Genomic DNA, 72,089 nt, shown 5'->3' with positions numbered 1-72,089 from the left:
CACATAGGGTTAAGTTTGAATTATTTGCCATTAAAATAATAAAAATATTAAATGATAAAGCCTACATAAGTGGCCGGCCATGGCTTAGTGGATTTGGGCCTCACTTTTGCAATTTTGCTGTTTTATCATTTCTGCATCTCATTTTCTCAAAACCGCCAATTTTCAGATTCAACCATTTAAATGTCAATTTCAACTATTTAATAACTATAATTAATTATTAAATAATATTGTCATTTATATATTTATTAATTAGATCAAACAAAGTATCTTAATTAACAAATATACCCTAGAAACTCTTTCTTTACACTTTCTCCCTTGCTTAGTGAAAAATTCACAAATAGACATAGTCTAATTTGAGAATTATAATTGATTAATCAAAGCCAATTAAATGAGTCTTACAAGTAGTATTGTCTCAACTAGTGTGGGGACCATGGGTCTATATATCCGAGCTTCCAATAAGCAGATCAAGAATTTACATCCTAAATTCACTGACTTATTAATTCTTCGTTAAATCCACGCATAGAACTTAGAATTGCACTCTCAGTATATAGAACGCTCTATATGTTCAACCATGTAGACATGTCATTAGTTATCCATTGTTATAATCCTAATTTGATCAATGATCCTCTATATAGATGATCTACACTGTAAAGGGATTAGATTACTGTAACACCCTACAATGTATTTTATCCTTAAAACACTTAACCCCGTATAAATGATATTTCAGCTAAGTGAAATGAGTACTCCACCATTTATTTTCGTTTGGTCAAGCTCGAAGGAAATCATCCTTTAATTTCTATTTGCCAGATAGAAGCTATAGATTCCATATTTATGTTAGCGCTCCCACTCAATTGCACTACCGTGTTTCCAAAATGTACGTATCACCCTGACCCAAAAGTAGGCTTAACTAACAAATCAAAGAACAGGAGTAACACTCTTGAGATTGAACCTAATCATATCAGGATTAAGATCATTTGATCTAGGATCAACTAGTTGATACTGAATTGAATAGATATTACGGTAAGTTTAATAAATCTATGTCAAAGTTCAATATCGGTCCCTTCCGATGCATACTCCATGCATCCAACGGAAGCTTTACTTTAACCATTGCTCTAGAAAAAACATAGCATTTCTCCAAATGCAAGTAAACTCTGTTGTAGATTGTCATATCAGTAAAACCCCAGTGTTCTGATAAATCTAGGAATCTTTAATCACATAGTCATGTTTACTTTCCACTGTGTTGACAACACAATAAACAGGATCAAGTATGTGAAAAGGGTTTGGATGAATTTATAAATAAAATAGACAAACAATTGACAAGATGAACCAAAACATACAAATGAATGAAAAATACTTCTGTTTCTTTATTGATATTGAATAAAATGGATTACATTGAAATGGAGTTTTATTTAGGGCATAAAACCCAACACAATTTTACCCACCAACACCGCTGGGTTAGCACTATCGGGCTCAAACACCACCATCTTCCATTTACAATCAATCGTCGCTCCATATTTAGACAGAAAATCCATTCCCAAGATTATGTCAAAATTAGACAATTGTAACTCAATTAGATTGGCGGTCAACTCACAACCGTCAATCCAAAAAGACAAGGACCGAATCCACCTAGTGGATACTATAAGGTTTCCCGAGGGTAACAGGGTTCCAAAACCCGAAGCATAAATAGCACACGGCTTGTGGAAACTTTCAATAACTCTACTCGATACATAGGAGGGAGTAGCTCCCGAATCAAACAACACAGCATAGAATAGCCATTAATAGACAACTGACGGACTAGCATCAGCGTCAGCCTGAGTCATGGTGAAAAGTCGCCCTGGGTTCTGTGCAGTATTCTTCTTAGGCTCCTCTTTCTTAGCCTGGGGAAAATCTCTGATAAAGTGGCCCACCACGCCATAGTGGAAACATGCCTTGGCTCGACATTCACCAGGATGGTGTTTCTTACATTTAGAACACTCGGGATATGACCGGAATGAGGACCCGCGACCCTACGGCCACCTCTATTTCCTCGAAACTTTCTATTTCCCCCTAATGCTCTGGAAGCCTCAGCCTTCCATTTGTGATCAGGGTTGCCACTGTTGGTCCCCTTACTGATACTACCACTGGCAGGAGGATTTGATGCCGTGACGGCATCCTTTGCACCCTGCTCTTTCATTACTTGCTGCTCGGCCTCCTCAGCAATTAAGGCCAAGTCTACCCCTCTCTTATACAGAGTGTCATGTGATGTGGTAATTTTCAAGTCCCGACTGATTGTGGCATTCAGTCCTTGAACATACTTCTGTTTCCTGGTGAAATCGGTGGGCACCAGATCACCAGCGAACTTAGATAACCGATCGAATTCCAGAGTATACTCGACCACAGACATCTTTCCCTGAGTCAACTTCACAAAATCTTCCTGATGTGAAGTCCTCATAGCAACATTATAAAACTTTTCTTCAAAAAGTTTCTTGAATTCTTCCCATGTCATTACACTGACATCTCGGGTCTGACCCACTATGTCCCACCAGACGCGGCCATGTTCTTGAAACATGAAGGCCGCACAATTCACCCTCTCAGTTCCTGTCACCCCCATATTGTCGAGGATACAGGTAATAGTGCTCATCCACTGGTCAGCCTTAATTATATCAATACATCATAGAAAAGTCGGAGGTTGCAGCTTCACAAACTGCTTGAACATAGAGTCCCGGTGCGGTATAATATACCCTTGGTTACCCACCACTTGCATAGGTGCTGGTGGTAACCCTTGATCAACAGGGGAAGCCGGTTGCCTTAAACGTTGTAACTCTTCTTCTTGACAAAGTATGACACTTCACATTTCTTGAAACATCTACTGCCAGTCAGCAGGAGGATTAGCATTACAAACCCCCGCATTATCCCCCAGATTCTGCGGAGGTGGATGCATTGCCGGTGGATCGGTTCGGGCAGCCCTGGGCTCTACTTGCTCGCCCTGTGGTCTAGATGATTGCGGAGGGTCCATTACTAGTACCCCTGTAATCAACAACCCCATCGAGTTAAACACCAATACCACACTTACGCACTTAATGCCTTAAACCCTAACTCACCTATTTACCTCATATAATATTCACTTTATCAAATAACATTTAAAGCATGGCATCACATAACACATACATACTCTAGATGCTTGCATACTTCCTAAAATCGAAAGCGGTAAACAGATGATAACACAAACAGTAAAGTATTTACCTTCAATACTTACTGCACCATGAGTCCAGCTTGTCTCTGACGACGAATGTACATGTTCGGTCGGCCTACAGGAAATTTAAAAGCTTTGGCGCTCTGATACCAAATTGTCACGCCCTAAATAATTAGGCACGCTACCCAAGTTATTTACGAAACCCTAATCCCCTAAACGGGATTACTAACCAAAATAGCGCAGAAATTATACTCTTACAATAAACGGAATGAAAATAAAACTTGTAATAATTTAAACTTTACAACTGTTGGGATCCCAAAAATATTTACAAACTTTATTACAAGTCTCTTTCAGTTACCCGGCCTAAGCGGCAAAATAGAGTTTCGAAAATTCAACACTAGTAGACCCTTAACCCGCTTGGACTGATATGGCCCGGACTGTTGGAAATTATTTTACCAGGATCTAGATTTACTAACAAGTATGTTGGATTATAAACACATATAAAGTTAGAAAACCTTACAGTGGGTGCAGCGGAATAATATGACTCCTTCCGTTCAGATCTCTAGCCCTTGATTCCTTTCTGTAGCAGAGCATCACCAAGATCTGAACCTGGATCTTCTTTTCTCCTTCTTTGATGCAAAAATTCCATAGTCTTACATACTATGATTTAGATACCACTTGATGTGTGTGGGCACTACTCATCTCACAAGGATTTCGAAATTTTCTCTCTTTTTCTCTCTTGAATTTCGTGTCTTATGGCTTATAAGAGAAGAGAACAAAGGTTGCTTTATATAGGGAGAAGGGAGAGCACAACTTTCCAAATAAAACAGTTTCCTTAATTACTGTGTAATCAATTAACTACCTTAATTAGTGTGATCCACCACTTTCCTATTTTTGCTAGGCTTTGATTAGAAATTACATGACAATTAAAATTGAAAATAATAATTGGGAAACAAGCAAAGGGAGTGGCCGACCATAGAGGGAAATGGGCCTCACTTGGATTTTGCAGTTTCCTCAATTTTATTTCTATTTCTCCAAAAATGCCACTTTTCCAATTCTAATCATTTAAATGCCAAAACTAATTATTTAATAACTAAAATAGATTATTAAATAATATTGTCATTTAAAATAATTATTAATTAGACATGCAAAGTCTCTGAATTAATAATTAAACCTAGAAACCCTTTTCTTTACGATTTCATCCTTAAACTGTGAGAATTCATAAAGTAGACATAGTCTAACTTTTAGAATTATAATTGATTAATTAAAATCAATTAACTGAGTCTTACAAGCAGTATGGTCTCAACTAGTATGGGGACCATGGGTCTATATAACCGAGCTTCCAATAAGTCGAACCGAATTTACCAAGTAAATTCCCTAACTTATTAATTCCTCATTGAATCCACACTTAGAACTTGGAATTGCACTCTCGGTCATATAGAAACGCTCTATATGTTCCACGATATAGACACGTCATTAGTTATCCATTGTTATAACCCTAATGTGATCAATGATCCTCTATATAGATGATTTACACTGTACAGGGATTAAATTACCGTCACACCCTACAATGTATTTTATCCTTAAAACACTTAACCCTGTATAAATGATATTTCACCTAAGTGAAATGAGATCTCCACCATTTATCTTCGTTTGGTTAAGCTCGAAGAAAATCATCCTTTACTTCTATTTGCCAAATAGAAGCTATAGATTCCATATTTATGTTAGCGCTCCCACTCAATTGTACTACCGTGTTCCCAAAATGTATGTATTGCCCTGACCATAAATTAGGCTTAACTAACAAATCAAAGAACACGAATAACACTCTTGAGATTGAGCCTAACCATATCAGGATTTCGATCATGTGATCTAGGATAAACAGGTGATATTGAATTGAATAGATATTACGGTAAACTTTAACATATCTAATCAAAGTTCAATATCGGTCCCTTCCGATGTATACTCCATACATCCGATACTGGTAAACTTTGTCAATGTCCTGGAAAGGACATAACACTTTTCCAAGGTGTAAGAATACCTATCGCTGATTATACCATGTCAGTCTAAATCCAGTGTTTTGACAAATCATGGAATAAACTTTTGAACAGATAATTAAGATTATATTCCACTGTGCTGACAACACTATAATCTTATCAAACACATATGTTCTGGACTTAAAAGGAATTCATACATTATATACATATAATCATGAAATAAATCATGTGAACCATGCAACATAAAATGTTATTTCTGATCTTTATTAATAAGTAAATCTGATTATATGAAATGAGTTTTATTTAGGGCATAAAACCCAACAAACTCCCACTTGCACTAATATAAAACAAAAAGTGCATTTCAAATAATCATTAACACCTTGATACACAAATCAAGTGTAATAGTAGTAAACTCCTCGTAATAGGATCTAACAGGTTGAATTAAACCCAACCTCTTCTCCACCATTACTCTTCCTTAATCACAAAATCCTTGATAATGTGAAATTCCTCTCTATATGTCTACTCTCTTGGGGTACTGGATTCTATACTTTTGGGCAACTACTCTTTGGTTATTCAGGAAGTAACCCTAGTAGTTAAGGCAAGTTGGAACGGTGCCACAAAAGTATAGAACTTTCCTTAGACTGAATAAGTGTCTTTCATGCAACTTTTAACATTCGGTCTCTCTCTGGTAGACCAAGAGATTTCAGATATGTTTTTACACTTCTCCAAAATCGCTACTCCACCCCCAAAGTAATCACCATCTCATCAGCAGACTTTCTAGCACAAAGGCAAGTCTCAAAATCTGATGTGGTGTAGTCTAAGAGTTTCAAACACACCCTTATCGACTAACATATAGTTCCTCTTCTTGATCTTAAAAATTTACTTTATTGTCTTCTAATGTTCCTCTCCTGGATTAATCTGATACCTACTCATTACTCCCACTCAACAGCAGGTGTCTGGTCTAAGGCATACTAAAGCATATCTGAGACCTCTCACTGTTGATTTAAGAAATTCTTTCATGGCTTTATCTTCTCTGGAATAGTTGAGACTTTTCCTTAGATAAATATAATCTATATCTAAGAAGTTGTGAAGCTTCTATAGATTGCCATTGGAAAGAAAATGCTCCAGCATCTTACTAAAGTAAGTTGCTTGCATTAGAGTAAGTAATTACCAGGTATACCACAAGCCATAGGTTTAGATAAACTCAAACCTATAATACTAGGAACAGGAAGTTTTGTTAAGTCCATTGAATAGACTCATTAACGAAAATTTCCTTTCATGTCCTTGTAATAGAAAACTTTAGGTTACTCCATGTGAATGGATCAAACCATAGTTCTATTGGCTTTCTTCTTAGTTTCTTATCTTGACAATCCATTACTTGTTTAAACTCACAATAGATTTTAATCACTAGTATCTTCCAAGTTATAAGAAGGTGAGTTCCTAGAAACTCTCCCACTACAACAAGATATCGTGAACTATGTCAAAGAAAACTAAATGGTATAGACCTCTTCAGTTGTGTTAAGACAACAGAGGCAGTGGGATCATCTTGTAAAATAAGATGATAGAACACTTTTGGAATCAAGAAAAAATATCTCCTTTATTTGCTACTTTACTTTCATACTTAGTCATTTTCTTAGAAAATGTGGTATTTGTTTAAACAAACACTTTCTTATCTAATGAGTATGGGATGCTCCACCCCTAATCACTTAGAATAGCTAACAAACATGCAAACCAGGGTTAGCAGTTCTAGCTTTTCTTGAGATTTCGATTAGGTCATCCATGAATCTAGTAATGATTTACATAAAGTATACAACCATTGCATCATTCTGAAATTATATTACCATAGAAGGATTTAGGCAACGACTAGTAACTAATCATCAATATGCAACTCGAATTTCTGGGGAGGTAAGTTTGGATATAATTCAAAATCAAATTAATGATCTTTGAACTGCATATCTACTAACTTTTTCTCCACCCCTATCAGTTCGCAAGATCTTTAACCACTTACCTTCACCATTGCTAGAAATTCATGAAATTTTTCAAACATTTCAAATTTCCTTTGCATTAGGTAAAATCTAGAGTGGTCGTTTTAAGAATACAACGAAAACTCATATCCACCCCTGAATGTACATCCATCTGCGAATGAGATGATTATAATTTCAGTGGATATAGGCATATTAACTCTTTGCAGAGAATGATCTTGTCAAAACCACTATGAACAAGATACAAATGCCATAGATTTATAAAATATGTGGTTGTATCTTTTGAAGACTTACTTTAGTTACATCAAAGAGTTCTTAGAATAGTGCAAGTAGATTCTGATCACAGAATACTAAACTCATACAGTTTGAATCCATTGAAAGAAAATGGTTATGAAACACTTGTGAAAGTGTAACTGTATAATTAGTAATTCTTTCTTGGACCACCACTACTAATCTAACTCTATGATTTGCCTATACAAGTAGGAGATATCTAAGATTGAGGATTTATATCATTTTGGGATAGAATTCCGGGAATATAATCATATCGTCATCTAATTTCTTAAGAGAAAATAAGACTTTATATGATTTATAGACCATTCATCCAATGATATGTCATTAATCTAATTCAAAATGAATAAGCTAAGAGGAATTAGGATAATTTCGTTTTAAATAAGAATCCAACGATGCTCCGATTAGCGAGAGTCAAAGTAATCTTATTTATACAATCTTCTTGTTTCATATTGTAAAACACTAGTCTAAGGTGTCATCAATTGATGAACAGCTAGATGTTGCATATACAATATTTATCTTTCGAGATCTAACACTATTATGTTAGTCTAATGGTGAAAATCCATTAGGGATTTATCTCATTAGAAAAACAAATCAAGTTAGACCAACAATAAAGATTCGAAATTAAACTACAATTTAATAACAGAAAATAACATGGTTCAATACAAATTCATACACAATTCAGAAATTATGAAGCACATAGCAAGTAGGAATGACAAGTGAAAATACTAAAACATACAATCCTAAATAATTTCCAAGGTTTTCAACAAACTGATATCAGTGTCCCATTTAGGTGAGAGTCAAAGCTACCATTCATTGAATAGAGTTGTCAGCTCATCTAAAATGATCAACATTCTAGCAACCTTTTATTCGATCAAGATGTGAATTCGCGTTGTCCCGTTTAGGCGAGAGTCAAGGCTATTCTATCTTATGAGCTTCCACCATTGTTTCATATTCTTGCAAGTCTTATACAGTCGCCACCATTAGGGTGAGCATAAACTATATAAAAAAAAAAACTTACAAGATTACTTATATTTCGAGATTAAACGGTGCTAACTTGCTAATGAACGTTTCTCCATAAGGGAGGATTACTCACTAAAACAATAGCTATGTAAAACCGACAATGGAGATCGAATATCCTTATAATAATAAAGCTCATTATTTAATGAAGGGTTGTATTTTCTTCTAATATTTATTTTAATCCATTTATTTTAAATATATATTTATTTAATTAAAATTTCTAATTTAGAATGAAAAATTCCAAATATAAATTTTAATTTAATATTTATAAATTATACTTAGATGGATATGAAAATAACGTGAATTATTTCCATCTTAGTCATAATTTCCATAAATATTTAGAAAATTATTCAATTTAAGTTGTTTCAAAATTAATTTAAATTAATTTACAACTCAAATTTAATTTTCTATAAATATATATTGCATTTCGAAAATGCTTTAAAATAAAATAAAAATAAATCCTGGAAAATTACCTTAATTTTATGTTGGCCCAAAATTAATAAAAATTAATTTTCAACAAAAAATATAATTTTCCTATTTAATTAAATATCCAAGAAAAATTTCAAATATTTAAGTATCATGATTAAAAAATCAACTTAAATATTAATTTTCTATTTAATTAAATACACTAGAAAAATACTTCAAGCAAAACATATAATATCTATATAGACTTTCATTGACTAATTAATTCAATTTCTAATTATAATATATTTTAGTTCATTTATTTTAATTAACCATTAAATGAAAAAGTCATTGATTTAAGTTGGTCCAAAATTAAATAAATAATTTTCAATTTTAATCTATTTTTCAAATAAAATTCGAAATTTCTGCATTAAAGAAATGCAATTTCAAAATTTTGGGAAATGATTAATAAAATAAAATAAAATATATTTTGAAAATTATTCAAACTTAAGTTATTCTGAAATAAGATTCCAAACTTAAAATAATTTTCAACTTTAATTAAATAACATGAAAATAACAATATTAAAGTATCATGATGAAAATCAACTTATATATTGAAATTTTCAATTTAATTAAATGTATTAAATTCAAGAAATAAATAATTAAGTAAAGAGGAAACTTAATTATTAATTCTAGTTTAATACTAGGAAAATATGCTACACTTAGATTATACCAAAATTAATTATGAGACAATTAATTTCACAATCAATGATATTTTCCTATTTAATATTAGAAATAACTATCTAGAATATATCATTGACTAAGTGTTTTTCTAAAATTAACTTTAAAATATTACATGAAAAATAAATTTCATATATTTTAAAAGTTAATTGTGTTGCTAATTCAATTTTAATTAGGTTAGACTAATATAATTAACCTAATACAATTATTTAAATAAGGCAAATGGGCCTTCACAATTGGGGTAGTTCATGTGAGGGGGAGCTGGGTTTAGTATGTCGTACCCACTTCTATGGCCCCCAACTCTCACACAAGGCCCAAAAGAGAGGAATTTAACCTTAAAATAAACAATTGTTATTCATTGAATAAGCCCAAATCTAATTGGGCCTAAATAAATTTCCTTATGTCAAAATTTATTTTAGCAACCTAGTCTATTTACTTAGTAAAAACTTAAATGGGCTTCCTATATGCATCTAAGCCCAAAAGCAAACATATAGGCTCACACAGGTCAAATGATTTGGATGAGCCCTATCATGTTACTAGGTTTACACAGATGAAAGAAGTACAAAATTTACCTGTTACAAATTATTTATAAGATCTATCGTCAATTGGACTATGATTAAAATCAGATCATTGGATCTGTCACCAAGTTAATCATAGCAATTTAGATCAGATAAATAATAGGTTTGTTAAAAAAGGTTTTTGAATAAACAATATAAATAAACAAACATTGTCCATGTAACAGATGTGAATCAAGATATTAATATAATTAAATTATTATTCTTAAACTAACCAAATAAAGGAAACTAAATTTAAAATATCTAAGTTTATTTGAATCAAATTAAATATCTAATAAGATCAATGATTTGAAAGGAAAGAATCTTCAATATCACTTTCAGATCTTATAATTTAATAAAATAAACCAATTTTAAAATAGATTTGGTTAGATAATTATTATTTTAGGAATAAAATAATAAATGACTAATAATTACCATAATTATATGTCAAAATATCTCAAATTAAGCAATATTCAAATCTCTACAAAAATATATATGTTATTTAAATATTTAAGGTATGATTTATAAATTTCTAATAAGGAAAAAATGATATATATATATATAGAAAAAATATCATTTTTAAACTTATAATTTATAAATAATTAAATATTCACAAAATAACAAATTTTTGAATTTGAAAACATTATGGTAAGTATATCTATAAAAATATCTATGTTAATTTCAAATTTATTAATTATTTAATTTGTCATATAAGATAATTTTAATATAATATTTTAAATAAAAAGACAAAGTTATATTTTTATTTAAAATATCTTAAATATCAAAATATCTAATCTTATAATTAAATAATAAATAAATATTAAAGAAGTTAACAAAATTTTAAATCTGACCATAATAGGAAATATTTAAAATTGGAAACATTCCAAAATAAAAATATTTAAAATTGGAAAAATAAATTTTGGGAAACAATCCCATGAAAAAATTGGATTTTTGGGGAAAAACCCCAAAAATCGCAACTTTTTGGGAAACTGCCACAAGGGCTGCCCAGTAGGCTGCAACTGCAGCCTAGGAGGGCTGCTAGCAGCCCATACGCGCGCGAACAAGGGCACCCAGCAGGGTGCACACGGGCAAGGCTCACGAGCGGATGCAGGGTGCACTCGGACGTGTCACGCGCGCGCGATTGAGCACCATGCATACCCGAAATCCTGATTTTCCAAAATTCATATCTTTCTCAATTTTTCTCGGAATCGAGTTCCGTAAAAACAAAAATTGCTCAATTTTTCACAAGGAATCCAAATAAAATATTTTCAAAAATTGAGAAAATATATTTCATGGAAAACTTTCGTACAACCTTAACATTCATCACATAAGCACATAAACCAACATGAAACCATCCAAATCAACACAGAAACATGCAATCATCGTTTTAATTCATATTACATGAAAGTAAATCATTACCATGGCTCTGGTGCAAGTTAATGGAAATTATTTTACCAGGATCTAGATTTACTAACAAGTATGTTGGATTAACAACCTAATATGAATTCTAAAACAATGAAAATAAACACATATAAAGTTAGAAAACCTTACAGTGGGTGCAGCGAAATAATATGACTCCTTCCGTTCAGATCTCTAGCCCTTGATTCCTTTCTGTAGCAGAGCATCACCAAGATCTGAACCTGGATCTTCTTTTCTCCATCTTTGATGCAGAAATTCCATAGTCTTACATACTATGATTGAGATACAACTTGATGTGTGTGGGCACTACTCATCTCACAAGGATTTCGAAATTTTCTCTCTTTTTCTCTCTTGAATTTCGTGGCTTATGGCTTATAAGAGAAGAGAACAAAGGTTGCTTTATATAGGGAGAAGGGAGAGCACAACTTTCCAAATAAAACAGTTTCCTTAATTACTGTGTAATCAATTAACTGCCTTATTTAGTGTGATCCACCACTTTCCTATTTTTGCTAGGCTTTGATTAGCAATTACATGGAAATTAAAATTGAAAATAATAATTGGGAAACAAGCAAAGGGAGTGGCCAGCCATAGAGGGAAATGGGCCTCACTTGGATTTTGCAGTTTCCTCAATTTTATTTCTATTTCTCCAAAAATGCCACTTTTCCAATTCTAATCATTTAAATGCCAAAATTAATTATTTAATAACTAAAATAGATTATTAAATGATATTGTCATTTAAAATAATTATTAATTAGACATGCAAAGTCTCTGAATTAATAATTAAACCTAGAAGCCCTTTTCTTTACTATTTCATCCTTAAACTGTGAGAATTCATAAAGTAGACATAGTCTAACTTTTAGAATTATAATTGATTAATTAAAATCAATTAACTGAGTCTTACAAGCAGTATGGTCTCAACTAGTATGGGGACCATGGGTCTATATAACCGAGCTTCCAATAAGTCGAACCGAATTTACCAAGTAAATTCCCTAACTGATTAATTCCTCATTGACTCCACACTTAGAACTTGGAATTGCCCTCTCAGTCATATAGAAACGCTCTATATGTTCCACGATATAGACACGTCATTAGTTATCCATTGTTATAACCCTAATGTGATCAATGATCCTCTATATAGATGATTTACACTGTACAGGGATTAAATTACCGTCACACCCTATAATGTATTTTATCCTTAAAACACTTAACCCTGTATAAATGATATTTCACCTAAGTGAAATGAGATCTCCACCATTTATCTTCGTTTGGTTAAGCTCGAAGGAAATCATCCTTTACTTCTATTTGCCAAATAGAAGCTATAGATTCCATATTTATGTTAGCGCTCCCACTCAATTGCACTACCGTGTTCCCAAAATGTATGTATTGCCCTGACCATAAATTAGGCTTAACTAACAAATCAAAGAACACGAATAACACTCTTGAGATTGAGCCTAACCATATCAGGATTTCGATCATGTGATCTAGGATCAACATGTGATATTGAATTGAATAGATATTACGGTAAATTTTAACATATCTAATCAAAGTTCAGTATCGGTCCCTTCCGATGTATACTCCATACATCCGATACTGGTAAACTTTGCCAATGTCCTGGAAAGGACATAACACTTTTCCAAGGTGTAAGAATACCTATCGCTGATTATACCATGTCAGTCTAAATCCAGTGTTCTGACAAATCAGGTAATAAACTTTTCAACGTATAATTAAGATTATATTCCACTGTGCTGACAACACTATAATCTTATCAAACACATATGTTCTGGACTTAAAAGGAATTCATACATTATATACATATAATCATGAAATAAATCATGTGAACCATGCAACATAAAATGTTATTTCTGATCTTTATTAATAAGTAAATCTGATTATATGAAATGAGTTTTATTTAGGGCATAAAACCCAACACGGACATGTACAGTCTTTGCTCAACTCCTGAACTCATGGCTGATCAGCTAATGCCTTACCCTTTCCTGCAGAGTAGAGCACCCGTGAGCCAAGCCCAGTAAGACAGTATAAATCATAACAAATATAATATGCTCATCATGCTATTTAAACAGTAATGACATTCATATATGTCTGTGTGTCACAGACCTACATGTTATACTCACATGCCTATTTATGTCTACGTGGAGTAGACCTATGTGTTGCGCTCACACATCTATTTATATCTACATGGCGTAGACCTAAATGTTTCTCTCACACGTCTGAATACAATAAGGCCTTAGCATGGTTCATCTCGGTTATGGTTACCGAGTCCAACCTGATTATGCCTTAAGCGTATAATCCTTGAATCTCATTACATTTAACATGGCATGGAATTTTCACACACATATCACTAGGGTAATAACCCTAGGCTATTAGACCGTTCTTATTAGGGTGACAATCCTAATCTCGGTTACTAAACAATCATACATATCATTTTCAATATAAGCGCCCCTGCGCATACTCTACGTGCTAATCACTGTCTTACCTGTTGTCCTTCAATAATAAAGATTCTGAATCCCCAAGTGCTCCCGATCAAGTGCCGGTAATCCTAGTCACACAAATCTGGGAGTTCACAAATAGGGTTAACCCCTGATTTCATATTCACAAAATATTCACATGGCATTTAACATTCGGATAGAGCTCGAAAAGAGCTTTCCAACGGTATATAGAACTCCCAAATCGGAGTTCAAATCACAAAGTTATGGCTATTTGAAGTTTGCAAAAGGATCTACCCAAAAAGAAATGAGCGCGTCGCGGCATGCTAAATACCATGTCACGGCACCTGGGTTCAAAACCCAGAAAGACAGCAGCAAGAACACGAAAATCAGCTCCAAAACACAATCAAATCACCCCAATTCACAACCAAAACTCCCAAACCATAAAATAGGTTTTTAATCATCATAAAAGGAGTTTAAAACACATACTTCATGCATAAAATTCACAATTTCAGATTGTATAAACCACATAATTCATGCCTCAAACTAACAATACCTAAGCTCAAGAACTTGAGCTAAAAATCCATCAACCACAATTATTTTCCAGCAGCCTCATATCAAAATAGCATGGATTTCAAGCTAGAAAATAACCTAAAATCACTATCCAAGCTCAACAAACATGAATCAAGCAATCCCTCATTCAATTCACCAAAATCAATACCAAAACCATGAACATGCAACAATAAGAGCACAATAGCTTAAAACATGCTTTTACCCAAAGAATTTCAGGAAGAAATCAACAATAAGTTTCAAATAAATTCAGTAAGAAACTACCTCAATTCCCAATTCAAAGCTTAGCACAATAAATTTCCCAAGAATCAAGCTCCAACCAAGCTTTTCCTCACCAAAACAAGTTGAAAAATTGAAAGGGTAAGAGAGAAAGAGAGAGTTGGCCAAGAGAGAGTGAAAACCCAGAATTTTCTTTCCATTCCCCTCAAAAATCAATTTTATCAAATGTAATTAATTAAGGTCAAAAGACCAAAATGCCCCTAGGGCTAATTCCCACATAATCACACATACAAGGGTAAACATGTCATTTCATACCCAAATATTTTCAAATAAAATTCAGATTATCCCATATCAAATAAAATGCCAAATAAACAATCCAATTTGCATTTCGGGCCCGAACCCAGTTCGGCCCGAAATACCCGGTTGTGACTATACCGCGCCAACCTGTCAAATACACCTGAAAAGACAACACAGGTATACTATATAATAATATAGTTCCATTAAGCACATAATTAAATTAATTTCATTATTTTTCCCTTCCCGGGTCATAATTACGAGAATGCCCCTGGCTCACCAACGGGGTCTTAACATATAATTAATCAAATAAATTCTCATATATTGAACTATATAATAATATAATTCCTCAATTATTCACAATTATCTAGTTAGGGTTTTGCTAATCCATTTCTTAATTCTAGGGCATTACCATTACCCCCTCCTTATAGAAATTTCATCCTGAAATTTACCTGAACAACTCTGAATATTTCTGCAGCATATCCGTCTCGAGTTCCCAAGTTGCCTCTTCCACATTAGTGTTGCTCCACAGTACTTTTACCAGTGCCACTGTCTTGCTTCCCAAGACTTTCTCTCTTCTATCAAGTATCTGCACCGATTGTTCCTCATATGACAAGTCTGGCTGAAGTTCCAATGCTTCATAACTTAGAACATGGGACGAGTCTGAGACTTACTTCTAAAGCATTGAAACATGAAACACATCATGTACAGCTGCCAGCGCTGGGGGGCATAGCCAACCTGTACGCTACTTGCCCTATCCTCTCAAGGATTTCGAAAGGTCCAATGAACCTTGGGCTAAGCTTTCCTTTCTTCCCAAAGCGTTTAATGCCTTTCATCGGAGATATTCAGAGAAATACCATGTCCCCGACCTAGAAATCAATATCTCGATGCTTTGGATCAGCATAACTCTTCTGTCTACTCTGAGCCACGAGCATTCGCGCTCTATCTTATCAACTGCCTCACTTGTTCTCTGAACAGCTTCGGGACCGAAGAACTTTCTTTCACCCACTTCATCCCAGTGAATAGGCGATCTATACTTTCTTCCATATAAAAGTTCATAAGGGGCCATCCCGATTGTGGCCTGGTAGCTGTTGTTATAAGAGAACTCGATCAGGGGAAGGTACTTTACCCATGATCCCTCAAAGTCAAGCACACATGCCCGTAGCATGTCCTCTAAAATCTGAATGGTCCTCTCGGATTGCCCATCCGTTTGAGGATGAAATGCTGTGCTGAACTTTAACTGAGTACCCATAGCTCGATGTAGACTCTCCTAGAATCTCGATGTAAACTTTGGATCTCTATCCAAAACAATAGACTTTGGGACACCATGAAGACGAACAATTTCTCTGACATATAACTCAGCATACTGGTCAATGGAGAAATTCATCCGAACAGGTAAAAAGTGAGCTGACTTTGTAAACCTGTCCACTATGACCCACACAGAGTCAAACTGTCCCGTGGTTCTAGGCATACCTACCACGAAGTCCATAGTAATGTCCTCCCATTTCCAATCAGGTAAGTTCAGTGGCTGCAGCAACCATGCATAATAATATAATTCCTTAATTATTCACAATTTCTAGTTAGGGTTTTGCTAATCCATTTCTTAATTCTAGGGTTTTGCATGGTTGACGATGGAGCCTCCTTCAACATTCTTTTCAAGTCAACATATGAAAAGATGGGGCTCCAACTCACTAACTTGGCACCCTACGATCAAGTGATGCATTGCTTCTTTGGCCAAGGCATCGCTCCCATCGGATATATCAAATTACCCTTCACCGTTGGAGAAAGTCCAGCCACAAGAACTTTGATGGCACAGTTTATCGTAATCAACGTACCCTCAACTTTCAATGCCATAGGCCAACCAGCCCTAAACGACTTGAAGGCGGTAACATCCATCTACCACCTATGCCTCAAATTTCTAACAAGGCATGTGGTAGGATGATTGAGGGGAGACCAACAGTCTGTTCGTCACTGGTACAACTTGGACTTGTCAAAAGCTAAGAAAGAGAAGATGCCCACCAAGAGCTTTGAAGAAGAGCCCAACAAAGGGCAATAAAGTTTAGGCCAAAGCGGGGGCACATACATAAATCCTTAATTTGGGGATCCTGGAGGAAGCTTCAGACTTGCAGAAGAGTTGGAAGAGGTGGAGGTTGATCCCACTTTCCTAACAAGAAGACTAAAGATTAGGAAAGGTTTAGCGCTAGAAATAAAATCATTATTGATAAAATTTCTAAAGGCAAACCTAGACCCCTTTCCATGGTCGGAATCGACCCCTCCATGATGACCCATGCAGTCAACATTGATTTAAACATTCGACCTGTTTAATGAAAGAGGAGGTTGCTAAACAAGGAGCGTGTCCAAGCGCTCAAAGATGAGTTCGAGAGGCTACAAGCCCTTAACTTCATAACGGAGGCATTCTATCCACTTTGGGTATCCAACCCAGTACTGGTGCCTAAACCCAACAAAACGTGGAGAGTATATATCGACTTCACCAACCTAAACAAACTATGTCCAAAGAAAAGTTTGATTACTTTAAAATTTAACAAGTTCCAAGAGAATGAAACTCTAATCTTGATGCCTTAGAAAAATTGGCATCACAATTTGACTTAGAAAATTGAATCTAGTTCTAGTGGAGGTGTTAAGCAATCCAAGTATATGCCAAACTAAAAAGCAAGATGTAGAGATGATAGATGTGAGTCCCACGTGGATGACCCTTATTGTCAAATACTTGCTAAATGGAGAGCTTCCAGTAGACAAAAATGAGGATCACAAACTCTTATACACAATCTTGAGATACACGCTAGTTGATGGTAAATTTTACAGAAGAAGATATTTTATGTCCTTACTGTGATGTCTACTTCCTACAAAGCCAATAATATTGTCAGAGAAATTCATGAGGGCTTTTTCAAAAATTATGTAGGATGGAAAAGTTTGTCCAAAAAGATAATCCGACAGGGTTATTATTGGCAAACCATCAACAAAGACACCCATGAGTTGTAAAAAAAATTTGATAAATGCCAACTGTTCTTGCATATACCAAGAATACCTCCCACTGAGCTACGAATGATGACCTCGCCTTACCCATTTGCAATATGGGAGACTAACCTGATTAAATCTTTACCAATAGGGCAAGGTCACGCTAAATACGTTGTAGTCGCAGTTGACTTCTTCACAAAGTGGACTAAATTAAAACCTTCGATGTCCATCACTTTCAAAGAAGTTCTTAACTTTGTAATGAAGAACATCATTAGAAAATTTGGGATTCCCATTAAAATAGTGTTTGACAACGGGACTCAGTTTGATGGAGATTAATTTACTAAATTCTGCAAAAGGAATAAAATTATTAAGAGCTTCTCGTCAGTATCGAGACCACAGGCTAATGGACAAGTCGAGGCTATTTATAAAACCTTGAAAGACACTATAAAAAAGAAGCTCGATGCGGCTAAAGGAAGATGGGTTGATGAGCTACCGTAGGTGCTCTGGGCCCGTAGAACAACAGATTTAACTATGACGGGACATACTCATTTTCACTGCATTTGGCTCATAAGTAATGTTACCAGTAGAAGTGAATATTGCGATGCACATGCATGAATTCTACAACCAAGAACAAAACTAGGAACTACACAAAATGTCCTTAGATCTTCTCGATAAAAAAACACACTAAGTAGCAAATCACAAATGTTGCTTATCAACATCGAATCACAAGACACGTCAACAAAAGATTTTGACTCTTCAAAGTAGGTAATTGGGTGTTAATATGCGTGTTTACTAATACACAAGATCCTACAGCAGTTGTATTTAACCTAAATTGGGAAGGCCCTTATATTATTAAAGTTGTTGTGGGAATAAGAGTTTATAAATTGGCATGGCTCAGTGGCACACTGATAAAACACTTGGAACAACAAACATTTAAGGCCATATTACAAGTAGCATGTTCAGTTATAATTCATTTCTTTTTGTAATGTAAATAAGTTCTTTATTTTAATAAAGATGTTATTTCAAGTAATCATAAAGTCTCAATTTTTTTTAAAATTACTTGGGGGCATATGAATATACAATAACTAGGTTTTTCCTAGAGGTATATTTTCAAAAATAACTAGCCTCGTTAGTGCCTAAAAATAACTAGGTTCAATAATGCCTAGAAAATAAAAAATAATTGTAAAAGGAAAGGTGTTAAATTAAAGTTGATCTAGAACAACATTAAGTCAAAAAATTCGAACCTTTCTTAAAAAAGAAATAAAAGCAAGACTTTTAAGTCTTCGAATCAACATCAAGCTAAATGTAATCCAAATAAATAACGGCTCACATAAAGAAAAATGTACTATAAACGAGATATCATAGTGTGTCTTAATAAATAGTACGTAAGCTAAAATGTGTATAAAGGATTAACTTTTCACATGGGCAATCAAGAGATATTCAAAATAGTTTAAAGTACCGCTCAAAATATTTAAAGTTTTCTCCTTAATCGATATGATAGACAAATATTAACTACTTGCTCAACAGATGATAAAAAGTGTTCAAAAATAGTCAAATACATAAGAACATTTAAGTTTGTTGCTTGCTCGAGGTGTAAATTTGAGAAAAATATTTTGTTAAAGTTATGTAAATAAAGCTCATTTATGACCAAAAATACATAACATATTTAAAATATTCATAACTCAAACAAAATTTTCTCATAAAAAAATAGGAAATATATATAAATTAAAGTAGCATAAAAATTAGAAGTATAATTAAAGCAAAATTGACCATACAACAACGCAAAATAAAATTAATTACATAAAAGACACAAAGGGCCAAATATTATCTCGGTCAAACGACCATCGTTCAGAAATTATTTAAAAACTAAGTCTATATTGTGGGAGACTTAGAGGGCCCTTCTTCTTCTTCATCATTCTCTGGGACCTCAACCTCTTTAGAGTCACCACCTTCCTCCTTTTTGGTTTGTTCAAAGTAAGCTAGCATTGCCTTGGCTACCTCACCCAAAAATCCGAAATCCATGTTTGGATTTGCCTTCCAAGCCTTGTAAATCAAAGGCTTGGCCATCAAGTCAACCCTCTTGCAAGCATTTACTTGGGCTTCCTCAAGCTTCTTATTGGCCTCTTCAAGAGCTTTTTGGGCCTGTTGGTTAGCCTCACGAAGTTGCTCATTCTCGATCTTTAAAGCCTTCTCTGATTTCTCTAGATTTTCAACATTCTTCTTTTGGAAAGTGATCTTAGATTGGGCATCACTCCATTGCTTAACCAAAAGCTCACGATGGTCATTAGACTTGTGAAGCTCTCTGATAAACTGATTGATGTTTTGAAGACCCTTTTGTTGAGCCTTAAAGGTTAGGAAGGAAGGTTGCCTAAAAATGAGGTCAGAGAAGAAGTAAAAAAACAAATATTCGAATTTGGACTAACCAACTGTTGGATTTTGTGCCCTAAATAAAACCCATTACAATCTGATTAGTTATCAATCTAAGAAATTTGAAGTGATTTATGTTTGAATGAATTTTTCATGCTTATAATTTAATATATTTAATATATGCAAAAAATCAGTTAAGTCCAGAACATATATTTATTCACAATTACAGTATTGTCAACATAGTGGAATGTGATTGTGATTATATGATTCAAAAGACTAAGTCCCTGTTTCATCAGTGTTTTGGATTTACACTGATGTGATAATCAGCAATGATGTGTACTTACACTTGGAGTAAGTGTTATGTTCTTTCCAGGACATTGGTAAAGTATACTAGTTTCGAATGTATGGAGTATACATTGGACTGGACCGACATTGAACTTAGTCAAAATATTATAAACTTACCGTTGTATTTTTCGAAGTCAATATCACTAGTTGATCTTAGATCAAAGAATCTAAATCTTGATATGCTTAGGCTCAACTCAGGAGTGCTATTCATGTTCTTTGATTTATTAGTTAAGCCTACTTTTGGGTCAGGGTGATACGTATATTTTGGGAACGTGATAGTATGATTGAGTGGGAGCGCTGAACATAAATATGGAATCTATAGCTTCTACTGGTGTATAGAAGTCAAGTGATGATTCCCTTCGAGCTTAGCTAAATAGAAGTAAATGGAAGAGCTCTTGTTTCAATGACTATTTCTTAGATCACTAAAACATCATTTACAGGTAGCTAAGTGTTTTAAGGGGCCAAATACATTGAGGGGTGAAAACGGTAAATTTATCCCATCTCGATGTAAATCATCTATATAGAGGATCTTTGATCACATTAAGATTATAACGATGGTTAAATGAGATAGCTTATCTATATCGTGGAAAATATAGAATGCTCTATATAAGTCTGAGAATGCAATTCCAAGTTCTAAGAGTGGATTCAACAAGGAATTAATAAGTTAGGGAATTTACTTAGTAAATTTGGTTCGGCTTATTGGAAGCTCAACAATATAGATCCATGGTCCCCATTCTAGTTGAGACTATACTGCTTGTAAGACTCAATAATTGACTTATGATTAACCAATTATAATTCTAAAGTTAGACTATGCCTAATTTGTGAATTTTCACTAAGCAGTGGTGAAATTGTAAAGAAAAGAGATTCTAGGTTTATTTATTAATTAAGACACTCTATATGTCTAATTAATAATTATATTAAATGACAATATTATTTAATAATCTATTTTAGTTATTAAATAATTAGTTTTGGCATTTAAATGGTTAGAATTGGAAAACTGGCGTTTTTGAGAAAATAGAAATAAAAATTGTGAAAACTGCAAAATCCAAGTGAGGCCCACTAACTCCTATGGCCGGCCACTTGATTGGCTTTTTCCAATTAATATTTTCATTATTTTAATGCCAAATAATTACTAACCTAAATCTAGTAGTTGCCTATAAATAGAAAGTGATGGCTCAGTCAAAAACGATAGTTTTCTTAAGATTGCCTTTCAGAAAAACTGAGCCTTCCACTTTCTCTCTATAGCCGACCCTCTCTCTCTGTCTCTTTTCTTCTTCATAATTTCGAAACCTCCTAGCGATAGATTAGTGCCCACACACAGCAAGTGGTACCTCAATCATAGATTGGAAGACTATGAAGGATCAAATTCAAAGAGAAGGACATTCGAGCTCAGATCTTGATAATACTCTGCGATAGAAAGGATAGAAGGGTTAGAGATCTGAGTCGAAGGAGACATATTATTTCGCTGCAACCAATGTAAGGTTTTCTTAACTTTATATGTGTTTAATTATCATTTTAGAAAGTTCATATTTAGGATGTTAAACAACATACTTGTGAGTAGATCTAAGATTCTGGTAAATTAAATTCCAACAACTAGCCTCAGAGCCATGGGAATTGATTTGCTTGCAAGAAATTTGGACTTAAAATGATTTGTATGTGATTTGGATGGTTTCATGTTGATCTATGTGTTATATGATTATTTATTTATGTTTGTGAATTTTTCGTGAAAAATAATTGAAATTCTGTTTCTGGAATTATTTTTATTGGATATTTTGGAAAAATTTAAGCAATTTAATTTTTTACAGAACTCAATTTCGATTTTATTTGAATTAGTTATGAATATTTGAAAATCGGAAAAATATCAGGATGGTGTCACCCACCTACGCGCGCGGATGAGCGTGCAACCCTCGGATGCACGCGCTCAGACAAGTGTTCGACCGAGCTTCCTCGATCAGAACACAATTTTGTCTGAAATTTTCCCTTGCGCCCGTGGAGAGGCTGCATGCAGCCTCCTGCGCCGAGGGATCTCGGTCAGCCTTCCCCGCATAAGCGCGCGGACAGTATGCATTGCATACTGTCCGTACCACTTGCAAAGTTTTTTCGTTTTCTTCAATTTTTCATGCTATTTCATGGAATTAACTTTCGATTTTTTGTGTAGTTTTGTATTTTGATTTTTACTTTTCAATTTTCAAATCTATTATCACAAATAAATTAATTTGAATTTTTTAAAATTAATTTTAGATAATAGTGTAATTTGAATTTGAAAATAGGTAAAAATCTATCTTTTTGCTTAGTTTTTTATCTTATTTTTCAATTTGATTATTTTATCTTATTTTTTAAAGTTAAGGTCAGATATTAATTTTTTTTTAAAATTAATTTTTTTTTAAATAATTTGACCTTATTTAAATTTAAAATAAAATTACTATAATCATGATATTTTGAATAGAAATAAGATATTTTGCTAACTTTTAAATTTTGTAATTTTTTTATTTAAATTAAATTATAAAATCAGAAAAGGATATTTATTTATCATTTTTATTTTTTATTGAATATTTAATTTATAAAATAACATGAAATTTTTAAAAGTGGTTAGCAAATTTTTGAAATGATAGGTTAGTTGAAGCCTAATTTTTCAAAATTGTAGGTTTAATTTTAAATATTATTTTATTTTAATTTAAATTCCAAAAATATTTTTTTTATTATGATTTATTATTTTCGAAATTTAATTATTTAAAATTAAATAAATCCTACTTCGAACTATCCAGTTCAACTTGTTGGAGGAGTATGTGTTTTAGCTTATGTGTAAGTTTTATAAAACCTATTATTGCTTGATCTAAATTGCCATGGTTAACTTGTTGACAGATCCAATGATCTGATTTTAACCCATGGTTCAATTGTCAATAGGTCAAGTAAATAATTTGTAACAGGTAAATTTTACATTCTTCTTTCATTTGTGTATGACCTAGTAACACGATAGGGTCCATCTAAATCTGTGTGCCTGTGTGAGCCTATATGTTTATTTATTATAGATGCATATAGGTTGTTACTAAATAAAATGTCACACCCTGATAGATTTTATTTAGGTCTATTTAGTTTTTGGACCTATTCAATTAATAACAATTATTTATTTTAAGATTAAATTCCTTTCTTTTGGGCCTTGTGTGAGAGTTGGGGGTCAATAGAAGTGGGTACGACATACTGAACCCAGCTCCCCCTCACATGAATTACCCCAATTGTGAAGGCCCATTTGCCTGATTTGGATAACTGTGCTAGGTTAATTAAATTAGTTTAACCTAATAAAATTAATTAGCAACATAATTAACTTTTAAAATATATGAAATTTATTTTCATTTTAATATTTTAAAGTTAATTTTAAGAAAAACAATCTTAGTTTTAAGATATTATTTCTAGATAAACTATTTGTATTTTTCTTGTAGTTAATTAAATAAAGAACTTTAACTAACTAGATTCTTTCTGAAGCTTATTTATTAAATATTCCTATTTAAGTTATAAATTAGTTATTTTAACTGATTTTTCTTATCAAACTTAAATTGGAATACTTTTTGAATTTAAAATTAAGTTGAGGAATTCTAGGAATTGGTTATTGAAGATTCTTGAGATATTTTTTAAGTTAGTTTTAAACTTAAAATGGAATATTTTCAAATTAGGTGGTTACAACTTAATTTTGATATTTAATTGAATTCAAATTTGAAAATATTTAAGTTTTAGATTCTTTCTATAACAACTTAAATAAGTTTTTTTTTTAATTTTTTTTTTTTTTTTTTTGAAAAGATACTTAGTTAAATTGAGATATTTTCTAGATAGTTATTTCTAGAATACTTATTATTTCTAATATTAAATAGGAAAATATTATACATTGTGAAATTAATTATTTTATAATTAATTTTGGTACAATTCAAGTTAAGAATATTTTTCCTAGTATTAAACTAGAGATTAATAATTAAGCCTTCTCTATACTTAATTATTTATTTCTTGAATTTAATACATTTAATTAAATTGAAAAATTAAATATCTAAGTTGATTTTCATCATGATACTTAAATATTTTTTTTCAAGACACTTAATTAAATAGAAAATTATTTTAAGTTGAAATTTTTACAACTTAAATTTGAATAATTTTCAAAATATATTTTATTAATCAAATTCGAAATTGCATTTAATTATGCAAGATGATTTTGAATTTATCTTGAAAAATAGATTAAAGTTGTAAATTAATTATTTATTTTAATTCATTTTTGAACTAACTTAAATCAATGATTTTTTCATTTAATGATTAATTTAAAATAAATGAACTAAAATATATTATTATTAGAAATTGAATTAATTAGTCAAAAGAAAATCTAGATAGATACTATTTTTGCTTGAAGTATTTTTCTAGTAATTATTTTTTTAAGTATTTCGAAAATAGTATAGTATTATACTTTCTTTTTCAAAATACAATAAATATATTCTTATGAAAATTTAAATTTGAGTTGCAAATTAATTTAAATTAATACAACATAAATTAAATAATTTTCTTAATATTTATTGGAAAATTAATACTAAGATGGAAATAATTCAATTTATTTTCATAACCATCTAAGTATAATTTTATAAATATTAAATTAAATTCTATTTAGAATTTTATTCTAAATTTGATATTTAATGAATATATATATATTATAAATGTTTGGTTTTGTGCCCTAAATAAAACCCATTACAATCTGATTAGTTATCAATATAGAATTTTGAAGTGATTGATGTTACATGTTTATGGTTTAATATATATATTTAATATATGCACAAAATCAGTTAAATCCAGAACATATATTCATTCACAATTACAGTATAGTCAATACAGTGGAATGTGATTGTGATTATATGATTCAAATGACTTAGTCCCTGTTCATTAGTGTTATGGATTTACACTGATGTAATAATCAGCGATAAAGTATACTTACACTTGGAGTAAGTGTTACGTTCTTTCCAGGACATTGATAAAGTATACTAGTTTTGAATGTATGGAGTATACATTGGACTGGACAGATATTAAACTTAGATAAGATATTATAAACTTACTGTTGTATCTTTCCAAGTCAATATCAGAAGTTGATCTTAGATTAAGAGAATCTAAATCCTGATACGTATATTTTGGGAACATGATAGCATAACTGAGTGGGAGTGCTGAACATAAATATGGAATCTATAGCTTCTACTGGTGTATAGAAGTCAAGTGATAATTCCCTTCGAGCTTAGTTAAATAGAAGTAAATGGATGAGCTCTTGTTTCAGTGACTATATATATTAGATCACTAAAACATCATTTACAGGTAACTAAGTGTTTTAAGGGGTAAAATACATTGAGGGGTATAAACGGTAAATTTATCCCATCTCGATGTAAATCATCTATATAGAGGATCTTTTAATCACATTAAGATTATAACAATGGTTAAATGAGATAGCATATGGATATCGTGAAACATATAATATGCTCTATATAAGTCTAAGAGTGCAATTCCAAGTTCTAAGAGTGGATTCAACAAGGAATTAAAAGTTAGGGATTTACTTGGTAAATCGGTTCAACTTATTGGAAGCTCAGCAATATAGATTCATGGTTCCCATTCTAGTTGAGACTATACTGTTTGTAAGACTCTATAATTGATTCGTGATTAATCAATTATAATTCTAAAAGTTAGACTATGTCTAATTTGTGAATTCTCGCAGTTTAAGGATGAAATTATAAATAAAAAGGTTTCTAGGTTTAATTATTAATTGAGAGACTTTGCATGTCTAATTAATAATTATTTTAAATGACAATATTATTTAATAATCTATTTTAGTTATTAAATAATTAGTTTTGGCATTTAAATGGTTAGAATTGGAAAAGTGGCATTTTTTGAGAAATAGAAATAAAATTGAGGAAACTGCAAAATCCAAGTGAGGCCCATATCACACCATGGCCGGCCACCTCTTTGCATGATTCCCAATTATAATTTTCAATTTTAATTGCCATGTAATTGCTAATCAAAGCCTAGCAATAATAGGAAAGTGGTGGATCACACTAAATAAGGCAGTTAATCAATTACACAGTAAAAGAGGAAACTGTTTATTTGGAAAGTTGAGCTCTTCTCTTTTCCTATATATAACCGCCCCCTCTCTACTCTTGGTATGCCTTTGAATGCTTTGATATTCATATCATCATTATACACGAAATCAAGAGAGAAAAGAGAGAAATTTTGAGATCCTTTGTGAAAGAGAAGTGCCCACACACATCATACAGTACCTCAATCATAGTTTGGAAGACTGTGAAGGATCACATCCAACTGAAGGACATTCGGGCTTAGATCTTGATTATACTCTGCTACAGACAGGAATCAAGGGTTAGAGATCTGAGTGGAAGGAGACACTTAATTCCGCTGCCATCACTGTAAGTTATTCTTAACTTTTATGTGTTTTGTTTATCGTTTTAGAAGTTCATATTTAGGTTGTTAAATCAACATACTTGTGAGTAGATCTAAGATCCTGGTAAAATTAATTCCAACAATAAATAATAAAAGAAAATACATTTTAAAATAATGAGCTTTATTGTTATTAAGAAATTCGATCTCCATTGTTGGTTTTACATAGCTTTTGTTTTAGTGAGTAATCCTCCCTAATGGAGGAACGTTCATTAGCAAGTTAGCACCGTTTAATCTCGAAAGATAAGTATATTTGTAAGTGTTTTATATTAGTATTGATCACCCTAATGGTGGCGACTGTATTTGACTTACAAAATATGAAACAATGGTGGAAGCTCATGAAATAGAATGACCTTGACTCTCGCCTAAACGGGACAACGTCGGATTCTCTTTTCGATTGAATAAAAGGTTGCTAGAATATTTATTATTTTAGATGAGCTGACAACTCTATTCAATGGATGGTAGCTTTGACTCTCGCCTAAACTGGACACTGATATCAGTTTGTTGAAAACCATGGAAATTATTTAAGATTGTATTTTTAGTACTTTCTCTTGTCATTCCTACTTGCTATGTGCTAATAATTTCTGAATTGGATTTTGTGTTAAACCATAATTGATTTCTATTTATTACTTTGTAGTATCCTGTATAGCCATGTCAAATCCCATGTTATCACTCTTGACTGAAAATAAGCTAAATGGATCTAACTTCCCAAAATGGAATGAGAACATTAATATTGCTCTCATAGGTGAAAGTGCCCTGTTTGTGTTAACTGAGCCGTCTCCTGAACAGCTGGGTGACAATGCAACTAAAGCTGTGAAAGAGAAGTTCGAGCGTTGGCAGAATGCTAACAATAAAGCTCGATACTTCATGCTTTCCAGCATGGTTGACACCTTAAAAATAAGGTTTGCAAAAACCGACACGGCTGCAGAAATTATGACGAAGTTAACTGAACTATTCGGTATGGCATCTATTCAGTCTCGCTTTGACGCGACTAAGAAATTCATCAATGCACGGATGGAACCCCATCAGAATGTGTGTGATCACGTTCTCCTAATGGCAAGTTATTTCCAGGAAGCCCATAATCATGGTGCTGAAATGGATCAAACAACTCAAGTAAGCCTTATCTTGAATAGTCTGACTCCAACTTTTCTGCCCTATACATCAAATTATGTCATGAATAAAAAGGAGATAGACTTTCATGCGTTAGTCAATGACCTTCAGACATATGAAAATTTGATTGGAGGACCCAAGAAGAAAGGGAGTAAACCTCAAAATTCTGGAAATGGTAATGGGACGATTAAACCTGAGGCACATGTAGCCTCTACTTCAAGACCCAAGACAAAGAAGAAGTGGAAAAATACCAAGAAGCGAGCTCAAGCTGTGAAAACAGTTAAGAACAAAAAGGCTCCTGCTACTGGTGATGCACTAAAAGGAAAGTGTTTCTACTGCAATGAGAAAGGCCATTGGAAACCCCAATGTCCTAAACTTCTTGCAAAGAAACAAGGTATTTCTTTCTATAAACTAATGAGTTTTAGTGAATTATTATCCAATTGGATTATTAATTCTGGACTACTAACCTTGTTTATTTGTTTTTCTTCTTTTTATAGCCCAAGCTACTTGAACTCGGGTGCTATCTTAGTGAGTTGAATCGGAAAGCTGGACAAAGGGGTAGAGTTCGTCCAAGATAAAGATGAAGCTCATTTATTCATTTATTTATTTTTGAATTAATTCTTTTAGTTTAAAAACAATTTGGATTTCGATTATAAGTTTGGGATTTTTATTCCCTGTTTTTCTCATAATGTTGCAAAACAATTTTTCTTTAATTTTATAATTTTTCTTTTACAAATAAATTGCAATTTATGAGATTGAGCTTCATCTACTTTATCTTAAACAACAATTACCAATTATATTTATATGTTTGTATGTGTAAGTGTTTTTATTATTGGTACAAATTCTATAATATTTTAAACTCTTCATAGAGTTATTACTACATAAACCAAGGAATTATTTCTACGTTTATAATAATTGTTAATTCTAAAACAATTATTAAGAATTTGTTTAATAAAAAGATCTTTTGATCTGATAGGGGTGGAGAAAAGTTAAGAATAATATGTAGTTCAACGATCTTTTATATCTAATGAACTCAGGATTATATTGAACTCCACATAATTTCTATAACACTTAGAGAATCATGATCTTTATAACCTTTAGGGGTGGATCATAATCTCTATATACTTAGGGGTGGACTTTAATCCACAGTACTCCCTGTAACACATATTTTCTTTAAACATGGAAGTAATATAATAAATTAGCTATTATCAGAATAAATCCTTTATTACATTATATGTTCCAGTTTAGTTTTAGTGTTGTAATAAATAATGATACCAATAAAGTTCTTAGATAATGTATCACACTACCTTAATTGAGTGGGAGAATTTTAAAATTATTTTTCCATCTTCATTTGGTTGACACTTGTGATAGGAACTTAAGAACACTAATGAGAAAACAAATCTAACCATTCATGTGGATAGAAATAACTTATCAGAATTATGAGAATAAGATAAAAGAATTCTTGCATAGTCTATTCGAATGACTTGAGCCAAGATTTCTAATCCTCATAACATTTTATGGTATCTTAATTTGGTTACTTAATCTCTAGCAAGTATTTTACACTTCAAATACTAGACTGCTATATTGATGATTTAGTCTTAAAAGAAACTTACAGTTTCAGACTAATACAATAAGTCACAACTAGATATCCCTCAAAGCAATAAGAGGTTAAAAGTATTATTTAACCAGACATCTACTATTGAGGGGGAGCTATCTGAGATGTAATCAAATAAGGAACGTTAGGAGATACTCAAGAAAGATTTATGAAAGTGATCTATATGTTAGATATTAAGGAACTGTATATTACTTATCCTTATATCTACCCCAACTCATTCAAGAATTTGAGTTGGTGGTTACTCTGGGGTGGAGTTATTCTAGAAGAGTGTAAAAACCCTTCTATAATAATTCAAGCTCTACCAGAAAAGATTTATAACTTTGTAAATTCGAAATTACCAGAAAGTTATTTTATTGAAGAAAATTCTACACTGTATTATCTCAGTTCCAAATTTTAAAATATGAGAGATATGTCTTCTGTTTATTCAGATGTACTTAATAAGCAGTAAGGATTTCAGTATCCCTTGATGAGTAAAGCATATATTAAAGAATGTTTCATAATGTTTTTTATGAACTTGTTTCCAGAAGTTTAGGTAGATTCAATTATACTACACCTGATCTGAAGATCAAGACAACAGATTGATTGGAATGCACAATTTGTTTTATGTTAGTGCAAGTGGGAGTTTGTTGGGATTTGTGCTCTAAATAAAACCCATTACAATCTGATTAGTTATCAATCTAAGAAATTTGAAGTGATTTATGTTTGCATGAATTTTTCATGCTTATGGTTTAATATATTTAATATATGCACAAAATCAGTTAAGTCTAGAACATATATTTATTTACAATTACAGTATTGTCAACATAGTGGAATGTGATTGTGATTATATGATCAAAAGACTAAGTCCCTGTTTCATCAGTGTTTTGGATTTACACTGATGTGATAATCAGTGATGATGTGTACTTACACTTGGAGTAAGTGTTATGTTCTTTCCAGGACATTGGTAAAGTATACAAGTTTCGCATTCATGGAGTATACATTGGACTGGACCGATATTGAACTTAGTCACGATATTATAAACTTACCGTTGTATCTTTCCAAGACAATATCACTAGTTGATCTTAGATCAAAAGAATCTAAATCCTGATATGCTTAGGCTCAACTCAGGAGTGCTATTCATGTTCTTTGATTTATTAGTTAAGCCTACTTTTGGGTCAGGGTGATACGTATATTTTGGGAACATGATACTATGATTGAGTGGGAGCGCTGAACATAAATATTGAATCTATAGCTTCTACTGGTGTATAGAAGTCAAGTGATAATTCCCTTCGAGCTTAGCTAAATAGAAGTAAATGGATGAGCTCTTGTTTCAGTGACTATTTCTTAGATCACTAAAACATCGTTTATAGGTAGCTAAGTGTTTTAAGGGGCCAAATACATTGAGGGGTGAAAACGGTAAATTTATCCCATCTCAATGTAAATCATCGATATAGAGGATCTTTGATCACCTTAAGATTATAACGATGGTTAAATGAGATAGCATATCTATATCGTGGAACATATAGAATGCTCTATATAAGTCTGAGAGTGCAATTCTAAGTTCTAAGAGTGGATTCAACAAGGAATTAATAAGTTAGGGAATTTACTTAGTAAATTCGGTTCGGCTTATTGGAAGCTCAGCAATATAGATCCATGGTCCACATTCTAGTTGAGACCATACTTCTTGTAAGACTCAATAATTGATTTATGATTAATCAATTATAATTCTAAAGTTAAACTATGTCTAATTTGTCAATTTTCACTAAGCAGGGGTGAAATTGTAAAGAAAAGAGATTCTAGAATTATTTATTAATTAAGAGACTCTATATGTCTAATTAATAATTATATTAAATGACAATATTATTTAATAATCTATTTTAGTTATTAAATAATTAGTTTTGGCATTTAAATGGTTAGAATTGGAAACTTGGCGTTTTTGAGAAAATAGAAATAAAAATTGTGAAAACAGCAAAATCCAATTGAGGCCCACTAACACCTATGGCCAGCCACTTGATTGGCTTTTTCCAATTAATATTTTCATTATTTTAATGTCAAATAATTACTAACCTAAACCTAGTAGTTGCTTATAAATAGAAAGTGATGGCTCAGTCAAAAACGATAGTTTTCTTAAGATTGCCTTACAGAAAAACTGAGCCTTCCACTTTCTCTCTATAGCCAACCCCCTCTCTCTCTCTCTTTTCTTCTTCATAATTTCGAAACCTCCTAGTGATAGAGTAGTGCCCACACACAGCAAGTGGTACCTCAATCATAGATTGGAAGACTGTGAAGGATCAAATTCAAAGAGAAGAACATTCGGGCTCAGATCTTGATAATACTCTGCGACAGAAAGGATACAAGGGTTAGAGATCTCAGTGGAAGGAGACATATTATTCTGCTGCAACCAATGTAAGGTTTTCTTAACTTTATATGTGTTTAATTATCGTTTTAGAAAGTTCATATTTAGGATGTTAAACAACATACTTGTGAGTAGATCTAAGATCCTGGTAAAATAAACTCCAAAACCAACTTCATCAGGTCGACACTCCTCGCCATAAGGCTTGTGTAGTCACCATGATTTATTAGATCCCAATCGTATTGTTAGAAGGTCCTCAAGTGCCACCAATTTTGCATAGCATACTGCGAACAAGCCTAGGATTTTTTGATCTCAAGTTCTTGGTAAGTTTCTTGTAGCTTTTTGTTGATTTCTTGAGTTGGCCCGGCCCGACATCACTTTGGCCCGGCCCGTCCCGACCCGACTCCTTCTTTTGGCCTAGCGGGCCAAGCCCGACCCGAGATAATCGAGCTGGGTTAGGCCCGACCTTTTTTTTTTAGTTAGAATACTTATTACTTTGTTTTGTTTCATTTGGTAAAGTGAATGGTATTTAATTTTGGTGGTGGTTGAGACAATTCATTATGGACACCTTTTTTATTTATTATGTTATTTTAGAGAGAGAAAATTTGATGAGAAAATAGATAATGCATCAAAACCCACCATTGATTATTATTATTATTTGCCCTCTTTTATATTTAATTTCTTTCTAAGAATTATTATTATTAGGAGGTGATTAGTTATAACTATTATACTATTATAATATGACATGCCTTATTAAAAGGGTTTTCTTTTTTCTTTGGTTTTGTCTTGTTTTGAGTCATGGGTAATGGGAGAAATATTATGTTGTCTGATTACGTTTTAAAATCAATATTGTAATAATTATGTAAGTCAATTTATTTTTAATGAAGAGAATTATAAGGGTGTGATGGTAATTTTTTTTTTCAATTTTACTTTAATAATAGATAAGGTTGGAAACCAAAGTTTTCAATGAATAATTGAATTTTTGTTATAATGAATAAATGAGTTATTCAATTATGCATGATAGAGAAAAGTTTGAGATTGTACTTTTGTTCCTAACAATATTTAATACATCAATAATAACTACCAACCATAAACTCAAATATAATAACTAGCAACCATAAGTACTAAACACTATAATTTGTTCTCATCCATGTCCTCACTCATATACTAAAAAGAACAATGTACTTTCTAATCATCAAGATCAACTACGTAAGGCTCCTGGAAAAAAATAAAAACAGAAAAAAGTATTAATAATAAAAATAAATAATTTATTTGATAAATTACAAAAACTTAAATAATTACTATTGTTGGATCAACATCATTATCTTCATCATTCACTGTTGCTGTTAAAAAAAATAAAATAAATATTAATTCTAATTAAGAAATGAAAAAATGTATATAAATATATATTTACAATTGTTAAATAATATCTACTTTTTTGTCAATCTTCAACCAATTTTGTATACATACTAATGCTTCTAATGTAGAAGGATGAAGTATCGATCGATGTGAACTCACGTGCCTACCACCAGTGCTGAATGTAGATTCTGAAGCAACAGTGCTAACAGGCATAACAAATACATCCTTGGCAATCATACTCAACAAAGGGTATTTGAGGCCCGTCACCTTCCAATAGTTGCATATATCAAATGACTCTTCAGTCCTAGGTATTAAGTTCTCCTCTAAATATAAATCCAGTTCAGACTTCATATTCTCTACTCGATAGGAAGCTCTAACATATCTGTCAAAGTTAGAAAGGGCATCCAATCGGCGTGTTGAAGACGATGTTGATACATTTTCTTCTTGAACCCTTTTTTCTCTCAAATGAGGAAACTTAGACCCGTACTCCTCTAGTAGCTTGCAGCAAAGCTCACGAACCTTTGCAATTTCAGTTACATATTGCTCATCTCCATAAATTACAGGGAAATAATATTCGAGCAACATGAACTTGTACCTCGGGTCTAAAACAACCGCCACAGACATAAGCCCGTGAATCTCTCGCCAATATTTCTGGAACTTAGACATCATTTGAGTTGCCATGTCCTTAATAAAAGGCACCTCTGATAACATCCATGATTCAATGTTTGTCTTAATTTCACATATTTTTTGAAAAAAAATATTGGCAGTAGAATACTTTGTTCCAGAAATTAATTCTGTTACTTCATGAAACAACTCTAACTTATCACACAATTATTGAGCATTTTGCCAATCAATTTCCGAAGGGGCACAGTGTTGGAAATTATTTTACCAGGATCTTAGATCTACTCACAAGTATGTTGATTAACACCCTAAATATGAACTTTCTAAAACGATGAAATAAACACATATAAAGTTTAGTAAACCTTACATTGGGTGCAGCGGAATAATATGACTCCTTCCGTTCAGATATCTAGCCCTTGATTCCTTTTTGTAGCAGAGCATTATCAATATCTGAACCTGGATCTCTTTCTCTGAATCTTTAGTGCTGAAACACCTCTTTGTTGAAAGTCTTTCTTCACGATCTTCCTCACTATGGTTGAGGTATCACTTGCTGTGTGTGGGCACTACTCTAACACTAAGGATTTCGAAATCTCAAAGAGGAAGAGAAAAAGGGAGTGATCGGCCAAAGATAGGGAGAGAGAGAGAGGCTCAATTTCTTCTGAATGAAAAGTCAGAAGAAAAGTGTAATTTTCCTGAAGCCTTCACTATCTATTTATAGCATTCCACTAGGGTTAGGTTTGAATTATTTGGCATTAAAATAATGAAAATATCAGAGGGAAAACCCTACAAAAGTGGCCGGCCATGCAATGTGGATTTGGGCCTCAGTTTTTACAATTTTGCAGTTTTATCTTTTCTGCATCTGATTTTCTCAAAAACGCCAATTCTCTAATTCAACCATTTAAATGCCAATTCTAATTATTTAATAACTATAAATAATTATTAAATAATATTGTCATTTATCATATTTATTAATTGAACCATACAAAGTATCATAATTAACAAATATGCCCCTAAAACTCTTTCTTTACAATTTCGCCCTTACTTAGTGAAAAATTCACAAATAGACATAGTCTAATTTGAGAATTATAATTGATTAATCAAAACCAAATATATGAGTCTTACAAGCAATATTATCTCAACTAGTGGGGGGACCATGGGTCTATATAAGCGAGCTTCCAATAAGCAGATCAAGAATTTATAACCTAAATTCACTGACTTATTAATACTTCGTTGAATCCACACATATAACTTAGAATTGCACTCTCAGTATATAGAATGCTCTATATGTTCCACCATATAGACACATCATTAGTTATCCATTGTTATAATCCTAATTTGATCAATGATCCTCTATATGAATGATCTACACTGTAAAGGGATTAGATTACCGTTACACCCTACAATGTATTTTATCCTTAAAACACTTAACCCCGTATAAATGATATTTCAACTTATGTGAAATGAGATCTCCACCATTTATTTTTGTTTGGTCAAGCTCGAAGGAGATCATCCTTTACTTACTATTCGCCAGATAGAAGCTATAGATTCCATGTTTATGATAGCGCTCCCACTCAATTGCACTACCGTGTTCCCAAAATGTACGTATCACCCTGACCTAAAAGTAGGCTTAACTAACAAATCAAAGAACACGAATAGCCTCTTGAGATTGAGCCTAATCATAACAGGATTAAGATCATTTGATCTAGGATCAACTAGGTGATATTGACTTGAATAGATATTATGGTAAGTTTAATAAATCTAAGTCAAAGTTCAATATCGGTCCCTTCCGATGCATACTCCATGCATCCAACCTGAGCTTTACTTTAACCAATGCTCTGGAAAGAACATAGCATTTCTCCAAATGCAAGTAAACTCTGTTGTAGATTATCATATCAGTAAAACCCTGTGTCTGATAAATCTAGGAAACTTTATTCACATAGTCATGTTTACTTTCCAATGTGTTGACAGCACAATAAATAGGATCAAGTATGTGAAAAGGGTTTCTGATGAATTCATACATTATGTACATATAATCATGAAATAAATCATGTGAACCATGCAACATTAAATGTTATTTCTGATTTATATTAATAAGTAAATCTGATTATATTGAAATGAGTTTTATTTAGGGTATAAAACCCAACACACAACTCAAACGCAACTCCCGCAGCCTTGCACGTTCAAATACTGTCTTGTACGATAAAGCTGTGCTAAGCATAAGAAAAGTTGAATTCCACCTCGTTACACAATCAACTGATATTTTTTTGGTGTATGGTACTCCAAGTTGACGAGTAGTGTCTTCAAATTTTTCATGTCTTTTTGGTGTGCCTGACCAATAAGCAACACTGTTTCGAATTTTGTCAACACTATCACCAATGACAGATAAGCCTTCTTTGACAATTAGATTTAAAATATGTGCACAACAACGCACATGTAGCAACCTTTTCTTCAAAATAAAATTGCCAGGCTCAAATTGTCCTTTCAAAATATCAATCATGGCATCATTGGCATTATAGTTTTCGAGAGTCACTGTACTGATCTTGTCTTCTATTTTCCAATCATTAAGATAAGATCTTAGGGCCTCAAGTAGTGTTGGAGCATCGTGAGGACACGGAACATACTTAAAACTTAATATCTGACTGTGTAAGTTCCACGAATCATCAATAAAATGAGCTGTTACAGCAATATATCCCCTCTTTTTGATGATTTGCAGTCCACATGTCACTGGTTATGGCTATTCTGCTCCTACTTTTTTCCAAATTTTGCCTGCACTTTTGTTTCTCAGTTTTATACATTTTCATAATGTCTGACCTAATTGTATTCCTTGACACCATTTGAAACATGGGACATAAAGTGCTTGAATACTCTATAAACCCGCTATGCTCAACCATAGACAAGGATATTCGTGCTTAACGATCATTTGAGTCAATTTGATCCTTGCTAAATCAGGATCAAAATTAAAAGAAACTGAAGGGCTTGCAGTTACACTAGGATTAGCGGCAAGTTGGGCCTTTCTTACTGGACACGTTTTTACGTGAGAATTTAAATGCCTAGTCCCACTAGAACTTTCTCCCACCAGCTTACACTCGCAATAATTTTTCCATCAATTTTTTGTCGTGTGAAATGATCCCATGCACGAGAAGTTCTTTTTCTCTGATTCTGAGTTTCATCTACTGTATTACTAACAGATTGTACTTCATTTGTAGTTGATTTCACAAAATCAACATCATCCTCAAAATTAGAATCGATTTGACCAGACATTCTATTTTAACCTACATTAACACCATATTCTCATATCTATCAATTAATCCATGGAATTGCTTTAAAAATATGATAAACATATCAACGAAAAATCGGGCAGCATTTTCCCTATTTTATTAACCTAACCATCTGTCCATTTTAACTATAAATAATCAGATAACACACAATTTATCATCCTTATATCACTGCAGCACACAAATTTCGCAGAACCTACTTCACTATGGATGAATATATAAGATATTCAAACTCTTCTATAAAATTATATGTAATATAATTATAAAAAATATATATATACCTCTGATGAATCGAGATTGAAATTTCCACTTGACTCAAATTTTTTTCAAACACTTGCAAAACGCCAAAGCCTATAAAAAAAAATATAAAGCAGAGTATGGTAAGACATTCCTACAAGAATCATGGGCAACTTCATCATTTACTAGTTCATAATGGCAGAATGCAGTGAAATCTTTATAAATTTGATAGTTCTAAAGCACTATGGTCTTATTCTTAAACAAAACATGTAGATTCACCAAGTTGTTAGGTTAATGCACATTCTTACTACCACTGAATCCTTAAATAAAACAAAACTTCAGAGATAACCCTTCTGCCAAAAAAAGCAGTTTCTAAATTCAAATGGTTCACAAGAAACTTAGTTAATCAATGGGGCAACATACATTAGCAATCAATTGTGTATTAGTGAAAGGAGAGTAAAGTTCAATTATAATGGTTCACAAGCACTATTTAACTGAATACCAAAATTACAAAGTAATGAACACAAAACAAAATTGGTTGACTTCTATAATGTTCAATCATCTATACCTTCCACTAAAAAGCAAAAACCAATTTACTATTATTAAAGAATCGACTTGCAAAACAATTAAATTATCAGAGTAAAGCAATGTAATTTAATGATACCAAAAAAAAAGGGTGAATAATGACCTTGAGAAGAAGACGCAATCAAAGATGGTGGTGCTTGCTGGGCCCTGACGAGAAGGGAAAACCACCTTCTACAGCAAGAAAATGGAGACTACCGAGCGATGACGAGGATAGGAGACTGCCGAGCACGAACCAGACCACCGTGGGAGGCGAAGAAAGAGAGAGCGATGACTGGGTTGGGTTGGGCAGCCTGGGTCGTCGGAGAGAGAGAAGTCGAAATTGACATTTAGGTTTAGAATTTGGGATTTTTTTTTAGGGATTTAGTTTTTTTTTAATATTTGAAACCAGGACGGGCCAGGCCCGACCCGAAATAATATATACCAGGTCGGGCCAGAAGCCCGATAAGAGCCCGAATAATTCAGGCCACAGTCGGCCCGGCCCGGCCCGCGAAAATAGCCCAGATTGACATTACTAGTTGGAAGAAAAAGAAATGTTTGCATGCTTTGAGATTTTGCTTGCTGTAGTTGTTGTAGTTGCTTGATTTTTTTTTCAGTAGCTATAATATGTTTAGTTATGTGGATTCAAGCCGGTTTTGTTGATTGTTAGTTAGATTTAACCAAGTTTGAGTTTTGAACTCAAACTTGGAGCTTTAATGGTGGAATTTGATTCTGTGTATGGGTGGATATTTTGTTGCCTTGAAAATGTTCTCTAGGGTGTATAGAACAGGTCTGAGAAGTTTGAATTGGATTGGGGTTGATTTGGTCGAATTATGAAATTTTTAGTGTTTCCTGCACTGAACCGGAATTCCGGTTCAGAGAGGCCTGTAGAAACTGGAATTCCGGTTGGCTTCTAGGAATTTTACCCAGAACCGGAATTTCGGTTGGGGCAAATTTGGGAACCCTAGTTTTTCCCATTTTTGTGTTTTTTAGGGTATTGCCATGTTATTCATCGATAGAGAAACTTTTAAGTCCCCGGGAAGTGGTTTAGCGTGTCACTCATCTATGTTATAATTGATGTGATTTAGGAGCCTGTAATTCGCCGAGCAGGCACACCTGATTTCGGAATCGAGATAAGATTAGTATAACAGTATGCATATGTATTTACATGTTTAGCGTGCATGTTAGTAAGCCTGTTAGATTACATTAGATATGTATGTTGGCTTTTGTGCTATTTGACAATATCACATTGGTACGACTAGAGTATGACTAGCGCATCGAGTATAGGCTGATATTATGGTCGATAGCATCGTACTATTTGACAGTATCACATCGGTACGGCTAGAGTATGACTAGCGTATTGAGTATAGGCTGATACAATATCACATTGGTACGGCTAGAGTATGACTAGCGTACCAAGTATAGGCTGATATTATGGTCAATAGTACTGTCGTACGAATGTTCTAGACTCAGTACCGTGTGGGACACGGTGATTAGGGTTATGGTTAGGGGTATGGGCGTCTGATCATAATCCGGGTTATATGCAGTTTTATGGTTTATGCTTTTCTTACTAAGTCTGTCGACTCACAGTGCTACGTTTATGTGTAGGTAAAGGCAAGGCTAAAGCTGAGGAACCGTGAGGACGAGCAGATGAAGATTGTACATGTCAGGGCGGTTAGGCCTGGAGCGTTCGATCCTCAGGACATCAGGGCTTTTGTTGTTAGTCGTTGGGCGACAAATATTTTGTAAAGGAATAGAAATCTTTTGTAAACGGGATCCCGAAATATTTTGTATGTAATACTATAAGTTTTTTAATTAAATAAGTAAATTTTAATTTATCACGTTTTTCATTAACCTCGTTGATTAGCAACGAGCTGCACAGTATGTTTAAAATCACGTTAACACGCCTATGCTAGTTAGGGTGTTACGTTTCCATTGTGAAAGTTTATATTTCGTCATCTAATTTCCATTCCGTATCGGTGTTAGATATTTGAATACTTGAGATTGATTTAGGTCTGAATATTTTGTTTACAGAGCTAATGGTGAAACTCAGAGAGTTTTGTGGCTTCTCCCCTGATTTGAAGTGTCAATTGCCAAATGGAGACTTCGAGACCTTAGTTACGAATTCGAAAAGGAATTGGTGAATCTGTTAGAGGAATACGCAACAGAGACTTCTAGAAGCATAAGCATAATCATAACCCAATTTTTGGCATGGGAGGGTTTATGTAGAAAAAAGAAAAAGAAAGAAGAAAGAAGAAGAAGAAAGAAGAAGAAAAAGAAAAAGAAAAAAAAAGTAAAAAATAAATAAGAAAAAAAATCTGATTTTTTAATTTTTTAAATATTTATAATTATTTTTTAAAACTAATATTACGTGGACCATTAAAAACTTGCCACGTGTACAAGTGCGTACACATGGACAGTCCACCGTGGCACTTAACTGTGATTTTTGGACGGAGGTGTGGAAAGCAAAACGGAATCAGGGTCTAGGTAGTTTAGTTGCCAAAAATTCGATTTTTGTGGTTAAATGTTACAAATCGTAAAGTTCAGGTGGCTTAGACGCCAATATCCCTTATTATTATTATTTAAAAGAAACACTATATTATTATTATTATTATTATTATTAATTTTGAATCATATATTTTATATACAACAAATATATTAGGGGTCAAGCCTATCATCATGGTATACAGGTGAGATATGATAATAACACTCTTGAATGTAATGTTGACTACAAGTGATATACGGTGATGAGAACGATTTTGAAATTATATGATAAGTTTTCTATAAAACTTTAGCAATTTTTATAACAATTTGAGGGGTCAAGCCTAACATCATATTATACAGGTCGTGTCTAGCTTCCATTATAATAATGAGATTTGGTAAATACGAATTGGATCGGTTTATTTGTACATACATAATTTTTCATACAAAATTATATGAAAAATTAAATTAAAATTTGATACAATTTATTATTTGGTTGTTAATAAATAAAAACTATAATTTATTTTATATAAATAATTTAAAATTTTTTAAATATATAGTAGGTCTTATAATTAGTAGTATTGCATTAATATATAATTATAAATATATATAGAAACGACTATCGATATTAATATGACTATTTAATTATTTTAATTTTGTATTTATTATTGTATTCTTTTTTAAAAAATAAAAAATAAATAAAGCCGTTATATATATTGTATTCTACTAATTTATATTGTATTGTAATTAATATGTACTTACTGTAGATACATAAAAAAAAATCCTTTGGTAGATTTTACTTTTTATTTAGATTTCATTAATTTTTTTCATTTTTTTTTCTTTTAACAAAAATGTCTAATTTATAGTTTTATACTATTTTAGTTTATATTACTTTTTCTTTCTCTCTCACTTATTTGCTTACTTTTTTTTTTCAAATTGAATTTCTATCAAATTATAGGAAAAAAAAAACTCTCTCAACAAAAAATTATAGGAAACAAAAAAAAGAGTACAAAAGACTACTAAAATTTGAAACAAAATCTATCAAAAAAAATAAAATTGAAACAACGCGGAAGGGACAGCCACGTGCCAGTTAATAAATCATAATACAATCCTGTGTCGGTGTCTGCTGTAGCTGCTGATTAAACACACGTGTCCTTTCCTCACTCTTCTATTTTCTTGTATATTTCTTTCCCAATATATAGCTTGAATAAAAAAAAAACTCAGCACTTTAGTTTAAACCCAAACAAACGCCACCAACGCACTCCTTTTCTTCCCCTCTCTCTCTATCGAACAACTAAATAGTCACCACAACCCTAAAATCCACCTCCATTTTTTCCGGTCACAACCACCGGAAAAAGTTCCCAACCATCCACTTCTTTCTCTCTATCTGATGCTTTCCCACTCGGGCATTCCCACTCCTGAAACTCTCTCCAGCAATAAAAAGCACAATAAACCCCCGGAATTGTTATCGCTTAAATCTAACTCACTCAACTCGGTTCTCCTACCTTCTAACCATCCCAGAACATGCCTCCTCCTCGCAATTCTCTCTCTCCAGGTAATTCTTCTCCTCACTCTTCGTTCCCTTCCCTTTCCTCGCCACCACTTTGCCCCTCCGTTCGACGCCGCTGCTTCGGTCCCAATCGCCATTGAGAAAACGGACCAATGCTGTTCTGGTCGGGTCTTCGTCTACGACTTGCCTGGGGCTTTGAACAGGGAGATTCTTGCCAGTTGCGATAACTTGAATCCATGGAGCTCGAGGTGCGATGCTTTGTCGAACCAAGGGTTTGGCCAACGAGCCACCGCGTTATCTGGGCTCGTGCCGGAGAATCTGGTCCCGGCATGGTACTGGACTGATCAGTTTGTTTCGGAAGTAATTTTCCATAATCGGATCATGAACCATAAATGTCGGGTCATGGAGCCCGAATCGGCTACGGCGTTTTACATACCGTTTTACGTTGGTCTCGCGGTGGGGAAATATCTTTGGTCCAATACCAGCACTGCCAAGGACCGTGATCACCATTGCGAGGTGATGCTGAAGTGGCTCCATGATCAGCCGTATTATCAACGATCCAACGGCTGGGATCATTTCATGACGATGGGTCGGATCACGTGGGATTTCAGGCGATCCAAGGATAAAGACTGGGGCTCGAGTTGCATTTACTTGCCAGGGATGCGTAACATCACCCGGCTTTTGATTGAGCGAAACCCATGGGACTATTTCGACATCGGTGTGCCTTACCCCACTGGATTCCACCCCAGATCAGACTCCGACGTCGTCGAATGGCAGAGCTTCGTCCGGAACCGTAACAGGACCACTCTTTTCTCCTTTGCCGGGGCGACAAGAGGCGCAATCAGGAACGATTTTCGAGGGCTGTTGCTGAGTCACTGCAGGAACGAGTCGGACGCGTGCCGAGTCGTGAACTGCGCCGGTTCGCGTTGCTCGAACGGCACGTCTGCGATTCTCGAAGGGTTTCTTGACTCGGATTTTTGCCTTCAGCCGAGGGGTGATAGCTTCACCCGCAGGTCAATTTTCGACTGCATGGTGGCCGGTTCAATCCCCGTTTTTTTCTGGAAACGAACCGCTTATTTTCAGTACGAGTGGTTTTTACCAAGCCAACCCGGGAGTTACTCGGTTTACATTGACCGTAATGCGGTAAAAAATGGTACAGCTTCGGTAAGACAAGTCCTCGAAAAGTACAGTAAAGAGGAGGTCAGTAAAATGAGGGAAAAAGTCATTGAATTCATCCCCAAATTTTTATATGCCGAACCCCAAGAGGGTTTGGAGACCGTAAAAGATGCTTTTGATATTGCCATTGACGGTGTCTTCAGAAGGTTTAAGGAGCAAGAGGAGTGGGGATTCAAGTGGTAATGAAGCAAAAACCAACCATGGGTAAAATTCTATGCAGTAAATTTAATTTCCCAACATTCATTTTGTGTCAGAAAATTTGGGTAGAAGTTTTATGGACATTCAGTTACTGGTTGTTACGGTTCGGAAAGACCAGAAGGGAAACTAAATGTGGAATTCATTATTTTTTTTTATATTATTTTTGCTTGTACACAATTACTGAAAATTCTTAGTTGCTACTTCATATTCTTTTGGTGAAATAGAAGGGTTTTATGTAATTACGTTTTGGAGTTAATAAGTGATGGGTACAAGATATCTATCTACTACCGACGAAGGAAGTTGGACCACTTGTTGCTGTGGTCCATAGAAGTTGCTTATTGGATTGGAATTGGACCCAATAATAATGTCCAATTATGTGAAGAGATGGGCGTAATTGCTATGATATATGGTGTATGATCAAGACTTTTTATTAGTAATAATGTAAAGAATTATGAGGAAGGGGGATGAATTTAATGGATGATTTCCCCTACTATATGTATTACCAATTCAATGCCTTTTTGGGCATGTGAAATTTCCTATACAAGAGAGTTTAGCTTATTATCATCATTGCAATTCTATTTTAGCTTATCATGGCTGGTTTTATTTGGGGTTTTTTGAACAATTGTTGTCAGAAGAAAAGAACAGCTTTCTTTTTTCTCCACCAGTTAATTAATGAATAAATTGAGCCTATGCTTTTTATGATGAAATGTTTCTTTTAGGCTTAAATTTTCAAGTGTGTGTTTCCAGACCAGATATATTATAGTTTGTTTAGTAGGAAAATTCCAGTAAATGTCTGGACTGAAAGCATAATGATTCGCATATGGCCTACTAGTTTGTCTTTTTATTGTGTAAATTATACTCGTTATATATATTTCTTTTTAACTTTCTATCATTGTGGAATTTCCCACTTTGTTATTTAAGTTTGTCTTATTGTTTAATTAAAAAGTGCAAAGTTTAAGACACGCCGCCTCTGTCTTTTTGACCGATTTGGGTTAGTTGGTGTGGTGTATATTTTTTTTTTTTTTTTGGAGAAAATTTAAGACACACCGCCTCTGTCTTTTGTTGATCGATGTGGGTTAACTGGTCTGGTGTGCACCTCAATTGTTTTTAGAAAAAAATAATTTATATAGAAAAAATTATAATTTCATTACGATATGTAATCAAAGCAGTAGTATTATTCAGTGTGGTGTATTTTTAAGATTTATGTACTGAAAAATTTGTAATTTTTTTTTTAATATTAAATTATTAATATTTAATATTAAATAATTTATATATAATTATTAGAAATTTTTTTGTTCATACATGATGTTGTCACTTGTATTGTATGGAGAATTAAAATCACTTATCCACAAGAGGGCTTACAATTATAGAGAATTTTCTGATCAGTTTTATTTTAAATATAATCTGTTTGATATTGATTTTCAGCTTTTATTTTAAATATAATCTGTTTGATATTGATTTTCAACCGTTTTAAATTAGGGTGCTAGTTTGTTGTTACTAGCCAAAGGGTAATATCTTTGGCTAGTTATACTTAGAAATTTTGTTGTTTTTTAGTTTTTTAGTATTGTTGAGCTTGTGTTTTAGGTTGTGTGTTAAATTTTAAGTTTGTATTTTAATTTTATTTTGAAGATTGTCATTCTAATATAACTGTATTTTTTGGTTTTGGTGTTATTATGTTTTTTCAGTTTTACTACCTCTGACGACAACTATTATAATGGGAAGATATTTTTCAATGTGACGGGAGTTGTTTGAAAACGTTATAGCTTTATTGTCTAAATTTTCGAGGGCAATTTTGTCCCATGTTGCTCGCATTATGTATTCTGCAGGTCATGGTTTGACAAAATATGCCCTTCGGGCTGATATCATTAACCGTGCTAATCTTGGTATGGAAGTTATGCATGAACGTAATGCTCACAACTTCCCTCTAGACTTAGCTGCTCTAGAAGTTCCATCTACAAATAGATAAAACTTCGGTATTAGTCTATATGAGTAGTTATTGAAAATAAAGCTAAAGGAGCAATACCAAACTTCTATCAAGAAGTTTAGTATTGCTCAGACGATGAGCTATCCTGGTTCGAGGAGATTCCATCGTCGTTTGTGGTTTGTTGCATTGTTAATCATGTGTGACACTGTTCACCGCGTCAAAAAAAAAATCACTTATCCACGAATAAAATAGACATCAATATATAAGAGTTATGAAATCTTTGATTAATAGTTGCTAGTATGGTTCACCGATGCCCGTTATTCGGTGCAAGCAATCTCAATTTGGATGGCTTATGTAGTATGATATTTAAGTGAAAGTGTTGTATATAATAGAGATTATATATAACAAGGACCGATATGTAATTAAATTGTCTTTATCAAACATATCGTTTACTATAAAGGCTTAATTCACATCATAAAGATGATCAATAGTAGATTACTTTGAATCCTGAGTAATCATGAACTTCTGTTGATATTATTATTATTATTATTATTATTATTATTATTATTATTATTATTATTATTATTATTATTTTTAAATAAAATCAAAAGATTTATTAATTAAGAATTTCTTTCAAAACAATGGAACATACTTCAGCGGAACAATCCTCGAACTGAAGCACACAACCTGTAGAGAAACAAGAGACTCTTGCCAAGCAATGAGCCAACTTGTTTGCAGATCGTTTAACAAAACACAACTCGATATATGGGAAAACTAAAAGTAAATTACGGACATCTTGAACAAGTAAGCCAAATTGAGAAACCATAAAAAATTATTTTGGATAGCTTGGTCATTTTCAAAATAACGTGGTCCCATGGATGATATGCAATCCAACTTAAAGCTTCTTTGATGCCTATTATTTCTGCAATTTCAGGTTGAACACGACCAATCTTCCCCTTAGTGAAAGCTTCTAGCATATTACCATGATGATCCCGAGCTACGCAGCCCACACCAAACCGACCCTCCTGATCAAACAAAGCCCCATCAACATTAACTCTGATCTTATGTAACATAGGTGCATTCCAATGCTCAAAATACCGCCCCCTTCATTCAACGGAGACAAAGAAAGACCATTTCTACCTTGAGCACATTTATACTGATCAAGCATGTTTTTTGCTAATGCAACCCAACTCTTTTGTTGCCAAACAAAATCATTCCGTGCACGCCAAATAGCCCAACTCACCATACCCGCTTCCTCCATCTCGCTAGCACGTCCCCTGTCGAATAACAGCAGTAGCCAGCTGCTAAATGTTGTAGACCCGCCCCCAACATCCATCAAACTACGATTCCAGGCAGCTGTAGCAAACCCACATTCTACCAAGGCGTGATGCACAGTTTCTGCAGCAGCATTACACAAAGGACAGGAAGCATTAACAGGGACATGACGTTTTTGAAGCTGAAAACACGTCGGAAGGACACCCGATGCAGTTCTCCATAAGAAGTTATTGACCTTTGGAGGAACATTTAACGACCATAAAGTCTTCCAAAAACCTGTATTGTCGTCCACACTCCAAGCTCCTTTTGTTTCCTGCAAGAATTTATAGGCACTTTTTACTGAATACTGACCACAAGTCTCAAACTTCCAACTCCATCCATCTTTAATCGCCGAGTCGCTAAGCTGAATGCTAAATTTTCTTTGATTCTGTTGTTAAAGTTTCTTAGAGAAGATGATTTTTACAACTTTTGTTTTGGGAATACAATATTATGGATGACTGGGAACATGATCTACAATTATGAAATCTTGACTTTTCTAATAGATTGAATGTTGGTTCCCTTTTAAGTGTTAATTCTTGAACTGAAAAAGTTGTGCACAAATTTAGATTGGATCTAAATTATACTTTCACTGGTGAATTAATGGTACTAAATGATAAAGAAGTAATTAGAAAGGTAAAATGATAATTTGACCCAAACTAATTATGAACCAACACAAGGAAGGCTAGATGCAATTGATTATATCAATGGACACTGAAGTAAAACTCAGTAAAATAATTCTACATTTACTAAGAGTTCAATTCCATATTTATAGTGGAGTAATTATGAAATTAATAGACAAGATTATTTGATTGATGATATTAAATAAATGATCTAGTTTATTGTAGCTTACTATTATAGGTCCATAGTCCCTTGATCGCCACCTTAAAACACTATCAAAGGTATGGATAAAAGTTGTATAATGATCAAAAAAATCTATTTTGGTTTATTAAAATAGTGATTATTTATTTTCAAATTTATTAATGAGTTTTTGGCGGCTAAACTCGCCGAACTCTCAATTCACTTGCAATTAAGCCTACAACCTCAAATTTTGGTAAGAGAGCCTCCAAAGTACTGCTATGTATGTATTTTTAAGGTGTCGTCTCCCCAACCCCGTTAACTCCTTATTTTTCCTATATGGCAATGATAAATCATCCAAAACTTGGCAACGTGGCCACATTTACCAAAATTTAAAATATAAAATTAAAAACTAAATAATTAAAATAAATAAAAAATCAAAATTTTAAAACAGAAACTAAAACCAAAAGTTAAACTAATTAATAGCATAAATCATCAATTAAACTTAGAACTAAAAATATAGTGTTGACCGAGGTTTTCGGCAACTATTAAAATATGATTATAATGAAGAGCTGTAAGAAAGTGAGATGAAGATTTTTTACGTGGTTGGGGCGTTAATGAGCCTTAGTCCACGAGCCTCTGTTATTAATGGATGTATTTAATACAGATTCTACACTTGAGAGAATGTCTTTCTCTTAAATACAGAGAATGTTCTTGGTGAGTATTTTCTCTTCTTGCTCTTTTGCAAACCAAGATTCTCGACCCCATTAAATGAGCTTTGAGGGGGTATTTATAGTGTTTTGGTGGGGTAATCCCTAGAATTGTTCTTACACATGTATCTGTAAGTATCCATAAAGTTGGGCATTTCCAATGAATATACCATGGGTGATGCATGGTCAAATCCCTAGGTGCTGTAGGCTTTTATGAAGAATGTCCTTTTTGCCTTGTGATTGACGTGACTCTTCGCAGAGTAGCCGTCGCTAGACTTAAATGATCATTACTGTAGCGCTGCTGTTTGGGGGTTGTGCCGTCAGACTTTATTGCGTGTTACAGTCTCAACACGCTTCCTCCCATGCAACATTAAATGCGACTTGATTGCTCGGGAGAGACCTGACATATCCCGGAGAGCCTTCACGCTATACTAGCTTCCTGGAGTACCTTGTACTCCGGGTGCCTCCTCCGGGACCAATGCTAACAGCGCTTCCTTGTGGCGCACAAAGACTTAGTAAATGTTTACCAGTTATCTGATCCACGTGTCCCCTCTCGACTGGTCCACGTATTTTGGGCGAATTCTGGAGCAACATTTACCCCCCAAGCCTTGTTTACTTAGTAAAATAAACCAAGGCTTGTTCAAGTGTCTCCGGTCGACTCCTCGTTTCCCTAGCTCAAGCCTCGAGCGCGTGGGGGCAAATTTAATGATGTCATTTAACGCAGCGATTTGCTTTTTGCAGGAATGTCTCCAGCCGCCTCCTCGGTCTTCTGATACGAACTTGGGGCGCGTGGAGGTGCGTCTGATAATGGCATTAAATGCAGCGATTCGCTTTTGCAGAGGTCGATTCGTTTCACGCCCCATGATTGATGCGGTGCATTAATGGTGTCAGACGGATACTCAAACGTTTCCACCGCCTTAATGGTAGATTGATCTGATCCGTTGATTTTCGGGAATTCGAATCGTGCGTCTCCCCCACCGTGCGATTGGTAGGTGATGACACCTATTCCTCATGCGTTTTTGCCTATAAAAGCCACCACCTTTCCTTCATTTCGGTTACTCTCCATTCCTTGCCATTTCTGCTCGAATTTCCCAGAGAGAAAATTCCTCAAAGTAGCACGAACTGTCTTAATACTTAGACACTTCATTCAGTTTTCCAGTGTTCGACTTCGCCAGTTCTCCTCAACTTTCATTCAACCACATTCAGTACCCCCAGTTCAACGATCTACTGTAAGTTTCTTGCATCCTTAGATAATAACATGCTTATATTTACTTCGTTCGTTTTCTGGGTTCATACTTAGAGGCTTCTGGGTGTGTGAGTGTTTAAGTTCTTCGAGTTCTGCTTTATGTTTACTGCGTTAGTTGTAGAATCGCCATTATCATGCCCCTGTTGTAGCCATACAGCTTTGTTTGAAGAGGGCCATGCATTCTTCGTTTAACAGTTGCTTAGGGCATAGGATGGCTTTTCTCTTTTCTTTTTCTTTTTACAAAACCACTTTCTGCGATTTCACTGCACCCGACACTTGTTCAGGGATTCTCTCCAGAGTTTCTCATGTGACACGTGTCCGGAGGGGGCCTCTTTCCAGCGGTTAGGGGACCCCCACTCCCTTTTTCTTGATTTAGGGTTTGGTATGGGACCTAACTGCTGGACTTTTCTTTTTCCCTGTTTGTTTTTCTCAGAACACAAAATGTCTGCTTCTGGCTCAAAATCTTCGAAGAAGAAAGGGAAAGGTATGGCCACGCTGGAAGAGGTTTCTCTGGGACCCGTTGCCCAGGAGGGGTATAAATCCCGTGCAACTGGTTGGGAAGCGGCTGAGCTTCGATCCACCCTGACTTGTCCTCACCAGCTGGAGAACATTATTAATGTGGCTGGGATCAAACCCTCCACCTCAGGGACCTTCCACCGGCCTCCTCGTGACTCGGAGACGCCTAATCATAACTATGACGGCTTCGGGGCTTGGAGTCAGACCCATTTGATGACCGGTGCCATGCTCCCGCTCCAAGATTACTTTGTTAATTTTCTTGTATTTGTCGGCCTTGCGCCATACCAACTTATTCCTCAAGCTTACCGCCTGCTCTCAGGCTTATTTATTTTTTACACCGCCCGTGGCTGGGGGTCTCCCAGCCCGGCGGAAATTTTATACTTTTATGAACTTGTATCCGTCCCCAAGAAAGGGGACAAACTTAAGGATGGTTTTTATGGGTTCCGGATCCACCCTGCTAACGAGGGGGTGGTTCCGTATAATAGGCAGACTCACGTCAAGGAGTACCGCCACCGCTTTTTCTTTTCGTCCGGGTTCAGGGCCGTGGACCACCCGGAGCTTCTCACGGAGTGGGTGCGGATCCCACCTTACCAGCGGATGCTTCCCACTCAAGCTTTTCTTCGAAGGGCCCAAGCCTTCGTCTCTTATGACCACGCCGATCTTGATGTCGGGGGCCTAGTCACCACGGAGAATTGTAGGAAGGCCAAACTTATCCTTTCTCACCAATCCGTGGATGACTCCAACCTCTCACGGGTCATCTGCCCCAATGTGAGGGCGCCGGTTGCGGAGAAGGCCTTCCGGGACGAGCTCATTGCCACGGTAGAGAAGAAGTACCAAGATTATCTCTACCGGAAGGCTCAGGAGAAGGCGTACTCTAAGGCCCAGGCTGCCTCTGGGAGAGGGCTTCGCGTGGGGAGTCCGGTGGTGCGAAGGAGCCAAGCCATTGGCGGGAAGTCCGAAGCTAAATTTTTTGACAAGATACTTCAAGAAGAGATTGGGAATCGTCCCGCCGGGAGGCCCCTTCGTCTTGAAGATTCTTCCGAGAAGCAGACTTCCCGGCCACAGCCTTCAGCCCCCGAACCAAACTCGGGTGCTCCCGGTGCTAGCACTTCCGGCGGTAAGTCTCCCTTGATAATTCGCTATGTTCCTTCCGTTGATGAATACACCAGTCATAGGCCCGTAGGGTTCGACGAGCGTCTTTGTAGATTCAAGATGTCGTTGACCCGGTGGGGGGATCGTTTGAAGGAATTTTATTTTACGAACTTAGGAGATTACCTAGGTCGGTCCCGGATGGGCTCCGGCCCTCCGGAACCTATTCCCTTAGGTCCATCAGCTTACATAACGTCCAGCTGGTTTCGGCCCTCGGACAGTTATCTTGGAGATGACGCCGCCAGCATTAAAGTACAGGACTTTGCTAGGGCCGAATTAGGAAGTTCGGGTAGGAGTAGCTTATTTGCTGTATCTTGTATAAGCGGTTCCTCACGGACTTCTAACACTTGCTTATTTTTTGAAACAGGTATCTCCATGGATGCCATCCTGGAACAGCTTGCCGGGGTTCATACTCCCGTGGCTCCTCCGGCCTTCACCTCTTCTCCCCCAGCCCCTTCCTTGAAGGTTTCTTCCAGCGCTCCCCCCGACACTATTGACTTAGTGGATGACGAGGAGGTGCTTCCGGGAGAAGGCCAAGGGAAAGGGTGGGACTTCTCGGAGGAAGCCGTTGAGGGTGCAGGAGAGCCTCAAGCCCTTCCGGAGGTAGCAGAGGAGGACGAGGAGGAGCCTGAAGTGGCTCTGATTCGCAAGCGTAAGGGCAAGATGGTTGCCCAGGATGAGCCGAAGAGGCCTCGGAGAGCCGACACTCCTGCCCATGGCCTAGACGGCGGGGTCTCCCCGATGGAGGAAAATCCTGCTCCCCCCCACATCGAGCTTACCCCGATTCCGGGGGACGAGGTGAGGCAGGAGCTTCGCATAGCCAAACACAACTATGCTATGGATGAGTACTCCCGGGGGTATGCCGAAGTGGAGGCCCTTAGGAGGATTCTGCGAGCTGAGGTTGAGGCGAGCATCAACCACCCGGAATACCAGGATCCGTGGAACCTTAATCTGGACCCCTTATCGGACTGGTTCCGTCCCCTCCTGGGGCCTACCTTGGCTCCCTTTGCCACGGAGATGACCGGCGAGTTCGCTTCTCAGCTCACACGTTGCGCGCCTAAGCGGTTTGCCACTTGCGCTTCCGTGAACTCCATCTTCCAGGTCCAGGACCTCAGCCATTCTCTCACGGTGGTAAGTACTTTGCAATTTTTGCGTTTCCTTTTGTTGTTTGTATTTTGTTTTCCTCTTTTGAGAAATTTTTTCTTATACTTCGTTATGGTTCAGCTTGCGGCTGAGGCTGGCCGCCTCTCCAAGAACATCATAAACCATGGCTTCACTCTATCCGATTTTGGGGACATGAATGACGTCAGGAAGGTCCTCCAAGACCTCACAGCGGAGAGGCAGATCTACCAGGAGGCTGCCGAGCGCCAGGAGGCAGCGGCCAAGGCCAAGGAAGAGGAGGCCAAACGGAGGGAGGCTCAGGCGGAGGCCATGATCCGGGACGAGGCTCAGCGGAGAGACAGGATGGAGGCCCATCACCAGGAGGAACTAAGGGCCCAAACCGAGGCTGCTGAGAAGGCCAGGCGAGATCTCCGGGAGGCCAGGGAGGCTTTGGATGAAATGGTCGCCAAGGTGAGATCTTTAGAAGAGACTCACCAATCGGACATTGAATCCAAGGCTGCTCTAGCTGCGGAGTTGAAGGAGCTTAGGGACTTCAAAGAACAATCCACCAGGAAGGCCAAGAGGGCCGAGCTCCTTTCTCTTGTTTCCTGCGCCCGGTGCCCGAAGCGCTTTGATGATGGTGTCTATATGGCTTGGGCCACCAACGATCAGAGTATCAAGCTTACTTTTTATCCCAAACCCGAGGAGATGATTGCCAGATTTCGGGAAAAGAAGAAGAAGCTTGATGCCGCGCTTGAGGCACGGATTGGACCTCGTCTTCCTCCGCGGGCTGACTGAGCTGCCGTATTATTGACCCAGTTTCTACCCATTTCTTTTATAACTTTCTTTTTGTTTGTACATATTTGCTGCTGCCTTAGAACAATTTACATGTAGGTGGCAGTTTTCATTTGAAGGGGAGACAATTATATTTTAAGGCCTGTCCCCGGGCCATTTATATGTATATGACCTGCCCTTTGGGTCAGGATATTTTTTATGCGATCTTTATTCGTCACACTTATATATTTTAACCTGTCCTTTGGCTCAGGGTTTTTATACTTATGCTTTTTATTTTTGTGCATACTTTTTGACCTGCCCTTTGGGTCAGGATATTTTACTTAGTTTGTTTTTTGTTTGTCCGTGCGGTATACCCTAGTACCCCCCTGAGTGGCATAGAAACTTTGTTTTTAAGGCACTCAGTTTTATTTAATATAGAGGAGGTATACATTTGGACGGTACAAACCCTTTGAACAAAATCTAAGTTTAATTCGCTACTGGTAATATTTTCTGAGGTGATCGGCGTTCCAGGCTCTTGGGACGGTGGTTCCGTCCATTCTTCTTAGTTTGTAAGTGCCGGAACTGATTTCGTCCTCGATCTCATATGGTCCTTCCCAATTCGGTCCAAGTACCCCCACTCCGGGTTCTTGGGTGGCTGGAAAAACCCTTCTTAGGACCATATCCCCAATAGCGAATTTTCTGTTTTTAACCTTGGAGTTAAAATACTTGGTCACCTTCTTTTGATAAGCAGCCATCCGTATTTGAGACTCATCCCGGAGTTCTTCGACTTGATCCAAAGCCTCTTGGAGCAGTGCCTGATTGGTGGCCGGATCATAAGTCGTCCTCCTGTGGGATGGGAATAATGTTTCCACCGGGACCATTGCTTCACAACCGTACGCCATTGAGAACGGCGAGTGACCGGTTGTGGTTCTGGGGGTCGTCCGGTAGGCCCACAATACCCTTGGCAATTCTTCAGGCCAGTTATTTTTACAGGCCAGTAGCTTCTTTTTCAAGGTGACCTTTAGGATTTTATTGACTGCTTCCGCCTGGCCGTTTGTTTGAGGCCGGGCTACCGCGGAGAAGCTTTTTACCACTCCGTGTCGGTTGCAAAAGTCAGTAAATTCCTCGCAATCAAATTGCTTTCCATTGTCTGAGACTATTTTGTGAGGTAAGCCGTATCGACACACTATGTTTTTGATAACAAAGTCCAATGCCTTCTTAGCAGTTATTGTCTTCATAGGCTCAGCCTCTGTCCACTTGGTGAAGTAGTCCACTGCCACTATTGCATACTTTACCCCTCCTTTTCCCGTAGGTAGAGACCCAATGAGATCTATTCCCCAGACCGCGAAGGGCCAGGGGCTGGTCATCAAAGTGATCTCATTTGGAGGGGCTCTCGGTATGTTCGCGTACCTTTGGCACGAGTCACACTTTTGGACATAGTCTATACAATCTTTTTTCATTGTTGGCCAGAAGTACCCTTGCCTCAATATTTTCTTTGAGAGGCTGGGTCCTCCCGTATGATCTCCACAGAACCCTTCATGGACCTCTAGCATGATTTGTCTAGCTTCAGGGTCCGATACACACCTTAAATAAGGCATGCTGAGTCCTCTCCGGTAGAGAATGTGGTCCATCATTACATAACGATGAGCTTGATACTGAATCTTTCGAGACAGTGCCCTCTCTTGGGGCAACTCACCTGTGGTTATGTACTTTATGATGGGGACCATCCGGTGGGTTCTTGCCCAACCGTTTGTGTGGTCTCTTTTATTTTGATGCTTGGCTCTGCCAAGCGTTCCACTGGTACTACCCCCAGTTCTTCGATTTCACTGTCCGAGGCTAACTTAGCCAGACAGTCCGCATGAGCATTCTTCTCTCGGGGGATTCTTTCTACTTTGTAGTCCGTGAACTCGTGGAGCAGTTCTCGGACTATTGCTACGTACGCGGCCATCCGCTCGCCGCGAGTTTGGTATTCTCCGGAAACTTGGTTTACGACCAGCTGAGAATCACTGTAGACTTCCACTCTCTTGTCTCCTACAGCTTTAGCCAATTTTAGCCCTGCTATCAGGGCCTCATATTCGGCTTCATTATTCGAAGCTGTGAAGTTGAATCGGAGTGCTGCCTGGAGCCGCAATCCAGTAGGTGATATCATAGCCACTCCGGCTCCCGAACCGTTTTCATTAGAAGCTCCGTCTACAAATACTCTCCAAGTGGGGATTGGTGGTTCCGGTGTATTGGCTGTTGCCTCGGCTTCATTGCATTCGGTGATGAAGTCTGCCAAGGCTTGGCCTTTTATGGAAATCCGGGGCACGTAATGTAAGTCAAACTGACTCAGCTCCATCGCCCACTTGAGGAGTCTTCCGGATGCTTCAGGCTTCTGGAGAACTTGCCGGAGCGGATGATTGGTCAAGATTCTGATCGGATGGGCTTGGAAGTATGGTCTCAACTTCCTTGATGCCATCAGGAGGCAGAATACTAATTTTTCAATGACCGGGTACCTTGTCTCAGCCCCTACCATGCGCTTACTAACATAGTACACGGGGTGCTGAATTTTTTCTTCCTCCCGGACCAGTGCACCGCTGACCGCATGCTCGGAGACGGCCAAGTAAAGGAACAAGTCTTCTCTAAGGACGGGTTTTGATAGGATAGGAGGTTTGGCCATGTGGTCTTTTAACCTTTTGAATGCCTCCTCGCATTCATCCGACCATTCGAACTTTTGGCATTTCTTCAGTATGTTGAAGAAGGGTATGCACTTGTCCGTGGATCGTGAGATAAAGCGGCTCAGTGCGGCTACCTTTCCGGTCAAGCTCTGCACGTCCTTATGTTTCTTGGGGGATGGCATGTCCAGGAGAGCTTGGATTTTCTCTGGGTTCGCTTCGATCCCCCTTTGACTGACTATGAAGCCCAGGAATTTTCCCGACTTGACCCCGAAGGTACATTTTTTCGGATTGAGCTTCATGCCGTATCTCCGGACGACTTCGAAACATTCTTCTAAGTCGTTCGCATGGCTGTTGCATGCTTTGGATTTGACGAGCATGTCGTCTACATATACCTCCATGTTTCGTCCCAGGAGGCTTTTAAACATCCGGTTAACCATTCTTTGATAGGTTGCTCCGGCGTTTTTCAGTCCGAAAGGCATGACTAGGTAACAGTATACCCCCTTATCGGTCCTGAAGCTAGTGCACTCCTGGTCTGCCGTATGCATTTTTATTTGGTTGTACCCAGCATAGGCATCCATGAAAGACAGCAGCTTAAATCCGGACGTGGCGTCTACCATCTGGTCGATCCTGGGTAGCGGGAAGCAGTCCTTTGGGCAGGCTTTGTTTAGATCTGTGAAATCTATACAAACTCGCCAAGTCCCGTTTGGCTTTGGTACCAGGACCGGATTGGCCAGCCATTTCGGATAGTATACGTCGCGGATCATGCCATTGGACAAAAGTTTGTCCACCTCTTTCTCTAAGGCCTCGGCTTTCACCGAGTCGAGCGGGCGTCTCTTTTGCTGTACAGGGGGCATGTCCGGGTTGACATTGAGTACATGGGTGATGACATGAGGGCTGATGTCGGTCATGTCTTCTTGGCGCCATGCAAAGATGTCGATGGCGCCCTTCAGTGTTTTTATTATTTTATCTTTTTCCTCCGGATCCAAGCTCTTCCCTATCCGGAGTACTTTGGTGGAGTCGTCGTCGCACACTGGTATTTCTTCGACGTCCTCCATTGGTTCCACGACTCTTTCGGACCCTATGCGAGGATCCAACTCATCCTCTTCAGCCTTCTCTATCTCAGGGGGCCCCCGGACCATGAGTACTGGTAAGTGGGTGGCAACATTGTAACATTGCCTGGCCTCTCCCTGATTTCCCCTCACCGTTCCGACTACGGCTTCCTGGGTAGGGAATTTTAGGCATAGATGTCGGATTGAAGTAATTGCACCAAAGTCGACGAGGGCCGGTCGGCCTAGGATTGCGTTGTAGGCTGTTGGACAGTCTACCACCACGAAGGTGCAATACTTAACTGTGCTCTTGGGGGTATCCGGGCATAGAGTAACCGGGAGCTCGACTTTTCCCATCGGGATTAGCGTCGTCCGTTAAACCCCGTGATGTTGTGATCCACTAGGCGAGAGGTCCCGGTCGGTCAACCCTATCGCAGTGAAGGCTTCTTTGAAGAGCAAGTTCACGGAACTCCCATTGTCAATCAGGACCCTAGCCACCACCTTATTTGCGATGGGGGTCTCTATGACCAGCGGGTCGTGGTGAGGAAAACGCACCGTCTTGGCGTCTTCCTCTGTGAACGTTATGGGTTGGTCCATTAGCCGGGGCCTTTGAGCCGGGAGTTGAGTAACCTCCCACACCTCACAGTGTCTTGCGGCCTCGGCATATCTTTTTCGCTCCTTGCGAGTGTTTCCTCCGATATGGGGACCTCCAGAGATCATGGCTACCCGTCCATTAGGCCGGGGCGGTAGTCCGGGGATATGCTGGGTGTCACCTGCGGGAGCAGCTGGAGGCAATACTCTGCTTGTACCCCACAGCGTTCCGGAGGCATACCCCGGCCACCTGCCCTGGATTAAGGTGGGGCAACCTATTTTTGATCCACTCATAGAGGTGGCCCAAACGGATCAAATTTTCAATCTCGTCTTTGAGATTTTTACACTCATTGGTGCTATGACCAATGTCGTTGTGGTACTCGCATCTTTTACTCGGATCTCTCCGGGAGCTATCTTTGTACAACGGCTGGGGCCTCCGGTAGTGCGTATTTTGCCTAGTGGCAAAATATACACGTTCCTGAGAGTCCGTGAGCTCTGTGTACTGAGTATATTGGGGTGTGTACCCCTTCTTTTGGCGCTTCTCTCCCGTTCGGGTGCTGCCCTTGGAGGACCTTTTGCTCCTCGACCCACAGGTAGGGCCTGTTAAGCTAGCAGTCGGGGCGGCCTGTGAAGGAGTTCGTCCATTCACCCGGACGGATTGCCGTAATGGGAAGATGCGGTGCCAAAGCTTGACCTGGCATGTATCCGGAGTAGCGGAGAACCGTATGCCACTTACTTGGTGGAGTTGCGGTCGGGACGATGCGAGGGCGACACTCCTGGCATGTATCCTGCTATCCCGGTGGGATAGTAGCCTCCGTAAGCCACGATCTGGGCTTCTTCGAGGTTAATATATTTTTGGACTCGCTTCTGGAAGTCCTAAAGGCTAGCAGCGCCTTCTTGCTGTAACTCGTTCCAGAAGGGAGTCCCAGTGCGGATTCCTGCTTGGAGAAGCGCAAGCTGTTGTCCGTCGTCGACCTTCTTGGTCTTCGAGGCTTCCTCTCGGAACCTCTTGATGTAATTCTTCAAGGTCTCGATGGGCAGTTGCTTGATGTTGGTCAAGGCACTAACCTCCAAGTTGACCTTCCTGGCAGCAACAAATTGTCTCCGGAAGTTGGTTTGGAGTTTGTTCCAGCAACCCACCGATCCTGGTTCCAATTTTTTGAACCATTCCTCTGCTGATCCGCTCAGAGTGAGGGGGAAGCACAAGCATTTGGCGTCATTGCCGACCGCATGAAGTTTGTCATGACACGGTTGAACCGTGACAAGTGATCACTGGGGTCGGAGTTCCCAGTATATGCCGCCATTTCGGGCATCTTGAAGTTTTTAGGGAGCTCCGCCTCCAGGATATGTTTGGCCCAAGGCTCCCGATCCTACACTTTGTACGAGTCGGAGTCGTCTCCCTTCTGCCTCCGGGAGACTCGAGCGATATCTTTTCGAAGTATGGCAAGTTCCGCCATAATCCCTTCGTTTACAGTACCCGAGGAGACCACGGGCCTGTATCTTTTTTGGTCAAGGTGATCCCGGAGGTCACCTTGATTCCCATTGATTTGATTTCTCAAATCAATGGGAGGACATCTCTGTCCTCTTCTTCCTCTACCCACAGTTCTGGTGCACGGAAACGCTTTTCCGGTCCCCTCGATCCTGAGGGCCAAGACTCCCTCTTTGGGGCTTGCCCCTCTGCGGACCTTTCCCTTTAGGGAAATCTGAGCGGACCATTCGCGGATCCTGCACCTTTTTCTTTCGCCCAGGGGTAGAAGTAGGGTTTTTTGTTTGGTTTTCCTCAGCAGGGTGCCTTATAGGGCTAGGTTCCCTAGGTCTTTCTTCTTGGGAGTTAGGCGAAGACGTCGCTGGCTCCCCGTCGAGCCCAGCTGCCATCGCCTTGGGATGCACGTGAATACCAGCTGCCTCCATGGCTTTCTGCATGGCTAGCATCACTTCCTGCATTTTTTGATTTTGCATTTTCTGAGCTTCGATCTCAGTTTCATGATCGATAGCTTTTTGTCTAAGGAGCACCAACTCCGAGTAGCTTCCTTCGTCATAGGCATACTCGTCGAGGTGTTCCTCGTAGTTCTCGTCGGGAACTATCTCTTCTTCTTCTTCCTCGGACTCCTCTGCTGCTCTTGAGGCTACATCTTCCTCATTGGGATCTTGAGCGTCTTCTAGAGGGCGAGGATGACGTGTACTTCTGGTCTCCACCATTGTTGTGAAGTCAAATGCTTGTTATGTAGCAGCTTTCCTCAGCTCTCAATGAAAGCACCAAAGTGTTGACCGAGGTTTTCGGCAACTATTAAAATATGATTATAATGAAGAGCTGTAAGAAAGTGAGATGAAGATTTTTTACGTGGTTGGGGCGTTAATGAGCCTTAGTCCACGAGCCTCTGTTATTAATGGATGTATTTAATACAGATTCTACACTTGAGAGAATGTCTTTCTCTTAAATACAGAGAATGTTCTTGGTGAGTATTTTCTCTTCTTGCTCTTTTGCAAACCAAGATTCTCGACCCCATTAAATGAGCTTTGAGGGGGTATTTATAGTGTTTTGGTGGGGTAATCCCTAGAATTGTTCTTACACATGTATCTGTAAGTATCCATAAAGTTGGGCATTTCCAATGAATATACCATGGGTGATGCATGGTCAAATCCCTAGGTGCTGTAGGGCTTTTATGAAGAATGTCCTTTTTGCCTTGTGATTGACGTGACTCTTCGCAGAGTAGCCGTCGCTAGACTTAAATGATCATTCTTGCGCTGCTGTTTGGGGGTTGTGCCGTCAGACTTTATTGCGTGTTACAGTCTCAACACGCTTCCTCCCATGCAGCATTAAATGCGACTTGATTGCTCGGGAGAGACCTGACATATCCCGGAGAGCCTTCACGCTATACTAGCTTCCTGGAGTACCTTGTACTCCGGGTGCCTCCTCCGGGACCCATGCTAACAGCGCTTCCTTGTGGCGCACAAAGACTTAGTAAATGTTTACCAGTTATCTGATCCACGTGTCCCCTCTCGACTGGTCCACGTATTTTGGGCGAATTCTGGAGCAACATATAGAAATGAAAATCACAACTGAAACTAATTTAGAGAAACCTAAATCAGAAATCAAAATAAGAAAACCAAAGTAAGAAAAAAGAAGAAGAAGAAGAACAAGGAGGAGACGAAGGAAGAACAGAAGAGAGAAGAAGATAAAGGCAAGAAGATCACACAGAGGAGGCAGAGATGAGAAGAAGAAAAATAGGGAGGATTGGAGCTTGAAATCGAGAAGGGGGATGAAAGGGTTTACAATAACATGAAAGTTGAAGCTTGAAATCACAGAAAAGGAGAAAGGAAAACTTGAGATTTTTGAGGAATACATAATCAGAGCTGAAAAATGGCATTTCGAAGGCAAAACGTAGATAATCCACCTCCTGAATACAGTAATTGTTACTCTCGCATTCTCTTACTTTAGATTTCTAGGGTTTTCTGTTAGAGAATATTTTTGTAAGATTTATGGAAGATTGAGTTTCCATATGATAATGACTCATTTTATTTGCTAATCATGGTTGGTGGTGGGTTAGTTGATCAAGAATAAGTAGATTTTATATTAAAGTTAAAAAATTTAGGAAATCTTAGCAAGTTGTCATGCTCAGTGGAGTACACTTGCACATGAGTTTTGTAGGGAATCTTAGAAAAATTTTCTATTTGCTAAATGTGGGATTAATTGCTAGTGGATTTTGCAACTTTTTAGAGGAAAGCTTGTTGAATTTTGCTCTAAGTTTAGACTTTTGAGTTTTTGTTATTATCACTACCATGTATAGATAGACTCTCTTTTGCCTTGAGAACTAAACAATGAATGTGATATGCTCTGATGAGTTACTTTAGTCATTTCTTTGTAGTTCAAAATTTTTTTTTGGGGTTTAGGTTTTTTGTTACGTGTTAGTTTTAACCAAGCCATGCTAGCCAAACAAGCCTGGAGAGTTTTCTCTAATCCTCAGTCTCTTTTAGCATCCATTTTGAAAGCAAAGTACTTTAAAAATAATTCCTTATTAGATGCTTCTTGTAACACCCTACTAGTTTAGGCATGCTACAGTGCTTTTCATAATTACTGTACAACCTTTGCTAAACAAAGGGTTTATCAAAAGTGATAAAATTTAAACTTTAAGAAATAAACATATACCGTATTGCATTTATAAAATCTAAAGTTCCGTATTACATTTTCCAACTATACATAATCAAAAGATGTCACACAGTGACTACAAAATTGTGAGCCCTAGTTGTCACGAAGATCCAACACTCCAGGTCGATCTGTCTCAATATGTAAAATCTTCATCTAGCTCAAAACTCACTGTCGTTCAAAAATTTCTTTGCATTTACCTGCACATAACATAGCATCTGTAAGTCGACAAACTCAGTAAGAAAAGCACAAAACATAAATATATAACCGACCTACGACTAAGTGCCCATATACCTATCAACAAGTCATAAACCATGCAAACATGTATAATTGAGTCTCGAACGTTCTTGAACATAGTATAATTGACCATAATACCACATGCACTTAGTACTCTAATCGTACTAGTGTTGGTAGCATCAATCCACACTATAAGTACAACTAGCCATAACACCACATGCACTCAGTACTCTGGTGTACTAGTGTTGGTAGCACTAGTTCATGCTTTCGAAAGTATAACCAATCATAATACCACATGCACTTAGTAATCTGGCGTACTAGTGTTGGTAGCATTGGTTCATACTTTCTGAATTACCAAATACATACATTCACGATATCAAGATGCAATCATATATACACCAACTATCGTTCTAACGGATATGTCATACATCTAGAAAATATAAACATAAACATGTACATATGTATGTGTGTTATACTAGTCTTACCTCAATTTTGATTTCAGGTGTGTCGGTCGACCTTAGTGAAAATTGTTGCTGGTAATCGAAGGCTCTAAGTCACATTTCTAGAAAAATCAATAAGTGTTTCCCTAACACTTTCGAGGACATAAATTGACAACAAAAAGTTTCCCTATTGATAGATATCATAGAAATACCCTATGTATTGTGAAAAAACTCAATCGGGGTCCTGAGAAAAGTCTTAAGATGGACCCCCCAAATTCTTCCTAAATCGGATAGCTCGAAACTCCACTATCAAATTTTAAAACTTGCATAACTCCTGCTATTCTAAGCCCAACCTTACAAAATTTTTCAAGGTATCTTAAAATATCACAATGAACATTTTTTGTGAAGAAACCTGAATCAAATTCTCAATAGAAATCAAACTAAAATACCGTCCTAAAACTACCTAAATCGGATTGCCTGAAACCTCCCTGTCCAAGTTTGGAAATCCCATAACTCATCCAATTCGGATTGAAATATTACAAAATTTTTTAGAGCACTTAAAAACATCATAATGAACATATTTTATGAAGAAACCTTAACCCAACTCGTAACAGAATTCAAGTTATCACAACCAAGTTAAGTTTAAGTTCTTTGAACTCAAAGTTGCAAAACTTTTGCTAGAACCACCAAAAACAATTCAAACCACTTCTAAACAGTCCTAAATAACCTTAAGTAATCATTTCATGACCTTCCTAAACTTATTCAACATGTTCTACTATAAACAGTCACTGAAACCTAACAAAAACCCTAGAAAACCAATAAATTTTAGGTTAGGTTTACCTTAGAAGTTTGGAGGAGCTAGGGGTTGAACTCCTTGATGAATTTAAGCTAAGAAGAGGCTTGAAAATGGTAGAAAACACTGTGTTTTGGCCCTGGTTCAGAAGCCACGAAGTAGAGGGGGAAGGAGAAGGTGATTGGTGTTTTTTTACTTTTCTTTTTGCTTTTGACTTTGCTTTTTGTTTTTTGTTCCTTTTTACTTTGTTTTTCCTTTCTGTTTGCTTCCTAAGTAGCTGGCCATCTTCAAAAGGATGAGCCACAACCACCTATCCCTTCCAAAAAGAGTGACTACTCTCTTAGGGTAAAAAGACTAAAATGCCCTTACTTCCCCAAAAAGTTATCTCGTAACCCTAGGGGTAAAATAGTCCAATTCTGTTATTTTATTAAACCTCGACATTCTAAGATATCTAATAATATTGTCCCATAAAAAACTTGATCACAATTTGTATCCATGTGACTAAAATTGCCATTCGACCCATTTCCATTGTTACCAAGCATAAAAATGTAAAAATATGAAAATTCACATATAGCATGCATATCACACCTATAATTCAATAAAATCTCCAAAATTGAGAAATAATAATCATAACACATATTTTCATGAAAATATGGTCTAAAAAGCATAAAATACATAAATAATCACATAGTCAGATTAATTAGTGCTAAGTGTCCCACTAATCCAATATCTAAGTATAACGGTCATTACACTTCTCTAGGACATTCCCCTTCCTATACCTAGAGAAGTTTACTATGGGGAAGAGATCTTCTTAAAAAGGGTCTTGTGTGGAAAGTTTGTAATGGGAACACTATTAGAACTTTGGAGGATTTTTGGATTCCTAATAATAAATTTGTTCGTTACAAGAATAATCTTCATCCTCCCTTAAATACAGTTAGTTATTTCATTAACCACTTAGGGAATTGGGATTTGGACAAACTCAAAGATAACTCTGATGATGACACCATTTCTCAAATTCTTCAAGTGCCAATTGGTGACTCCTCTAAGCCTGATTGTGTTATTTGGAACCTTCATACCTCGAGAGTGTTTTTTATCAAATTTGCCTATCATTATGCTAAAGTTGCTTCTCTTTTCCCGTCCCCATCGAATCTCCCTTTTGTCAAAAAATGGTGGACTACTATTTGGAGTTTGCACATCCCTCCTAAAATTAAGCACTTTATATGGCGTGCCTTTTATCATGTTCTTCCCACTGCCTCTAATATTTTTTCTAAACATATTACTTCTAGTCCAGGTTATTCTTTTAGTAGTTGTCCAATGGAAACTGTGACACACTCCTTGCTAGATTGTTCCAGAGTTAGTTAAATTTGGAGCCAGTCTCCCCTTAAAAGTTTCTACATGAATAATAAGCTTTGTGATATTAGAGACTTTATTCTTAATTCTTTTGAGTCCGAATAAGGATGATTTAGGTATTGTGTTAGGGCTTTTATGGGTAACCTGGGATAATAGGAATAAGAATCTTTTTGGTAAATTTGTCTTTCTGCATCTAACATTGTTGTGTGGTTAAGTTCTTATCTTGAAGATTACAGGAATGCTCAATTGAAGACCCTTGCTGCCACTCAACATTCTTCCAGGTCGGGTTCTTTCAAACTTTGTACCGATGTAGCAACATATTACAAAAGAAGCAAACTAGGGTTGGGAGAAGTTGTCAAAGTTGATGATGATAATATCATTGCTGGGTTGGCCATTCCAATTCCAGGGTTGCTGGATTCAACTCATGTTGAGGCATTGGCTCTCAACTTTGCCTTGAGCTTGTGTTTAGTAGTGAAACTCTCAATTTCCAAGGTGGTTTTAGACTCAAAAATTCTTGTGAATAAAATAATGAATTGTAAAGATGAACTCTTTGCTCTATCAAATTTAGTGAGAAATATTTGTAACTCCTTATCAAATTTCCCTAAAGTTTCGGTTAGCTTTGTTTCTAGGAATAATAATGTTGATGCTCATTATATTGCAAGAAAAGCTTTGGGGCTTGATAAGGAATTAGTGTGGAACGGTTCACTTCCACTCATGCTTGCACTGTAACTTGTACTTTTCTTTTATTTTATTGAAAGATACAATTCTTCTAAAAAAAGTAGTGCCTTCTTTAATATTTTGTAGTTTATTTGGCGTTGATTTATGAATGATTTGTATATTTTTATAAGGTTGATGTCTTGTTATTTTTCTATTAATTTGTAGCTATCTTTGTGTTATTTTATAGTTGTTTTATAGTTATTTTTATGTTGTTATTTAACTATTTTATAGTTATTTTTTCGTTATTTTTATGTATTTTTTTAGTATAGTTGTTGTGTAGTTTATGTCCATTTTTTATGGTGCATATTCTTAGTTTATTTCACACAATTGTTTTTTTTTTTTTTTTTTTTGTATATATGTGTTTTGTTTTGTAATTTTTATGTTATTCAACTGATTTTCAGAATATTTTTTTATTCAATAATTATTTTTTAGTTGTTCTTTTATTTTTGTGTATTTTTTTATGGTGTATATTTTTAATTTCTTTCTAATATTTTTTTTTTATATGTGTGTTGCTTTGTATTTTAGATATATTTTTATCTTATTTTTTTGACACATTTTATTAAAATATAATAATAATTTTTTTATTTTTTTAATTGATACAGTGTATAATAATAGATATTGAGAAATTAATTATATATTACTTATTATATCATATAGATAATAGTTTCTTTAAAATGGTAAGGGAAGAATTAACCTACCCAAGGGCATTTTAATTTCGCCATCACCCTTGGGCAGGGTAGTGTATGCTTTGTCACTCTCTGCCAAATGTGTGGGTTTAAATTTTAACAATGTTCATATATGTATGTATTTGTATATAAATGTATTTGTATATAATGTACACATACAAAGGTTCATATATGTATGTATGTATTTTCTTTCCTTCTTTCCTCTCTACCCATGTCCTCCAAGGAAATGGTGGTGGGTATGCAGTTCTCTCCTTATTATGACGAAAATCTGCAGTCTATGATAGGTTTGCTATACTCTATAGCAAATTAAAAAAAAATGATATGAAAAATCAAACTTTTGAATGTAGTGCCCGAATTATATTTCATTGTTGGTAGGACAGGTGTAATAATTTAAAATAGAGTATATAAAAACTTTTTGTTTAGGGCTACTAAAACCAATGATGCATCCAACAATGAAGTGATGCACTATATACTAACTCCTTGGACTTAAGAGTTAAGACAGATCAGTAAAACACTTGTCTGATCCTATTTCGCACAGATCAACCTTAATTGAAATATTTTATGTTTTGACAATCTTTCCTATAAATATATGTAACACTTGTCCAATTTTAGAGATTCGAATTAGTGAGGCACCATACTCTCATTTAACATATATTTTCCGGAAACTCTTTCCACAAACTTGTCTCCTTAGTCATACGAGTCAAAACATAAATAAACAATAGCCTCCGGCGAGTAAGCATTTGAATTATGGCTATACTTATTTTTGACATCTGTTCCTTATGAAAATGCTTATTCAATAGATCAGTCAACATGATTAATTGTGGCTGATTACAATGTCACTATCTCTATCTGGGTCCCTCCTAATTAAATTTTATGTGGGAGATGAGGGAAGAGGCATGTGAAAATGTAGAGGTTTATCAAGGCCAGCCTTGTGTATTGGCTCCCAATTGGGATACCCGATTGAGATAACCATATCACAATACTAATTTTAGTCATTGTTGGTTGTTGGACCTGTTATTGTAATAATTGTAACACATTGACAACCACGTCTATGATATATACAGCTTTTGTTTTAATAATCTGACATTAAAACTAGGATAAAGTTTCCATATAAGTAATAATAGAATAATACTCCACCATCACCTCCTTCAAAAAAGTATATTCTTCTAAAATTAAACAAATTTATGAAACTAATTCCATCATTTGAAGCCAAAAGTTTCTTCAAAGCAAAAATTTTACTTTTAGTACTTCAGTTTTTTATTTATCTAACTTTTTTCTTTCTCTGCATTTTCATCAACCCTATGTTTGGATATTGAATTTTGATAAAAAATTAAAAAAGTAAAAAAAAATGTTGGAAAATAAAATAAGATCTCTTATTTAGTATAAAAAGAAAATTTATAAGAAAAAAAAATAATACCAAACATGAAAAATTAATTTTCTTTTTATTCTCCATACTTCACTTTATTTTTCTACATTTTCTTTACTTTTTTTTTCTTTTTTCACTAAATCTAACTTTCAAATAAACTTTAGTCTTTTTTTATTATTTTCTTTTACTTCCTTAATTTTTTTTATTAGGGTAAATACCATTTTAGACCCTGTATTTTACAAAAGTTATCAATTGGACCTTCTATTTTATTAAATGACAAAATGGACCTTGTATTTTCCAAAATAGTATACATAGGACCTGAACTAATTTTTTGTCAAAATAAAATTTAATAATAATCCGATCTAAAGGTGTTATGACAAAACTGTTTACAGTTTTTATATCTGTTCATGTTAGGAATTGTCTTCAAGTTAGTTATATTAAAAAAAAGTTATCAAAAATTAAGTTCAAGGTCTTACTTTACTATTTTGGATAATACGCGGTCTATTTTGTCATTTAACAAAATAAAGAGTCCAATAGGTAACTTTTACAAAACACAGGGTCCAAAATAGTATTTACTCTTTTTATTACTTTAATTAATATAAAATTATTTAAGTTGATGGTTTCTTCTCATCTTTGGGAGGAGGGGGTTGGGATATTGATCTCATTATTGATTTGTTTGATAAAAGAGATAGGCATCTAATCCTCAGTATCCTTGACAAATTTCTCATGTGAATGATGATTACATTTGGACTAAGAGAATTTCTGGTACTTATGTAATGAAGAGTGTATATAATCTTCTCGAAAGCTCCTAAAGGAGATGGCATAAGAATGATAAAGAGCTGGCTAGTTTTTTGGCAAAAGAGGTGGAAATTAATAGTTTCTTCAAAAGTTGAAAATCTGGTGCGGAAGGCTGGTATGAACAGTTTCCCAAAGATGATCCAATTACGTACCAAGTATGTAGAGGGGAGTCCAATGTGTCTTGTTTGCCATGTTACTAAAGAGTACATCCTTCATGGGTTGGTGACTTGTCCTGAGGCATATTTATGTTAGAATAGAGTTGGTATTGGTATAAATATAATGTCAGGTGCTACTTTTCTTGATTGGTGCAAAGCTTCTTTTAAGGCATTGGATACAGGGTATCGATGTGTTTTGGTCAATGTTTGTTGGGCCATTTGGGGAGCTCCAAATGACTTAGTTTGGAATAAAAATGTAGTGAGGGTTGGTGACATTATTGTGTTTGCAAAAAGGTAACTTGATCAATTCAGACATGCTAAAACCTCTAAGATAGAGTCGTCATAGCCTCGTGTGTACAGGTGGTAATGGAGTTGAGCATTGGATTTTACCACAGACTAATAGTATCAAAGTCAATGTAACTTTGTTTAAGGAGAGGCATAACTTTCTGTACAGGAATGTGGGTTGCGATGCCAATGGTCTTTTACTTGAAGGGCGTACCTCTCTTTTACGAGGAATTGTCGAACTAGAATTGGTTGAACTATGGAAGTTCATGAAGGTATTAGCTGGATTAAAGATCATCAATGGAAAAATAATGTAATTTCTATTAAATGTGATGTATGGTGTAATGTTAAAGTATATTTCGATGATATTCTTGAAAGATAAGAGTAGAGAATTATGTTTGGAGCGGTTCCTATAGTGCATAGCGAAATTGGTTGTACTGATATAGGTACAACAATTTTCTTTTTCCATATAAATCCTTTATGTGTGAATCCATTAATATGTAATATGTTAATCAAAATCATATGTATATACAGATATAAACGTGCATATATGCACACAAAAATATCAAAGAATTACCTCTGGAAGCCCATCAAGTATTATTGAATCTTTTCGTATAATCAACAATTATACAATTCAAAATCGTGAAGAAATCACACCAATATCTTCCAAAGCATTTTCTATGTCGAGGCCAATCTCTGATTGTTTTCATCCAATTAAAATGGATTCAAAGGAGAAACGATCTACATTATTTTAAGAGCCTATACCCATAAAGAAATGGCTTAACCCACCATCAAGACGCCTCATGTAGAATCGATGAAGCAATTGTGTTATCGATTTAAGTAATCGGTGTTTACAATATTTGAGAGAAACTCGATATGGTGGATATTACATTCATCATTGTTCAAGGCTATTCTCAACTACAAGAAATTAATGCTCTCACATTCTTTTATTTCTAAAGTGGCTGGATATGCAGTTTCCTTTGATTTCATTGATATAAAATTTCTTAAAGTTGTTTGAGTTTCTTTTATTTTACAATCTTGTATCCAATTTCCTTAAGGCACAAATCATTCATGTTCTTTAATTTGTTAATGCTTTTTGTGGATGTTGATTCAATTTGGTTGGAGTATATTTCCTTCCTCAATTTTGTTATGTATATTGATTTTATATCAATACAACAGTTTTTATCTCAAAAAAAAATGTTTAGTAAGATATTAAATTTTAAAAGATCTACAACTATTTTAAATTCAAATCTTAAATTTAAAAATTATTATTATATTTTATTTTTTTATTAAATAAATACGCTAATTTTTTTAAACTACTACAACATAATTTAAATCATGAAAATTACATAAGATATGAATTTATCTCTACCAAAACAAAAAAAAAAAAGACTTTGTAAATCACTCCAACTTATTTTTTAAAATTTTTTATTAGGCTTATAAATATTAATTTCAATTTTCTCCAATTTTTACATTTTTTTTTCTAATAATTTTTACCAAATCTAAATATCCTAAATTATTATACGTATAATAAGAAAGTACTTTTCACCAATATTAATCATTTCTATCTTTTTAATCAATATATATATACAATTCAATAATAATAAATATAAAAAAAAAATATCATTATCATCCTTAACTATAATAATAATAAAAATAATAATAATAATAAAAAAAAAAATATCATTGTACAACCAAATAGTAAGACATCAATCGAAAAATAAAATAAAAAATAAATTAAAAACATATTTTTTAAATTCTTTCATAATCAGAGATATAATATCTCAACGAATTTTTGTTTAATTGACAATTTATTATATATTTTTATTTTATCTAAATATAAGTTTAGTATTGTATGTTTTCAATAATACTTATTTGGTACTTTGTATTTAAAATCATACATACTTAGTATTCTAAACTTAAAATTATTTGATAAAATTTTATCAATGCATTCAAATTTCAAATTGTCTTCAGTTTTATAAATTTTGAATTCAAATTTAATTATATAATTACATATAACTAAGAACCGTTTGGTCAAATTGATTAAATCTTATTTTAGGATACTAAATATGTACAATTTCAAAATACAAAGTATCAAATAAGTATTATTGAAAACACATGGTACAACAGGTACTAAATAAGTATATTCTCTATAAAAATTGATAAATCAGTTCGAAAAGATTGGACTTCTAAATTCTTGAAGTAAAAATGTCTCTTTAGTTAAATAATTATAAAAATTAAAAAGTTAATTAGATAATTCTATCTATTTTTTCATTATTAATTAATGAATTATTTGGTATATTTTAAAAAAAATTGAAAATAAAAGTAAATAGTTTAATTTATTATTTAATTTATTTTATATACTAAATAAATTTATTAAGAATTATATTAACAATTACAAGTAAGATACGGTAATAACATCGAATTTGCAAATAATGATGAGTACAAAAAAGAAAGATGATAACAAAAATTCTAAAATCATATGATTAGTTTTTTATAGATTTATTAATTGTCATATACATTTTCTTAATTTCAATTTAATTTATTTAAACCATATATATGACTTATTTATTATCACTAAATAAATCAGTCTATTTTACAGAAATTTATATTATAGTTTATTTAAAATTTAAACAAATTTGTATACGTGTTTATAATTAATTTAAAATAAATAAATAGAGAAGTTGATGAAGTCCCCTAATCTGTATAAATTAGAAATCTATGTACGAAAGGCCAAAATCATATTGAAACTAAGAGAACGCACATAAAAGATAAAACACGAAAATGCTTCTACTTTTTAACTTTTCACGACTACATAAGAACGCACATAAAAACGATACACAAAAATCCTCCTATTTTTTAACTTACCCGGATTACATAGAATATAGTGTGAATTCAAATTCAGTGAACAGTTGATAGATAATGGGGACACCAGCAAAAATCCCCATCAATATTCATAAATTGACAAACTTGAATCAAAAAATTAAAATAAACTATAAAGAGAACCAAAAAATAAATCGGATCTTGCCAAGGGATTCTTTTGACAAGGCCCCTGTATCTTCATTATCACTTCTGCCTCCCGCTAAAACTAGCATTTCATGCCCACATAATCTATGGTCTCACACACCTCACCACCTTTTGCTACCTCGGCCACGGCCTGAAAATCTATCATTTCTTCGATCTGAGAAACCACCATTCCTACCACCTCTTCCAAAAGAGAATCTACCACCACCGCCACCGCCACCAAACCCTCTTTGCACCTTTTCTTGCAAAGGTGGCAATGCTGTCACCACTTCTAACTTCACATTAGCAGCATTTTCTTGACCTGCAAATTTAATGCCAGCAAGAAAGACCAGAAAATTATATACCGTACTGACCCAAACACAAATTATTAATGTAATAGGAAATAATTAAAATGTTCAAGTCCACAGACATGAGCACTGGCACTACACAAGGTAAGATTCAACAAAGAGTAATTATCAGATCAAGAATCAAAAGACAAAAAAACTTTTAAGTTCTAGAGAATAGTACCAGCAAGAAATAAATCTAAATCTTCAGCTGCTACATCAAACACCGCACC

General features: G+C 35.5%; 3 protein-coding genes across 3 annotated transcripts in view; 1 reads left to right on the top strand and 2 right to left on the bottom strand.

Moving 5' to 3' along the window:
- Positions 1 to 36,405: 36,405 nt before the first annotated feature.
- LOC133038426 (zinc finger BED domain-containing protein RICESLEEPER 2-like) lies at positions 36,406 to 37,541 on the bottom strand. The gene is made up of 2 exons (XM_061116577.1): positions 37,357 to 37,541; positions 36,406 to 36,919 (listed from the first exon to the last, which is right to left on the bottom strand). The coding sequence occupies exons 1-2, from the start codon at positions 37,539 to 37,541 to the stop codon at positions 36,406 to 36,408; spliced, it is 699 nt and encodes a 232-aa protein (XP_060972560.1).
- Positions 37,542 to 41,636: 4,095 nt separating this feature from the next.
- Positions 41,637 to 44,285, top strand: LOC115716611 (xyloglucan galactosyltransferase XLT2). Its single transcript, XM_030645442.2, has one exon. The coding sequence runs from the start codon at positions 42,225 to 42,227 to the stop codon at positions 43,701 to 43,703; it is 1,479 nt and encodes a 492-aa protein (XP_030501302.2). The 5' UTR covers positions 41,637 to 42,224; the 3' UTR covers positions 43,704 to 44,285.
- A 26,989-nt stretch (positions 44,286 to 71,274) lies between these two features.
- The window catches only part of LOC115717332 (DEAD-box ATP-dependent RNA helicase 7), a 4,766-nt gene continuing 3,951 nt past the window's right edge, over positions 71,275 to 72,089 (bottom strand). The window contains exons 13-14 of the mRNA XM_061115814.1: positions 72,041 to 72,089; positions 71,275 to 71,834 (exon numbers count right to left, since the gene is read on the bottom strand). The exon at positions 72,041 to 72,089 is cut by the window's right edge and continues 85 nt beyond it. Of these exons, the coding sequence (XP_060971797.1) occupies positions 71,638 to 71,834; positions 72,041 to 72,089 (246 nt within the window). The 3' untranslated portion in view covers positions 71,275 to 71,637. The remainder of the gene's footprint in view (positions 71,835 to 72,040) is intronic.

The sequence above is a fragment of the Cannabis sativa genome, chromosome 5, assembly GCF_029168945.1.
Source record: "Cannabis sativa cultivar Pink pepper isolate KNU-18-1 chromosome 5, ASM2916894v1, whole genome shotgun sequence".
Taxonomy (NCBI): domain Eukaryota; kingdom Viridiplantae; phylum Streptophyta; class Magnoliopsida; order Rosales; family Cannabaceae; genus Cannabis; species Cannabis sativa.
The sequence above is the reverse complement of the archived record's forward strand: the minus strand, read 5'-3'. Positions and strand labels throughout refer to the sequence as shown.

Coding starts and splice junctions, on each gene's coding strand:
- LOC115716611 (XM_030645442.2), top strand. CDS start 42,225: ATGCTTTCCCACTCGGGCATTCCCACTCCTGAAACTCTCTCCAGCAAT.
- LOC133038426 (XM_061116577.1), bottom strand. CDS start 37,541: ATGTCTGGTCAAATCGATTCTAATTTTGAGGATGATGTTGATTTTGTG. Junction 36,920..37,356: donor ATTATTGCGAGTGTAAGCTG/GTGGGAGAAAGT, acceptor GAACTTACACAG/TCAGATATTAAGTTTTAAGT.